This window comes from Dromiciops gliroides, chromosome 3 (assembly GCF_019393635.1).
Source record: "Dromiciops gliroides isolate mDroGli1 chromosome 3, mDroGli1.pri, whole genome shotgun sequence".
Taxonomy (NCBI): domain Eukaryota; kingdom Metazoa; phylum Chordata; class Mammalia; order Microbiotheria; family Microbiotheriidae; genus Dromiciops; species Dromiciops gliroides.
The window spans coordinates 185907728-185979816 of NC_057863.1; the positions used below are offsets into that span (position 1 = coordinate 185907728).

Consider the following 72089-nt stretch of genomic DNA (forward strand, 5'->3'; position numbering starts at 1 on the left):
TGATGAAAACAATGCCTTTAAAAATTAATTTGGCCAATGGAAAAAAAAGTGCATAATCTCATTGAAGAAAACAATGCCTTAAAAAATTCATCTGGCCAAATGGAAAAAAAGGTGCATAATCTCACTGAAGAAAACAATGCCTTAAAAAATTCATTTGAGGGGCAGCTAGGTGGCGCAGTGGATAGAGTCAGCCCTGGAGTCAGGAGGACCTGAGTTCAAATCTGGCCTCAGACACTTAACACTTACTAGCTGTGTGACCCTGGGCAAGTCACTTAACCCCAATTGCCTCACCCCCCCCCAAAATTCATTTGGCCAAGTGGAAAAAAAGGTGCATAATCTCATTAAAGAAAACAATGCCTTAAAAATTAAAATTGGGGCAGCTAGGTGGCACAGTGGATGGAGCACCAGCCCTGGATTCAGGAGGACCTGAGTTCAGATCCAGCCTCAGACACTTTACACACTTACTAGCTGTGTGACCCTGGGCAAGTCACTTAACCCCAATTGCCTTACCAAAAAAAACCACAAAACATTAAAATTGGACAGTTGGAAGATAAGGAATCTATGAAACACCAGGAATCAGTCAAGCAGAAGCAAAAGAATGAAAAAATAGAAGAAACTGTGAAATACCTCATTGGAAAGACAACTGATCTGAAAAACAGATCCAGGAGAGACAATTTGAGAATCACTGGACTGCCTGAAAGCCATGATCAGAAAAAGAATCTAGACACCATATTCCAGGAAATTATTAAGGAGAACTGCCCTGATATCATAGAATCAGAGGATAAAATCATCATTGAAAGAATCCACCGATCACCTCCTGAAAGAGACCCCAAAAGGAAAACTCCAAGGAATATTGTAACCAAATTCCAGAATTATCAGGTGAAGGAGAAAATACTTCAAGCAGCCAGAAAGACGCAATTTAAATATCATGGAGCCACAGTCAGGATTGCTCAGGACCTGGCAGCTTCAACATTAAAGGACCACAAAGCTTGGAATATGATATTCCAGAAGGCAAAGGAGCTTGGATTGCAGCCAAGAATCTATTACCCAGCAAAAATGTGCCTTCTCTTTCAGGGGAAAAGATGGACATTCAATGACATTGGGGGCTTTCAATGTTTCCTGATGAAAAGACCAGAACTGAATAGAAAATTCAATCTTAACATACAAGACTCAAGAGAAGTTTAAAAAAGGTAAACAGAGGTGAAAAAAAGTTACTCATTTAGGTTAAACTGTTTACATGCCTACACAGGAAGATAATACTCATAACTCTTAAGAACTATAAATGTATTTGGGCAGAGAGAAGGACTTTACACAGAGGGTATAAATATAAATTTGTCTTTGATGTGAAAAAGAAAATTAAGGGGTTAAGGGAATCTATGGGGAGAAGAGGAAAGGGGAGGTGGAATGGGGTGAATTACATCATATGAAGAGGTGAAAAAAACCTACTATGATAGAGGGAAAGAAAGGAGGGGTGAACATTGTTTCAACCCTACTCTCATTAGATTTGATTCAAAGAGGGAATAACATATATGTTCATTGGGATAAAGAAACTTAGCTCATTCTTTAGGGAAGTAAAAGGGGAAGGGAAAGGGGGTGACTGATAGAAGGGAGGACAAAAGCAAGGGAGAAAAGGGTAAAGAAAATGGAGGGGGTGATAAAAAGGGAGGGCAGATTGGGGGAGGCAGGAGTACAAAGCAAAACATCGGTGAGGAGGACTAGGGTGAAAGAAGAGGGGAAAAGTACAAAGCGGGTAAATAGAATGGAGGGGAATAGACAGTTAGTAATAATAACAACTGTGAATGTGAATGGGATGAACTCTGCTATAAAATGGAAGTGAATTGCAAAGTGGATTAAAAGCCAGAATCCTACAATATGCTATTTACAAGAAACACATTTGAAGCAGAGAGATACACACAGAGTAAAGGTAAAAGGCTGGAGCAGAATATATTATGCTTCAGCTAAAGTAAAAAAAAGCAGGGGTAGCAATCCTTATCTCAGACAAAGCGCAGGCAAAAATAGATCTCATTAAAAGAGATAAGGAAGGAAACTACATCTTGCTAAAAGGTACTATAGACAATGAAGTAATATCAATATTAAATATGTATGCACCAAGTGGTATAGCATCCAAATTCTTAGAGAAGAAGTTAAATGAGTTACGAGAGGAATTAGACAGTAATACTATACTAGTGGGGGATCTGAATCTCCCCCTCTCAGAATTAGATAAATCTAGCCACAAAATAAATAAGAAAGAAGTGAAAGAGGTGAATAGATTACTAGAAAAGTTAGACATGATAGATGTCTGGAGAAAATTGAATGGGGATAGAAAGGAATATACCTTTTTCTCAGCAGTACATGGCACATTTTCAAAAATTGACCATGTATTAGGGCACAAAAACATCATAGTCAAATGTAGAAAGGCAGAAATAGTAAATGCATCCTTCTCAGATCATGATGCAATAAAAATTACATGTAAGAAAGAGCCATGGAAAAGTAGAATGAAAATCAACTGGAAACTAAATAATTTCATTCTAAAGAATGAATGGGTCAAACAACAAACCATAGAAACAATCAATAAATATATACAAGAGAATGACAATAATGAGACAACATACCAAAATCTATGGGATGCAGCCAAAGCAGTGCTTAGGGGAAAACTTATAGCTCTAAATGCTTACATGAATAAAAAAGAGAAAGAGGAGATTAATGAATTGGGCATGCAACTTAAAAAGCTAGAAAAAGAACAAATTAGAAATCCCCAATTAGATACTAAACTAGAGTATTAAATTAAAGGAGAAATTAATAAGATTGAAAGCAAGAAAACTATAGAGCTGGTTTTATGAAAAAAAAAACCCAATAAAATAGATAAAATACTGGTTAATTTGATTAAAAAAAAAGAAGAAAACCAAATTACCAGTATCAAAAATGAAAAAGGTGATGTTACCACCAAGGAAGTGGAAATTAAATCAATAATTAGGAATTATTTTGCCCAATTGTATGCCAATAAATTTGACAATCTAAATGAAATGGATGAATATTTACAAAATACAAACTGCCCAGGTGAACTGAAGAGGAAATAAAATCCCTAATTAAACCCATATTAGAAAAAGAAATTGAACAAGCCATTAATGAACTCCCTAAGAAAAAATCCCCAGGGCCAGATGGGTTTACAGGTGAATTTTACCAAACATTTAAAGAACAATTAACTCCAATATTATATAAATTATTTGGAAAAATAGGTGAAGAAGGAGTTGTACCAAATTTGTTTTAGGATACAAATATGGTGGTGATACCAAAACCAGGCAAAGCAAAAACAGAGAAAGAAAATTATAGACCAATTTCCCTAATGGATATTGATGCTAAAATCTTAAAGAAGATATTAGCAAGGAGATTATAGCAAGTGATCACCAGGATAATACACTATGACCAGGTGTGATTTATACCAGGAATGAAGAGCTGGTTCAACATTAGGAAAACTATTAACTAAATCAACCACATCAATAAGAAAACTAACCAAAATCATATGATTATCTCAATAGATGCAGAGAATGCTTTTGGCAAAATACAGCACCTATTCCTAATAAAAACACTAGAGAGGTTAGGAATAGGTGGAGCTTTCCTTAAAATAGTAACCAATATCTACCTAAAACCATCCACAAGCATTATATGTAATGGAGATAAGTTAGAGGCCTTCCCAATAAGAGCAGGGGTGAAATGGGAATGTCCATTATCACCCCTATTATTTAATATTGTACTAGAAATGTTAGCTTTAGCAATCAGAGAAGAAAAAGGAATTGAATGAATTAGAATAGGCAAGGGGGAAACAAAACTATCACTCTTTGCCGATGATATAATGGTATACTTAAAGAATCCTAGAGAATCAACTCAAAAATAACTTGAAACAATTAACAACTTTAGCAAAGTAGCAGGATATAAAATAAATCCACATAAATTATCAGCATTTCTATACATGACCCACAAAGTCCAGCAGCAAGAGATAGAAAGAGAAATTCCATTTAAAGTAACGGTAGATAATATAAAATACTTGGGAGTCTACTTGCCAAGACAAACTCAGTAACTCTATGAACACAATTACCAAACACTCTTCACACAAATCAAATCAGATCTAAATAATTGGAAAGATATCAATTGCTCATGGATAGGCAGAGCTAATATAGTAAAAATGACAATTCTACCTAAATTAATTTACTTATTCAGTGCCATACCAATCAGACTACCTAAAAATTATTTTATAGAGCTAGGAAAAATAATAATAAAATTCATCTGGAAAAACAAAAAATCAAGAATATCCAGGTAAATAATGAAAAAAAAATGCACAGGAAGGTGGGTTAGCAGTACCAAACCTGGAGCTTTACTATAAAGCAGCAGTCATCAAAACTATCTGGTACTGGCTAAGAAATAGAGTGGAGGATCAATGGAATAGGCTAGGCAAAGGAAACACAGTGGTAAATGACACTAGTAATGTAGTGTTTGGTAAACCCAAAGACTCCAGCTTCTGGGATAGGAACTCAGTATTTGACAAAAACTGCTAGGAAAACTGAAAGATAGTATGGCAGAAATTAGGCATAGACCAACATCTTACACCTTATACTAAAAAAGATCAAAATGGATACATGATTTAGACATAAGAGGTGATACCATAGGCAAATTAGGAGAGAAAGGAAGAGTCTACCTTTCAGATCTTTGGAAAGGAAAACAGTTTATGACCAAACAAGAGATAGATAATATAAAAAATGCAAAATGGAGGATTTTGATTACATTAAATTAATTTTTTTTTTGTACAAACAGAAGCAATGCATCCAAAATTAGAAGGGAGACAGAAAGCTGGGAAACAATTTTTATGGCCAGTACTTCTGATAAAGGCCTCATTTCTAAAATATATAGGGAACTAAATCAAATTTATAAGAATCCAAGTCATTCCCCAATTGACAAATGGTCAAAGGATATCAACAGGCAGTTTTCTGATGAAGAAACCAAAGCTATCTATTCCCATATGAAAAAATGCTCTAAATCTCCAATGATTAGAGAGATGCGAATTAAAACAACTCTGAGGTACCACCTGACACCTATCAGATTCGCTAAAATGACAAAAAAGGAAAATAATAAATGTTGGAGAAGCTGTGGAAAAATTGGAACACTAATGCATTGTTGGTAGAGCTGTGAACTGATCCAACCATTCTGGAGAACAACTTGGAATTCTGCCCAAAGGGCTATAAAGCTGTGTATACCCTTTGACCCAGCAATACCACTTTTGGGTCTTTTTCCCAAAGAGATCATAGAAGGGGGAAAAGGACCCACATGTACAAAAATATTTATAGCTGCTCTTTATGTGGTGGCAAAGGAATTGGAAGTTGAGGGGATGCCCATCAATTGGGGAATGGCTGGACAAGTTGTGGTATATGAATGTAATGGACTACTACTGTGCTGTAAAAAAACGATGAGCAGGAGGATTTCAGAGAAACCTGGAGAGTCTTGCGTGGGCTGATGATGAGTGAGATGAGCAGAACCAGAAGATCATTGTGCACAGTATCATCAACATTGTTGGACCAACTTTGATGGACTATATTCTTCTCACCAATGCAATGGTACAGAAGAGTTCCAGGGAACTCATAATGGAAGAGGATCTCCAAATCCAGGAAAAAAAGAACTGTGGAGTATAGATGCTGAATGAACCGTACTATTTCTTTTGTTTTTGGTGCTGCTGTTGTTGTTGTTTTTCTATTTTGAGGTTTCTCCTCATTGCTCTGATTTTCCTCTTATAACATGACTAATGCAGCAATATGTTTAATGTTATTATATCTATATCTATCTATATCCTATATCAGAATACCTGCTGTCTAGGCGAGGTGGGGGAGGGGAGGGAGGGAGAAAAATCTGAAATTGGAAAGCTTGTATGAACAAAAGTTGAGAACTATCTTTACATGTAACGGGAAAAAATAAATAAAATACTTTATTATTTAAAAAATGATTTATTTAGGTCTTTATCTAATGAACTCAACCAAAGTAGTTCATGTAAAGGGATACATTCAAGACTGTGCCTGCATAATACCAACATAATGAATTGAGAAGTGTGCTCTCCACTTGCACCATATAATGGAGTTAATGGATGTTCCCTCTACTAGTCTGACAACTTGTTTTCCGGACACATCGAATATAACCTTTGTTTTCTCTATTTGTTGAATTAGAACGTCAAAAGAAATGAATCCAATTCTTCAATGATACATCAAGGCTGAGGTAAAATTTTCATAGGTTTACCCAATGAAGTCAAGAATGGGAGATGGCTTAGATCAGGTCTGCAAAGAAGTAGAAAAATAATGGATATGCTCACATTGGGTCCAGAATCCTACCTTGGGAAGAAGCAGCCTTTTTTTCTGTGTAAGCATTCTACCAGGAACATGACAGTAGTCACCCACGATCCATTCCAACACTTTTCTGCCCTGCTTTCAGTATGGTGTCGTAGGCTAAACAAGTGAGTGTTATCAACTGTGAATTTTGATCATACATATGATGTGATTATAAGAAGAGTATCCATGTGTGGGAGACCTCAAGGAAAAAACAAGGAATGTTTGTACATTATGAAGTTGAATGGATTGTGATTGACATTTTGGGGTTTCTTGTTATATTCCTGAACTTTTTAAAGGGCATCACAGGAGTCCACTTGTACAGCTGTAAGTGAATATAAGATAAGGGAGCTAGAAGAGAGGCCACAGGTTAGCTGTAGGCTGAAACAACCCCACTTTCACCCTTTCAACCAGTTGTGAAGCTCTATTCTTCCAAAACATAGATTTTGAAACAAGGGCCCCCTCAAGTATAAAAAGACTTGGAGACTAAAGTGTTCCAGGTATTCCTCTGCCCAAAGATGCTTTGTATGTGGGTGGAGTTGTAGAGACCCTAGAGATATGCCCCCTGAGGCACTTGATTGAGCACTGATTGTCTCAACCCCAACAGCTGGCTGTATAAGACAAATCCTTGCAGGTATTACTGAATAAAAGTGAAACCAAGGACACATTGTATTTATGATGTTATTTCTGAGAAGAGAAAGAAAAATGTTTCATTTCAGTACAGAGCTCAGAAGTTGGAGGGTAGGATCACTTAGCCCATCTTGGGAAAAGCTAAGTCTAGTACTGTACTTTTTCTCACCACAACCAAAACCCTGTCAGGGTACCATAGTATCAGAGAGCTGGATATCACCTCAGTGGTCATCTAGTTCAGCTTTTCAGCCTGCCACCTTCCCCCAACCCTGAAGATGTCATCCAGTCACCATTTGAAGACCTCCAGTGATGGGGAACTCATGTCTCGAGGCAGCTTCTTCCCTTTTTGGATAATCTAAAATATCACTGTTCCCACTCCTCTGTGTTCTTGTTGGTTCATATTGATCTTGGAATCTGTTAAAACCTAGCTGTCTTTTTCATGTGGATTGGTGTTCATTTTTGGAAGCCAGACTTTTCATTTGTCCATGTTAAATTGCCCCTTATGTTTCTGGCATGGGGAGAACATAAGCTGAACTTTAGGAGAAAATGTGCAGGCAGAGGAAATGGAGTTCACCTGTCCTTTGTACATTCTAACATTCCCCCAGGGAAGAGGAATCAGAATAAGCTGGATCCACCAACCTAAAGGTCATTGAACAGAGGCTAGTGTAAACCCAGAGCAGGAAAGAACAGAGAGGCATGGTGAGAAATGCAGACATGGCCACATAACCCCCTCTGGGAGCATAGCAGAAAGGAACCTGCGGGCATGCATGCACCATTACTCATTAGGTCAACCAACTGCCCCCACTGCCCAACAACAGATTTCTAATGGGCGTTTATAATTTACTTCTTCAAGCTACAGCTGAGCGATTCTCTTCCAAGGTGGGGAAGACCTCAGTTTAAGCAAAGAATCTCATTTTGAAGGCAGCTGAAGGAAGAAATATGTAGGAAAACTTGACATTGTTGTAATCTCTCCAGGCTGGAGATGAGGTTCTGACAAAACAGGAAATGCTTACCCTGTTTGCAGGAGAACAAGTGGTCTTATGCCTATGGAGCGAAGATTGCAGTAAAATCTATTGTCCTAGACTAGGGGGAGGGTGCAGAGAGTGAAAATACAAGCCATACTACAGACAGATGATTCTGCTGATAAGGAGAAAGTAACCAAAAAACACTTAGGTTAGTAAAAAAAAACCCCACACATCTCATTCTCATTATCCATATTTATATGTATCTTAGTCCAAGCCCATACAATCATGAATAAATGGGTGGAAAAAGAAATAATCAACTCAAGAGATGGTGAGTCATCTTAATGGCCAAAGAAAACCTAACAATATATTTTTGTTTTGAGTTAAATTTGTTTGAATAATGTTTTCCCAACCTTTTGAAACAAGTCTATTTGAGACTATAGATACATTACATAGCTGGTCAATCCTTTGGACTGACCTAAGTCAATTAAGTCGCCCAATTACTAACCATATACTAACTAGTTAATAGTTAGTAGTTACCACATTCTCTGTCTATGTACCCAAAGTCAATTTTTCCTTGAAAAGGTATCTTCTCTTAGTTTGGTTTTTTCCAAGGGAATAAAGGACAGCATCATAAGGGACAAAGTATGTTTCTTTGTTTTTTGTTTGTTTTGTTTATTTTTTGTGAGGCAATTGGGGTTAAGTGACTTGCCCAGGGTCACACAGCTAGTACCTGTCAAGGGTCTGAGGTCGGATTTGAACTCAGGTCCTCCTGAATCCAGGGCTGGTGCTCTATCCACTGCGCCACCTAGCTGCCCCCAAAGGATGTTTCTTATGAGGGAAGAAGTCATCTTATAACCTTGCAGAGGAGCAGGATATAGGGTAGATGAGGTAAGTGTATCACCTTAGAATAAGAGAATAATTCTGAGGGGAAGCACCTAAGATACATTTAGGGTGAAAACTGAGGTCTAGAGAGGAAACTTGTCTGACTTTGAACTTCTAGTTAATAGCAGTGATTTGCATAGCATCAAGACATGAAATACAAGTCTTTGAAGCAATTAAAATTGGCATCACACAGTGGGAAACAGAGAAAGCCACTGTGGATGTGAACAGGTTGCAGCCTATAAGCAAAGAGGAACTCTGAAGAACAAATATCAAAGATGTCATCAAAGAATTGTATGATAGAAGAGAAGATGGGACAGTCACATGACAAGGATGAGAAATGCCCCAGTGGCATTCTCCTGATATCAGGAGAAAGTGAGGAAAACCCCTAGCATGTAGAGTTGAACACCTGTGGCAAACTTATTGGAAGACATAGAAAACAGTATACAGAATTGGCAGGAATTGGTTAGTTTTCATCTGTATCATTAAGGGGACATCTGAATTGATAAAATCACATAGCTAAGCCAGGATTAGAACCTAGGCTCCTGACACTATTCCCCACAACTGTACTCGGCTTAAGTTGTGTGACTTTGCCACAGAGGATCAGAGCTTCATTGACCTTGATTTAACCCAAATCTTATTTCTCTCTATACAACTGGTATAATGTAAGGCTGTATAAATGAGGGATCTGTTTGTAAGTAACCTTTATCATCAGGTGATGAATCAAATTGTAAACATTTCAAATGAGTAACAAAATTAATCTGAGAACTATGTGTTTATCTGAAAGACATTTTACAGGCTAACCGTGTAAGTACATTCTTTGGCTACAACCCATGACAGGGTCATTCTGAGGGAGAACTAATCAGTTCGTAAACAGAGAAAAGTGTGATGTGTATCCTTAATAAGCCATTACAGAGGGAAAAGCAAACTCCTACCTTCAAGTAATATTCTCTAGGAATAAATGGCTTAGATCCAAGCATTATTTAAATATATATGCACATATACATAAATACATATAGACATTATGTGAAGGTATGCATGTGTATATATGTATATACGTACATACATGTATGTGTATGTACTGCAGAATCTTTTGCTCTCAACTCTTTCACATAGAGGGGGCACAAAACAGAGGGGGTATATGTATTTATATTGCACTAGTGATATATTTTTTTTGGGAGGAAGGATGTTGAGACAAGAAGAACCATGAGCTATAAGGATTCTGATCTGTGATTCAGTCTTCTTTCTTATGTGCATTTTCATTGCCTTGCTGGACATTTCTACTGAGATAGAGTCAAACTCAATATGTCCAAAACTGAACTCATCACCTTCCCCTCCAAACTCTCCTTTCCTCCCAATTTCTCTATTGCCATTTTCTATAGTAGTATCGTCCTACCAGTCTTTGAGTCATATATTATTCTTCCCTCTCAAATCCCTAACTTATTATACCTTTTGCTTAGGCCCCTCCTTTACCCTTATCATAGTTTACCTGGTATCACAGTTATCTATGTGCACATCATATTCACCCAATTAGATCTGAAACTCCTTGAGCACAAAAACTATGGTATGTTCATCATTCTATCCTTCTATCTCTAAGTTAACACAATGTCTTGCTTATGGTAGGGATTTAATGAATATTGAATTGAGTGGAATTGAGTTGAAATAGAAACAAAAATTAAAGGAGAGGATCAACCTCCCACTCAGCTGATCTACTGGGTATCACATCCAATAATGTCCTTCCCAAAGAACTCTTCAATCCATTTCTCCCTGTCTCTACTTAGCCCTAAGGATTTGAACTACCAGAGGGCTTTAATGTTTTAGTGAGTGGCAAAGCTGGCCTTGTCATAAAAGGATGGTCACAGTCTCTGCCAAGACTGGTTGCTCTGGATTTTCTCATCTTGTCTTGGTTTCATGCCAATTTTTCTTTGAGATGAAAGGAACAGTGTGGTTCAGTGGGCTATGTAACAAACTCAGGACTAAAAATTTTAACCAGGGCTTTGATACCACTCTGGTATTGGTTCTGTGGAGTAGTTATTTGTAACTTTAAACCTTTTCTTAAAGCTTCTGTGCATCAGTACATTCCTCTAAAAAGTGGGAATAACAATACCAATTCATCTCACCAGGTAACAGCAAAGGATAGCTAGCAAAAATGACAATAAAGCACACTGACAACAGAGTTGCGAACTGCTCACTGAAGCTAGCATGAGTTTAACTCTCTGCTCCTCAGCAGGAAAGTTGGATTGTGGTAAACCAGTGGAGGAGCAGCATGGCCCTTAAACCACTTAAAATAGGGAGTGGTCTGGAGGCATTGCTGTAGCCTTCCCACCTGCATGCTCGTCACTGCTTACCCTTTAATCCCTAGGGAAGGGATTTTTTTTTACTCTAAACAGACCATAAAAAGCTCCTTTTCCAGCAACCAGCCTGACTACCCACATTTAGGGAGTTCCTCTCCCTTTCTGCCTAGCAGAAATTTGTATGGAGAGAATCCAAATGGAGAAAAATGTACAGTTTTCTCTCCTCTGTATTTAGGTGGGAATCTTATAGCTCTCAGGAGGACTAAAGAAATTTCTAGGTCCTGTTAGCAATGCAGGTTTGTTCTGATATTTGGTGGAACATGAAAGACAGGTATCCTGCCTCAATTGGGCAATAGTGCTCAACTGGTAGTCTTAGACTTTGATTTTAATCTGCATTCAACTGCTAAATAGCTACACTGACCTTGGTTATAGGATCAGAAATGGAGAACTAGGAAGGCCTAGTAAACTTCTGGTCCATGTCCCTCATTTTACAGAAGGGAAAGGGAAAGCCCAGAGAGGAATATCTCTGTAAAATGAGAAAGCTGCACCAGGTAATACCTAGGATTCCTCCTCCCAGTTCTAACATTGTAAAGTTCTATAATTCTAAGGGGTATCCATACTTGACAGCAGCCCTCTGCCTTTTGGACTAGTGACAGATTCTGGTTGGGGACTCTTGAGGGATTATATGAATCAATAATAAAACAAAATTGCATACAGTTTTTCCTGCCAATTTCTTTGTTTTAAATCCTGCCAGAAGTTTAACTCCTTACAATTTGTTAGGATAAAAGAAGCACCCTTCCCACAATGTCCTCCTTCCTCCCACCTCCACCAACAGGCAACAAACTCAGGGCATAGAAGTTTGGCTCCCAGAGTCATAAAAATGTGAAAGAATAGGGGGCAGCTAGGTGGCACAGTGGATAGAGCACCAGCCCTGGAGTCAGGAGTACCTGAGTTCAAATCCGGCCTCAGAAAGTTCACACTTATTAGCTGTGTGACCCTGGGCAAGTCACTTAACCCCAATTGTCTCACTAAAAAAAAATGTGAAAGAATCACAAAACCCTAAGGAAGGGAGAACTGAGTCAAGGAAATAGGAATTATTATTAATAATTACTAAGGAAAAACAGTCTTTCTACCCAGAGGGCAGGGGAGGAGGCAGGCAGATATTTGTCTTGGATGTTGGCAGCTAGTATCCCTAATATCCCCATCTTCTCCTTTGATCTCCTCCTGATGGGGATCCTGTTGAGCCTGACTTTAGCAGCTTCAGCTTACTTGACTTCAAGGATACCTAGAGGAGGGGACAGTTGTTCTTGATGCTGTTCATTTCCAGTCTGAAAAATATCCCTTCACCTTTATCATTGGCAGCCCTGCACACCGACTTGCCCCCACATCCCTTTTGAGGAGGGGGTAGTCCTTGGAGTTTTGAAGACAGGTACCACACATTTCTGTGGTAAAGGATGGTATTTATTTTCCCACTGATTTGAGAATAATGTATCCTTGTCTAGTCCATCACGCTCCATGTATAATGCAGTCTATCTCTAGGATGTCATAGACTGTTATGTCAAACCATGCAGCATCCGGCCCACAAGCAGAATAGATTCCTCTGGGACACACAGTTATACTCCAGCTACAAACATCCTCCCCTTTCATTTGCCCCCTCCTACCAGTAGGTACCCTTTCTGGACTCGAAAAGCAGGAGCTGGAGGCCCAATTAGGCAGAGTAGCCAGCAGTATATTGTGTATGTGTGGGTGTAGCTGGGGGAGGGAGGGGAAGTGGGGAAGACGGAGGGGAAGAGAGAAGTAGGGTGTGTGGAGGCTTGGGGAGATGGGCTGAAAACCAAACTGAGAGCAGGGTGAGGGTTAAACAAGATGAGGAGGAGAAGGAGAAGGAGGGGAGGAGGAGGAGGAGGAGGAGGAGGAGGAGGAGGAGGAGGAGGAGGAGGAGGAGGAGGAGGAGGAGGAGGAGATGTGGGAGAATGGGGACATTTTCATTTTAGAGGTTCAGCCTAAAGTTGCTGAAGAGCCCTATTTAGCAATACAGGGAGTTGGCGGAGGGCGGTAATGGAAGGATGGAGAAAGAAATGAATTGATAAAGACGCATCTGGTCCGCTCGCTGCGCTCTGCCAGCTTTCCCGCTCCTCAGCCTCTGCCCAGAGCACCAGGGCCACAGCAAAGTTGCTAATGTTTTAGGAAAAGAAAGTTCCCTGGCTTCCTACCTGCTTCCCACTCTCCGCCCGCATAGAAGGGCAGGCAAAACTAGCCAAGGCAGGGAGAGACTTGGTAACCTTCCCACATCTGCCCCCTTCCCCCCAAGTCTGGGAAATGTCAGAGGATTTCATGCCACAAGGGCTAAACGTATCTCACCTGCATGCATGTGAATCCCAACTACGCGTTTGACAAGGTGCCACTGTACACAGAAACTGATTTCAACAGAAGCACCGAAGTACTATGCCCACAAAAACGGGAAGAGACATTTACACTTCCCTCCCCTCTCCTTTCCTTCCCTCTCTTCTCTTCTCCCTAGTAAACCTACTCCTCTCACCCTCTTCTTCTTTCTACTCTCTCCTTTCCTTTCCTTGAAACAAGTAACGACCACTCGAAAAAGAAGGCACCTCGGCTAATTATCTGCTGTAAATTCTCGCTGAAGACCTGTTTTCCCTTCACCTCCTTGAGAGAGAAGCGATAAATTCCCTTTCACCTATTCCCGCTGAGGTCAATAAATATTGGGACACTCCACTCTTGATGGGTTTGTCCTGAGACTCTAATTAGACAGAATCTCATAGGATATTTGATTTCCTTATTTCTTTCTTTCAGATTTCCTCACCTTATAAAAACCTAGTATCTTTCTGGATAAATATTGGGGAGAGGGAGGATAATTCATACTCCTTTGACACAGAAGAAGAACTTTTATAAACAAGAGCCCCAAAGTAAAGTCAGAAAACCCTAAACCCTAATTTTATAATCGTCATCCTGAAGTTTTGCTGTAAAATCACATCTCATTCAAACTTTAAATGATTATCAAATTGTAGGGCTAGAACTACAAAGGCAGAGTAGAATGAAGAACTGAAATAATTACTGTATAAATTGAGAGGAAAGCCTTCATTCTTATTTAGAGCTGGGCGAAAAACATTTTAAGGCCTATGAATAATCCAGGTCATTCTTATTATTTCCATTATATTTCTATAAGTCCTCCACTAAAGTCCTACTCTGAAGCTTCTTGGCTATAAGAGGCAACTCTCAACACACACACACACACACACACGTGTGTGTGTGTGTGTGTGTGTGTGTGTGTACTTAATCACGCAAGCTCCTTGAGCTCAGGGACCATTTCTTATTTTGTCTTTTTGCCCACTCCCCTTCAAGAGTCTAGTGTGGTGCAAAAAGTGGATAAAAAGAGAAAAAAGGAAATGGTCCTTGACCTCAAGGAGCTTACATGAATGGCAGTGGGGTGGGAGGAGGTTTAAATTATATACATAAACAAGTAAATATAAGGAGAAATATGCAACAACTGGTGATATCAGGGAAAGATTTTCTTAGGCTATGAATTTGGATGAACCATTGACAAGTCTTATCATTATGAAAAGGTTTGGGATACTGGCCAGTTATGGACTATATTCCCATCGCCCAAGGAAGAAGAAATTTTTTGACCACATCAGCTTTTGAAGATTACCTCATTACAAAGCATCTGCCATAGGCATCAGTGGAGGAAATACCCATAACCAGGGTGCCACCTAGCAGAGTGCTTTGAAATTCCATATCTCTAACGTTCTCGAGGACTTTGTAGCAGTTTTATACCAATTATTTTGATATATTTATTAGTTCTACAGAACTTTGATATTTATCATTTCACCTGATCCTCAAAAAATCCCTGTGAAGTAGAGAGAATTAATGTTGCCATTCCCATTCTACAGATGAGGAAAGGGACGGCTCAGAGGTTACAAGATTTGCTGTCACCCAGAGGGTTGCCCAAAATTAGGTTGTCTGATTCTATCGTGTGCTCTTAGATATTCAGTAAAATTCACCAAGAATTTGGACTGGGACTCACCACTGTCGATGACAACTCAAACCCCTAGTTTCAAAGAATCTGTCTTTACCACCAATTTAACCAAACCAGGTAAAATTTCCACAATCAAGCCCAATGGACAGGATTCTTTCTTTTGATCTCTGTAATCCTCATTCTGGAAAACAAATTGCCCCATTTCATAGTTTGCTTAACTTCAATGCCCGCAAAGAAGAGTTGGTAAGGCTGCAGGTCAGGAGTCTAGGATTGAGATAGAATCTTTTTCTCTCCTTTTAGCATTTCACTCTTTTCTTAATGTATATGGGTCTTTTTTTCTAGACATCAAAAATGTGCCAGATCTGAATTGTCAAAGAATCTCCTAGATATCAATCATATTAAAACCAAAAGGATCCATAGACACATTGACCAGAAAGCCCTCAGGGAAAACCTCTTCTTCCCTTCTCTCTCCATATTCCTATGATTACCTGAGTTAAATAAATAGGTTAGAGAGAATGCTTGCTGTAAGAAGGGGGTTTCCCAAATACACACAACTGCCTTCCATCCCCATCCCAGTGCCACCTCACACAATTTCCAGATTTCATTCTTTTTCAAACAGTACGACCATGATCCAGTCTGATAAAAATTCAGAGCCCTGAGAATTTGGGAGGAGTGGTCAGAGTTGTGAAAAGAATCCTAGATTAGGCATAAGGAGACTTGGATTTGAGTTCTGATTCACATACTTCCTAGTTCTGTGAACTTGTACAAGTTACCTAACATTTCTGAATTTCAGGTGCCTTACCTGTAAAATGAAGTAGTGACAATAATATTTACAATACCTATTTTTTCAGGGGGATTTTGAGGAAACTACTTTGTAAACCTCAAGTGTGTTATATATAAATGAGTTATATTTTCTTTCCCTGAGGCTAAGACATCTTTCAATCTCATTAAATTATGAAATTCTCTCTCTCTCTCTCTCTCTCTCTCTCTCTCTCTCTTTCTCTCTCCTCTTTCCCACTATTTTTATGTGATAGAATGGGGGCAACTAATTAGACCTTCTGTATGTGGGGAAACAGGTGCACCCAGAAAGTTAAGAGTTTACTTTTCATCCCAACCCAGCAAACCAAGTTAACAACATCAGGATCCTATTAAGACTTAATCCCATTTTCCTCTAAAAGGTGCAAGATTATTGTTAATCTTCTGCTTTCAGATGGCTCTGAAAATAGAAGCAGGTATCTTTTAGGGGAAAAGAGAAGAGTAACAACTGAGAAAGCCCCAGAGTACATCTGAGATAGTTTTCGAAAGGATTTCACCAGCACATATTAATGTTGCATAGATATCTCCACTTCGGTGACTTCAGAGCTCCAGAGGGTGATTTAGAAAGAGCCAGTATAAATAGGAAGGGGTGAAGGGGGGAAACACAAGGGGAGATAACCCTTCTATTAATTAGTCATATCCTCTATGGAGCACAAGGACTTTTTGCTGCTTCCGTTAGATGGCGCTGAAGACTTTGCAACCACTTGTAAAATGTGTTATTGTCCGAAACAAAAAGAAGTGACAAAGGGAGAAGAGGGGAACTGAGGGGAGGAAGGGGAGGGAAGAAGGGGAGGAGAAGATGAATACTACATACGTGTATGATTGATAGCATTAATATGTAAAGCAAAACATTGTATGTGAAAAGTATGATTAAAGTGGTCAAGGGAGCACAGAAACCCTCAAACAAGAAGGCCCACTTTCAGTTTTAAGTTATATAGTGCTAACTTTTTTCCCCTTCCTGCTCTCTTCTTTCTTCTCCTTTCCCTTTTCTCTGTATTTCTCCTTCTCCTCTTCCTTCTCTTCTTCCCCCTCCTTCCTTTCTTCCTTCCTCCTTCCCTTCCTCCCTCCCTCTCCCTCCTTCCCTCTCTTTCTCCCTTCCTCCCTCCCCATCTTCTTCAACTGATGCTGGATTGGTTCCTCTTCTCTGCCTAGAAGAGAGCACCGAGACCCTATGTACATCGCTGGAGCAACAAAGACCCAGGATCATCAGGCCTAAAAAAGAGTAACTTCCCTACTGTAAAATGTTATTCTTTGAAACAAAAATAAATGACATACAAAAGGACATCTCTAGAGACATCAGCCATATCAGAGCAGCAGGTTTCAGAAAGTCTGTATTCATCTAACCCTTAAAATATTAAGGGGAGAAACTCTGGAGGGAAGAGAAGAGAGGTTAATGTTATGAAAAGATGTGAAAATTCAGTTTAGATTCACACCTCTATAACAGGATATATTATAAAACCCTCTCCAGTCCTGACTTCCCTTCGAAGAAGATCTTTTTAAAGGGGGCAGATAACATATGCTGAGGTGCTTTCTTTGTGTCTTCGAAACGTTGATTTTTGTTAGTATTCTTTATTTTAAGTCTGCTCTATACTTTGGGCGTGTTTTCAAGTTATACAGGACTGTACAACGTTAGAAACAAAAGTAATGACACCTACATGAATTAAAATCGCTTTTCAGGTTTTCCTCCTAGTTCTGTGGGGTACGTGGGGAAATAGTTGCAAAATAACTATTTAACTAGCAATCTCCTAAGAAGCGTCCCCAGCACCTCCACCGATTAAACTACTTCAACAACCGGAGTCCATCTCTAAAGTTCTATTGCTGGCGAATTGGGTGTATGGGATCAGACCTAGGAAAATGGGCCCCAAACACCAGGAGGAAGAAAAAAAATGTCCTTTCCCTTTTGGCTGTGAACTTTCCCTTCTGGTAAGTTCTCCTTTAAGAAATGAACTGTTCCCTATGAATATTTAATGCTGTTTGTCTGAAGTATCCAGATGACGCGGACTGGAGCCTGCCTCACATACAGGTCCTGAATTATGGTGGAGTAAATCAGCACCCTCTAAACGCACCCACCGCAATGAGTTCTGGTGGCATGCAGTTGCTAATGCTATTAAACATACGTATTCCAAACGAGAGAAAAGAAAAGGTTGGGAGAGGAAGAAAGAGGAGGGGGAAGGGGGATTAAAAAGAGGAAGAGGTTGAAGGAAAAGGGGCTGGGGCAGGGGAACCCAGGCTTAGGGGTGAGTAAGATATTTTGTTCATTTCCATAAGAAAGCTGAAATCACAGTTGGAAGCAGGATTTCTTGCCCCAACAGCCCCCTTTTCTGCAAGAAGCAGGCTCGCGAGCTCAGAGCCCTAAGTGTGTACTCTTGTCCTTTTGATTGTGTAGATAAAATGTGGTTTCATATTTTGCTCAAAATGAGACCGGTTTCCTGTCTGTGTATCGAGTGGAAGAACACCGCAAGGGTAAGTCCAAAGCTTGGGTTAGCCGGCGAAGGAAGGGGGTGGAGGTTTGGGGGCTGGGGGTTGGGGAGAGAGAAGGGAGCAGACGAAGCAGAAGGATATTAAACTTCTAGATCACTCCTATACAGAGAGGACACAAATGAATATGAAATAAACCGAATTTAATAAATAAATGGGGGTGAGTCTTCACGACTGTTGAGAAGGTTGATCTAGTGACCCTTCCCAGAAGAGAAAAGGGAAAACGAGAGTGTCAGAAGACTCCTCACCCAGTTGATCTTCAAATGGGTGGGAGGGAGATACTTTCGCTGCTCCTTAACCAACCCCCTTCCTGCGAATGAATAAAGTTAACTTTCTCTGTTGCTTGATTCCAAATGCGACTTGGAACTTCTACTTTCGCATTAAGTTACTTTTCAGCGTTAACAGCAGACATGTGTCCTCAATTCTATAGTATATAAAAAAAAATCTACTAGGTGCTTTATGATTCCATCTGGAGAAATTAAAACCCAGATCTGTAATGTTTATTCTTAGATAGTTTACAAAAAGCGAAAAATGTGTGAGACACATGTCTGCAAATATAACAAAAGTACTTTCCCTTATGCTTAAAAAAAAGTTGTATGCAAATGGCATCATTTTACCAACTCTACACCACCTGTACTTTGCAGTGAAACTAAATCGGGTCACGCAAAAAAGCACCAATCAGATCTAGCAATTAAATGCCAATTATGACTATTAATGAGTTTATTACTAATGATAACAGTTAAGGAATCTAAACTTGCCAACAGTAATCAAGTACTTTTTTTAGCTCGTTTTAAAAACACTACTACTAGAATTTAAACAACAGCAACAACAACAACAAAAAACTACCTCCTAGATCCCCTCCCAAAAAGAAAGAAATGATGGGGAATATGTTTTTACATTTCTTCCCAGTAAGCAGCCATGGTCAGTGCTGGAGTCATTACTTTCTGTAAAGTTTATTGCTACTTCGTGTAAATAATGGAAACTTAGTTCCTTGGAGTGTCCAGTTACAAAAACGTGTAATTGACGATGTAAGTTACAAAATCCCTTCCTTGGATTGTAAAACAAGGGGAATCTTTCTCATTCCTTTGGTAACATCGGAAACTAGGAAGATTTGAATGAAGGAGCTTTTAAAACTTCAAAAGTAGCAATTAATCCAGGGGAGATTGGGAGGTGGAGAAGAGGAGGGAAAGGGTCGGAAAGTAGAAAAAAGTGCTTGCTTCCCCTTACTTCCCCCCCAACCCCCCTCCCCCATCCTTAAAATGGATTTGGCCTGTCACAAACCCAGCAGCTGTTTGAAAGACAAATATCACAAAACAAAACAAAACAAAACAACAACAACAACAACAAAAAAGTGCAGGGTGTGGGGAGGCCGAAATTGTAGTCTTGTGTGGTTGTCACCATTCTTTTTATTACATCGTTCTAGGCTTGCTGTGGGTCTCCCTCCCTTATTCTCGCCTCTTTCTGTATCATTGGTTCTTAGTGACAAACATAACGATTTTTACCCCAAATCCAAGTCAATACGGAGAAATGAGATAGGGGAAAAGAAAAGAGGGAAAGGGGAGTGAGAGAGAGACGGGGTAAGAGGAAAGAGGAGAGAGAGGGAGGGAGGGAGCGAGGGAGGGAGGAAGGGAGAGAGAAAGGGGAGGGGGAGAGAGAGAGAGAGAGAGAGAGAGAGAGAGAGAGAGAGAGAGAGAGAGAGAGAGAGAGAGAGAGAGAGAGAGAGAGAGAGAGAGAGAGACTTGAGAATAGATTGACGCTGGAATTCAGAGCCAGAAAGGAGGGGGTAGTTCTTTCCGTGGCTTGTATCCAGTCACCGTGAAGCAGGCGGTGGGCAATTGGGCGTTCAGAGAAAGAGCCCGCGGGTCAATAGGGTGGAGGTCACCTCTGCTCTTTACTTCATATCTCAGCCCATTTTTGGTGGCCTTTTAGGCCACTGGGTGCATTAAAGCGATGAACCTACATTCTATCTTATTTTAGACAACTCCCCCTGCATATCAGCTTGCCTGATGCAGCCAGCTAAGGCAGCAGACATCTGGTTCTGATGTATTTCTCATGCTGGTATGGAAGTACCTAGGCGAGATGGCAGAAACACGAGCTGCTTGCAAGAAGTGCAGTCTTTTTCCAGGCAGTGTAAAAGTTTTGATAATTTCGGGGCACTGAGTAGTAACCCCATTTCCAAGGCAAAAGGGTACAACTTCATTTACCTGCTCTTTGGGGCTGCTGAGTGTAGACTAGAAATTGTGAGGGAACAACAAGGAAAGGAGTTCCAGCCTTAGACAAGCTAAGAATTATGACCATGAAAAGACCCTCTTTTGAAAATGGGGTTAGATATTGATATTGATCAAGAAATTGGGTGGTTAGGAAAAAGAAAAAAAACTTTCTTGAAAGAAGGAAGAACATTTGCGTTCAGGAACAACCACAGGTCAGGCACCTACCTATTGCTTATGATTCACAAAACTGTACCTTGTAAGTTAGGCATCCGATCAGAAAATTAAACCTATTGTATCTTTCAACAGACTAGCTGCCCCATCCTCAGAATGTAAGCCCAACAAGATAGCTTCATTCTGTTAAAACAAAAACAAAAACAGGACCAAAGACAACTACAAAAAACCTGGTGACCTGCTGCAAATGCACAAGATCAGCACAAGCATGCTTGGGTAAGATCAGAGCTAGCACCCCTATAATGCCATCCAGCTCAGGGTACTCCTGGCTACAGAATTGGGGGGGGTTGACCCTGGTAAAATGAGGCTAGGGGAATTTGAATCAACAATTTTTATGTATGTTCTTTTTCTCTTTCGATGAATCTCAGGCTGACTAAAAGGGAAGAGCATTCCTTTGGTCTGTTTTTTTTTTCTTGTTCTTCCACCTGGATGACCTCTTCTAAATTATGTAGGGATTGGAAATTGAAGAAGATAAATTGATTTAATTCATGATATACCACAACCCCCCACATAGGCATTAGTGAGTAATTTTTACAAAGCTACTCTTGTGCCAGGATTTTCCTCAGGAACCTTCAGAAAGAGTCAAGGTCAGTGACTGGGGAGTTTTCAACAGGCCTGTTTGCTGAGAAATTGAGTGCTGACATTTTCTAAGAGTTGAAGATGTCTTTTTCTTGTCTTACAACTTATTTTTTTAGTTTGCATCTGAACAGTAAACAAAGCTTTCCGTCATACATTTGAGAGCTAATAGCTAATATCCTCCATAGAACTATAGACTTCGTTATAAGAACACCTCTAGCTCTAACACCCTCCTCCCACCTCAACCTTCCAAGACAGAGTCCATACATGTGCTTAAGGTTTTTTGGGGGGTGGGTCATAAAAAAGAATGATAGTTCAAATATTATTATAGACATCTTTGGATTGAATGTCACACACATATACATACATACATACACATACATATGTATATATCTTCCTGTCTAAGACTCACACACATTTCTAGACAGGAAGAGATTTATTCATTAAAAATATATTCATATATAACAAACATGGGTATGTGTTTTGATCTTAGATGGGAAGAGTTTAGGTTATTCGAACTTAAAATTTTTTTATGCCAGAATTAGACTTCTAATTTTATGAAGCTTCATAACAACACTAGCATTTATATGGTGATTTAAGTTCTTCCATGTACTTTACATGTGTTATCTCATTTGATCCTTACAACAACCCTGTAAGGTAGATGCCATTATCATCCTATTCTACAGATGAGCAAACTGAAACTTATATGTAAGGTTAAGTGACTTTCCTTGGGTCACACAGCTAGTAAGTATCCAGGGAAGGAATGGAACCTTACTCCAAGGTGATTCCGAGTCACCTAGCTGGTAGGATTTTAAAGGGTACTCTGTGAAGCAGTTTATATTAACAAGTCTTCCTACCATTCCCCTCACTCTGCTATTTTATTTGGAGACCATGGGGAGAAATTCCTCCCCTTCTTTGGGCCAGGATACTTGACAAAGCAGAGATACACCATTATGCTGCAGAAAATGCAATGAATGGAGAAGCCAAAAATCCTTCTTATTTACAATTGTATTTAGCTGGTATCACTCAGAAGCTTACTGCTCCCTTCCAGTAGTAGTGTAGAGATAGGTTGACTCACTTCAAAGCTTTCTTAGATTTCAGAAAGGGGGGTATAATTTAAGTCTAAGCAGATGCCCCTGACCAGACAGATTTCTAGGTTAGGGCTTCATTCCAGACTTGCTCCCCCAAAACTTTTCCTGGGAAATTTGGGGGTGATAGACAAGGGTAATGCAAAGTAATTCAGCCATATATCTCTAGAAAATAGGAAATCTTTTTTTTTGTTAGCTTAAGTTAAAAAAAAAAAAGGTTTGAATAGCTTTAAGGGTGAGTATTTAATAGCAATGGGTTTTTGTTATTGACCACATCTTGATATAACCACCTTCCCCCATGTCCTTCAGAGGTCTTGGCCTGTCCCACCTTGCCCTAGAATACTTAAAAATGACCTTGGGATCCGACAAGGTTAATCCTACAATACTGTTTGGGACTTCAGTTCTACTCCTGAAATCTATCCCTAATCTATCTCTTCTCTCTATCACAAGTTTATTACCTGAGACCTTATTCTCACTTTTCTTGCTTTCTCAGAGAAAGAGAGGGAGGAAGTAGGAAACCCTGAAAGTAAGGATTTGAGATTTCTTAAAGCAAGAGGTAGTTAGGAAATTGTACATCTTGAAGGCACTGAAATCAGAGGGACATATCCAGTTAGGAGATGACATACTTTTTTTTCTTCTTCTTCTTATAAAACAAACCCCCCCAAACATCTTTGAGGTTAGAGCCAAGCATTTCTTTTGACACAAGATTTCAGTGCTGTACTTACCAGCCTAGACATAGGGTTAGGGCTGAAAGGAGCTTAAATACCCCTGTGTCCTCATTTCCCAAATCTGTCTTTTCTTCTAGAGTGGCAAAAATGGGTTGGATTGTGGGTGAGAAATATAATGGACCTTAGGAGTTGCAAAGAGAACTTAGGTTACTCAGGATGTTAGGAAAGAGGGGAAAAGTAGATGGTTCTCTATTGAATCTGCTTCAGATATTTGAGGGCTTGTGGGCGTATAGTGAAGAAAGCTAGGGCCACATTTCTTATTTAAAGCATCCTGCCTATTTAATTTGTAAAGACCACTGTAAATTAAACATCCCCACCCCTCTCCCCCTTCTCATGGCTTGATTATTAACATATCCATCTTTCTCTTTCTTGTTCTCTCTCTCTCTAACCACTGTCATTAGGAGAAGTAGCCACACAGGACGCGAAAGAGTCTCAGCAGGGCAAGAAAGTACCAGGGCTGGTTAGGACAGAGCCAGGGATCCCTGGAGCATGCAGTCTTTGGCATCACTGCCCCCGAAGGCATATTCCTGCCTGTGACCCAAAACAAGCCCAAAACAGCTACCTAACTGAAGTCAACTCCAGTCGCTTCTCTCAGTACTACCACTACCCCCAGCCCGCCTGACAACAAAAAACCCAACAAGCCTCTGCTTGAACTAGCTTGGAAGCCAAGCCAATCGAACACCAGAGTCACCAACCCACATCATGAGGTCAGTTTGGAAACAGCAGGGACCAGACCCTCTCCCAACTCAGTCTCACCAAAATGGATAGATTCTTAAAAGCCCAACAGACTCCAGAGTGCCATTTAAAACCTAGGCACGTTTTCGGAGCCCAAGGGAACAATTGACTGGATTCAGTGTCTCAGGAATTGGGTACACGCCTGTAAGGTGTGTGATCCTTTAAAGATCCATGTTAGTAGTTTTGCATGAAGGCTTTGTTACAGCTTTGTCAGCTTGCTGGCATTCAGCAACCTTACTCCCACCCCCACCCCCACCCACCTTTTTCCTCTTCTCCCCTCAAATGCCTATTCTAGTCTTGGCTGAGTCGTTTTGAATCTCCTCCTGAAATACATTGCATAGGAAAGTTGTACACTGACTATGCCCCGTGGTCTCTCTTTGCTTGTTGCAAATAAACTGGATTTTACTATTATCTGTGAATAGTTGTTGGCTTTTCCTTGACATATATGGTTTATGAATTCAACCTCCAGCACATTCACTGCTGCTACTGATTACTTCTTCTCTCCTTCCCCTTCCATCCCTTTTTAAATAGTAGTGGTGTCGAAATGACTTAATGTAGAGAGACATGCTAACTTAGCTTGACTTTTAGGAGTTTAGCCTGTAATAACCACTGACCAACCAACTCCATGTCCTTCACCCAAGCTTATTGTTCCAGAAGTTTAAATATGGATTATAAGAGGATTCATCTTTTGGGGGGAACAGAGGTGGGTAGGATAGTTATAAACTAAGCTTTGGGACTTGGAAAATGGGTGCCTGAATTAAGAAGGGAACATATACTTATGTTGACTAAGTATTATATACACATTTTCCCACAACCTGTAAGATAACTTCAGGCTATTTCACTTTTAAAATTCATTTCCTAGGCCTTTCCTTGCCATTGATATATGGAAGACATATGCTATATCCTTTATTCATCTTTTTCTCAGCCCTTCTCTCTCTCATATACATTCTATTATATTTATCACATATGTGACACACTTATCTTTCCCTTAATTGTCTTTGCTCAGTTGCCCCAAATTATTGTAAAACAGGTTTAGAGTAAAGATGGGGGTACCTCCCATCCTGGGCCTTTTCCTCCCCTTGAAGCTCCAGTTCAAGGCTGAGAGACAAAAGAGAAATGTAATTGATATCCTTCTTTGTTCCCCCACCCCCTTAGTTTAATAAAGGGAATCTGCCAAAGGATAGCTAGCAGAAACATCTGCATATGTAAGTAATACTGACCTCACACCCACCTAACTTCTGCAATGAAAACAACTACCTCCATTCCCTGCCAAAACCCAACAACAACAACAAAACAAAAACCAAAGCTGTCTCCAGGTAGATTTGTGCAACGAGCTATGCTTAAGACTATCACCCTCCAGTTCTTGAGCTATGTATGAGAATCTAAATAAATCCATTCTTCCTCCTTTTCAAAAGCACCTTCAGGGACATTCTAGTACCTGTTACAACTTTTCTTTCAGGATGATTTAAAAAATTCTTGGTATGGAAGAAATCATAAAGTGGTAAAGCAAAGTGATTGTGTTTAACCAGCTAGCTTTGAGAAGTTGTTTTGAAGTTGGAAAAAAAAAAGCTTCTTTAGCCCTGTACTCTGAAAACTTGAATAAACGGAGAACTAAATATTCATAAATTTATTTTGACTTTGTTAGAATTCTAGTGGTATTTCCTGAAGATTCCTGATTAGAGTCCATTTTATTTCATTTCTCTCCCTACCCTTTCACTCCTTCCCCCTGTTCCCCAGACAACCAGGCAAATGGGTTCAACATGGGGACCTGGAGAAAAAAAAGACATAGAGACATGCTATAGATATGGAGGTCTACAGGTTATATTAGACCACTTATAGACTACAAGAGCATAAATGAACCCTCTCTCCAACACCCAGGCTGTCCTATACCAACCTGAGTTGAATGAGGATGACAGAGAATAGGTTTGGCACCTCCCATTCGAACTCTGGCTTACTGAGAATTCTTTGGAAAGAATATCTATTCGATGGGATTGCTGTGAGTCAGGTGCCAGGTGACTAAATGGGCTAGCCTTTTCCTGAAAGTCCTAGACAACAAAAGAGACCTGAGGCCTCCCAGCATGGTTTTTCATCTGCCTCACCCCTTTAAAAATTATTCTTAAAAATGATGTACCTGTTCAATTTCCCCCTGTGTAATCTTATGCATTCTGACTTAGCAAGATTGGCAGCAATTAATCTTTGTGTTTTTTTGTAAACATGATAATTCGTAGAGCTTCACAGGCAACCAAATTCACCTTAAGGAGTTCCCATACCCTTGATACTGACTTTTAGGACTAAAATTCATAGAAATGTATTCAAGACTCAATTTCTCCTATATCTTGTAGGGCTCATTCCTTAGACCACTCTTCTCCTGTCCAGAAAATGCCAGGCTAAAGAAAACTCCCTGAATAATGGTGACCCAGTTCAGAGTTAGGGGCAAAGAAAGCTCTAATAGTTTAACTTCAAATGAAGCCATAGATCATGGAGCAAAAACTTCATTCTAGTGTTTTCTGTTAAACTTTTTATGCTGAAGGAACTGAAAAAGTTTGGTAGGCAACTTTTATGAGACATATAGCATCTTTTTGAAAGTGTGTGTGTTCGTGCAAGTGCATGTGCAAATCTTACATCCCTAATTACAGCAAATTGTTTACATTTCATCTTCATGGATCTATACATATAGACACTAATATCAATTACCATTAACAATGTTTTACCTTGAGCATAGTGAATCTTATAAGTTGTCTCCCCAAAGAGCATTACTATATATTTTCTTTAAAAACACACAACAAAAACCAAACCAAAACAAAAAGAACTCATTGGCTGGAAATAGTATATATGTCCATCCTCACCTCTCTCTCTCTCTCTCTTTTAAAAAAGTATGCTCAAATATAGCCAATGTCCTCCATACCTATGACCTCTCTCCTCTTCACTCGGCAATAAAGCTATTTTGTAAGGCCAACATTTCTGTTTCCAAAGAGCGAGGAGAAAGAATGAATTCTATTAATGAATTACATACATGGAATGTTGGCTTGGTCCAGGATAATTTTATTTGTAAATAAGTGGTTTCCTGCTTATTATTCACTTTACACTGAAAAACTATGAAGCCTAGAAACATTATAACACAGAAAAGCTTCCATCTCAGACCTGATCTCTTTAATACTCTTTACACCCTCTTCTCTCCACCCAATAAAAATAGGTAACATTACAACATCTATTGTAAAAGTTGGTCTCTATAACCACCCAGTTTAACCAGTAGACATGTTCATTCTATTTTACGCTTTTGCTCAAGTTAGGAGAAATTTTCAGCTGCCGCTGAGGTATCAGGATCTCTGTACATTTCAACTTAAAAGTTTTTATTAAAAAAAGATGAAAACAGCTTGAGGTTGGAAACTTTTAAACATGCAGGAAAAGTGACTGGTGTGTGAATGCAGCAGAGCCATCTATATCTCTTCCTAGCTTTTGCTTATTTGCCACTGCTCAGCTATGCTCTGATTGCCATCTCATTATCACTGCAGAAAGCAGGGGGCTAAGATCTTGGGTGGTGTTGGACTTTATCCGTTCTAGTCCTCATGTAGTGGCAACTACTCCCTCTTCTGCCTTTCTTATTTAAATGTTTGCTTCATGCTTTGATTTTAAACCCAGTAGAAATCGAGTCTGAGGGAGAAAAACTCTTCCCTTCTGCGCGCGCACACGCGCACACATAAAGTGACTCGCGCGCACAAGCACAGTTGAGAAAGTGCCTTGCACTCAGTTAAAAATTGCTAAACCTTGAATTCTACAACAGGTTATTTCCCAGAATTTCATTGGAACTTTCCTTCACTCCAAATCCCCCAAATAGTACCACCTTTCTAAAAAAACCTTCACTTGTTTCTTCACTGTCTTCCTTTCTCTATACTTGTCAACTTGAACTCATATTGTTGCCTTTACAATCTTTAAACCTTAACCACTCCCAACATTTTACTCCTGAATAACTGCTGAAGAACGAGTTATTATTATTATTTTAAGTATTTGTTTCTATTCCCCAGAGCATCCTGTTTGGTCTCGATTTTGCATCAGGCTTTCGGGGAAGGAGGCCACTGAGGCAGTGGCCACGGCAATCCTTTCGATGTAGAAGTTCCTCTCTGACGGAGTCTGAACCAGAGAGGGAGGTTTGGAATCAGGGAGGGAGCAGAGAAGGCGAGCCTGAGACATCAGCTCCATGCAGCTTCAAAACACTACCCCAAAACCCACCACCTCTTGGTAATGGAAATTTAGCCAAAGTTGATTTGAGCTCAGAAAAGTAGAATACCCTTCTCTCTCCAACCACCATACCCAGTGCCTTTCAAGTATTCTAAAGTACCTTCCTTACTCTCACCGACTTGCCCTCCAACTTAACTTTAGTAACTTTCTCTTCTCTTGTAGCTTGTTTTCTCCAGTGGCCACTACTTTTCTCTTAGTTTAACTCCACTGTAGTTTACTCTCTATGGCTCCCAGTGCACTGATATTTTTTTTAGATTGGATAGGGGTGTGGAAGAGGAGAGAGAAGAAGCAAAAACTATGTGTTTCAAAAGGTTTCGGTTTACAGCTATCAGTAACATCGACAGACAGCTCCATTTTAAAAAGAGAGAGAGAGTTTTCTACTGCTCTTGAAAAGCCGTTATTTTTTACATCGCTTTTAGGAAGATAGATTAACAAAACATCACATTTCAAGCCATTCTGATCTGTAATTAAATGGAGGAGACGGGTTGTATTCTCCTATGGCTTTAACAGAAGTTGCAGTGATCCAAAGTCAGGTTGCTGTGTCAGAGTGGCATTTTTATTAATGAGAATACAAAAAGCTTGCATATTCTTAGCCCTGCTTGAATTTAGTTGCTAAGCAACCGGTGTATGGTAATTCATCCGCGAAATTTAAATCTTTGAGAAAGGATCGTGCGTTTTGCTGAATGGTCGCCACGAGGAAAACAACTTGTGGGATCTGCAGCAGCTGCCACTGGTGAGCTTCACAGGCTGGCTGCGGTGGAGGGCCTGAGCTGGAGGTTCCCTCTCTCCCTCCCTGCAGGTCTCCCATTGCCCACGAGCAAAAAGCAGGTTAGAGACGGCCGGTCGGCCGGCAATAACAACAGAAGAGATAACAATACTAATAACGAACAGAAACTTGCCACCCAGTAGCACTCAGTTGCTTTTCTTACACACTCAAACACAGACATACAGTTTTATTCAACACCTTCCCCTTTATGTTCATTAAAGTGTCTCCTATTTATACCCGAATCATACCCCCACACCTGAAATCAACTGCATCCCTAAACTTCTTTAGATGGATACACTCCATATCCTTACTCTTCAAGTCCTTCCCCCACCCAATTTCTGAACAAATAAACAAAAAGACCAGGCACACCGACTCACCCACTATTTTCCTATTAGCATGGTCTCTTAACTGTGCTCACAGACCCATCTGAGGTCATTTCCAGAGTTGATTTTTCCTTTAGGAAAACCGGACTCATAAAAGAAATCAAGTCACTCAGTCTGCCAGAAGACCAGTCCCCTGAAGCTGAAATAGAGTTACATCATAGGTCCATGCTTTCCACATTCACACTCATATTTTAAGATACAGGAACAAGCACGGATGTTAAACCAAGAATGAAAAAGAATAATCTAATTAATAGGTCATGATCTGATCTAATAAAACCAAAGTATTTGATTAAATAGTTCCCGTCCCACTATCTCTCCCCACCAACTCTCTTTTCCTCCCTCCAAGTCTTCCAACTTCCCCCTGTCTTTCCTTCTCTGGGGCAAAGCAGGTTAAAGAGTAAAACAGTGAGCCACTGATTTCCTTATGGAAGTCAAGGTCAAGCTTCGGTGCAGCACTAGCAGTCACGACGTCACGTGAGTGACCTACAGATGAAGGGTAGGTAACAGTAGTTCTAAGGAGCTGGGATAAACAAGTGTCCCACAAGCACAAAGTTAGAGCTAGGTTATCAAGACGAAACAACCATTTTTATCCAATCAGCCTCTCATCCCTCTTTATTGTTTGCTTATTTTGCCAATAACTGGATGGGAAGAAAGGAATTCTGCTCTTCCGTATCCATCTGGAATGCCCTTAATTTTTTGTTTTGTTCTGCTTTACCCTCCCCCTTTGAAAATATCAAAAGCGAGCCCCCAGACATTTTGCTTTGAAGGGTTCATAGATACCCCAACCCCTCAACTCTCTCATTTCTCTGTCCTCTCTCCAAGATTGAATACAGCCGAGTATTTCCAAATGAAATAGAAAATAATTGGGGTTTTCACCGGTACATTGCATCTGTTTTCGTCTTTCTAGCCAGCCACATGTATCCCACAAAATAAAAGAATTCCCTAAGAATTTCTATCTTCTTGCCTTGCGGGGTGGGGGTGGGGGAAAGGTCTGGGTCCTAAATAATTAATTTCAACTCTATATCCAGTGCCAATACTTGTTGCATTCATTTTAGAGTTTGATTAATTACCCTAGAACTTGGACAAACTAAACTCCATGTGGAGAGAATGTTTCTCTCCTACAATTTAATTCTGAAAAATGCAATCTATTGATGGATCTCACTCCGTTTTCCATACAAATTGGTGAAAGTATATCCATCTCTTAAAATGTATTTATGCACAAGTATATAAAAGTGTCATTTTTGCTTTAACTTGAAGAGGTTGATCATTTATTACAAAAATAAAACGAATAAATACAACAATATATTGTTGTTTTCAACAGGATAAATATTTTACAAATATATAATTTAAAAAACAAATTTAATTGTTAAAATTATTTAAAATATTACACTTACTGATAAAACTATCAATAGTATATACTGCATTTCATATTAGAACCAATTATTCTCTGAACGTTCCATTTAAACCATTCATACAGAACAAGTCATGAACATTGCCATGTGCAAACACCAGATACTACAGGAAAGCATAAGGAAGCTCTAAAGGTCAATTAAGAATGGTTGTATTTGGAAACAAAGTAGATCTGTGCTAAATTCTAAAAAACAAAACAAAACAAAAAAAGGTAGATCAACAACAGTGAGGTGACTATTCTAAATACACTTTGAAATGATTCCTCATAGAGACTTGTAGAGAAAGGATGGGAGGGTCAGTGAGAGGACTGAGGGCTTAGGAACAAGAAACTGTAAACTAAATAATCATATCTTGGGATTACCCAGACTGATTAAATATAACTTTGTTAAACATTTGGCTTTCCTTTAGGCTAGGTAGGGAAAGAGGGTGGGGGGGGGACAAAAATGGAGGAAAAAATGGAGACTCATTTGCTAAGCACAAGAAACACTGGTGGTGTAAATGAACACAATGCTCAAATTCATTAAAAGATCTGGTGATATATAACAATATTTTCATATTTACATGTGTAACAATATAACCCTTAGCATAAACCTCTCCATTATAGCTATCCATCACTTTATTATCCATGTGCTTGCAACCCTGAAGTTTCCAAATACATTCAAAGGATTGTTTAATAATAACCATGTTATTATTATTAGGGGACAAAATCACCTTACCGACTATGCAAAATAATTACACAAATGGGCACATTTTTGCCAGCCTTTCAAACTAAAGGTTATTCTGCTACTCTAAAATCAGCTTTTCTTCCACAGAAACCGGCAAAGGTTGCCTTTTAATAGAAAACAGTGTGAAACCTAATGTTAGCCTTTGTTGTCATCCAAATCCAGTAACCAAATACCTCTAAGAAATTTAAATAGACCTGTTCCTTGTCTAATCAGCCACTACCCTTCCTGTGTGAAAAACAGGATTCCACCTCACGTGTTAATAGTATCCACCACATAAACACAAACCCATCCAACCCTCTGCCTCCAAATTAGACGGCCATTCTTTGAATCCCCTGAAGACGGTAAAACTGATGAAGTCCTTCTCCCCCTCCCTCCTTCCCTTTATTCCCATCCCCTTCCAGGTTATAAAATTGCTGAACATCTATTATTGAACAAAAAACAAAAGATAAAAACAATAAAAATTATGGTTCTTTCATTTGATACCCTTCCCTTTTTCTTTTAGGTTATGGTCTTTCTCAAATTTCACAAACCCAAATGATTGTGATTTTTTAGCCAAAGATGGTATTTAAAAATAAAGCCTCCTAATACAGAGTTATCAGGTTGGCCTTGATTTATGAAAGTGACACCAGACCTATCCAAAAGGAACAACTCTTTCTTGTTTCTTTAACAATTTTCCCAGTCTTTAACCCCAGTTTCAGTCAGAGAGAGGGGGAAGAAGGAGAGGGAGGGAGGGAAGAGGGGGGGCTCAGAGGGGGGGAGAGAGGAAGAGGGAGAGAGGGAGAGAGAGGGAGAGAGAGAGAAAGAGAGAGAGAGAAGAAAGAGAAGAGAAGATGGGGGAGGGATAAAGGGAGTGACAGAGACCAAGTGAGGGGGGTGGAAAATCAGTCTATAGAATACTTAAGATTTATATCACATAGAAAGTATTTTTGAAAAGTACACTAATGAAGTCTGTTGATACTTTTACTTATCTAGTTCTTTACAACCTTAACTATTGAAAGCTTTCATTTTCACACATCTGTAAATATTAATAAATTCAGTTGATAAGTATGACAACCCTTTCTGCTGTATCTAAAGGCATCTCTGACAAACTAATATACCCCATTGTATTACGAAGATATAGAAATTACTGAGGATGAAGAAAACATTGGAGTACTTAACACTGAGTACCAAGAGCCTGAGACAACAATTACACAGACTGTAACTAGAATTTTGGGAGTATATTATTCCATCAAAATACATTAAAATTATAAAGATAAATGCAATTATCATTCAGATATTACATTGTATAAAATCATTTATAGGCTTAAAAAACTATTCTCCACTATTTTTAATTTTGATTAAAGAGGTCAGACACACAGAAATACAGAAAGCAGGGAATAGGAAGAAGAGAGGAAAGGCTAAACTTTTTGGAGCATTTTGTATGAACCGTTAATGATCACTTGGTACATTTATTGAGGCACTGTAGTCTTAGATGAAAAGAATACAGGTATCTCCAAGTAGAGGATTATTTACTAGCTAGAGTATTCCACTATCCCATTTTTTAAAAAAGCTCATTGAAATTAGGGAGAGGAATATTAGGAAGCTCATGAATTTATTAGGAGTGAATGCTACCCTAAAACGCTAAGAGCATGAATAAGCCTTTTCTTTTGCTTTTCCAAAACAAACAAACAAACAAAAAACCTTAAGTGGTTTAGGTTATAGTTCATTATTTCTATCACTTAAGGATTTGCATTGTCTAAAAATACTTTAAGAATACTTTTTTTTTCGACACAGTGTTTACGCATCAGACACAGACTATTTCATTCTAACAAATTTATTTTCTCAATCAGCTCTTACGGAATCACTACTCAAATTAAATTACAATCAAATTATCACATCAAAAGATACCCTTATTACCTAACAACTGTCCATATTTTTCATTTCATTTTTGATTTGTGCTCGTCTGAAAAAAACACGTAATACAAGATCTGGGGAAAAATAAATTACCGTTTTGCAGCAGTTCATAGGTATTCTGAATAAAATATTAAAAGAAGTCATTTAATGAAAATATAAAGCAAATATTTTTAGATCAACAACGGATCTAACAATTCTATATTGCCGTCTTTTGAAAAGTCTGTTTATTAAAACCTACCAAAAACACTGCTTGGAAATGGCAGTATTATATAATCACATCCACAGCACCCATTCAATCAAAGTTGGCAACGGATTTAGGAGAGAAGTTCAGATAAGTGCAGCTGCAGATACTCAGTCTTTCTAAATCCCTTTATCTGAATCAGTCCAGAAATAAAAAATAAAAATATTAATAAAAAAAATATTAGCGGTGGATTTTTTGAATCTTCCACGTTGAGTGGCAGCCGTCAAAACCAGGATTCTGACAGGCTTGACTTTATTTCCCATTTCTCTCTTGCTGTTGCCCTTGATTCATGCAAAGTCCTCCTAGAACCTCGAACTTTCACGGACTGGGAGTCTCTCCTCCCCCCCACCCCCCTCCGGTGTTTGTCCCTCTCCCCTCCCCCACCCGTCCTTTTCTTTTGGGATCAACTTTAAGGGTATTTTTCTTTTTTTTTTTTAACTTCGGTTATTCAGTCTGCTTATTTTAGTGCTGTGTGCATATTTCCTTTTCTGAAGTGAATTGATATTTTTCATTTCAGAGTAGATGTCTGCTTGCCCCAGAATTATGTGAATATGGCCAAAAAAAAAAAAAGAGAGAGAGAGAAAGAAAGAAAAAAGAAAAAAAAAAAGAAAAAGAAAAAAAAAGTCCAGGGTCTTGGAATGCAGGTAGGCACCCTCCGATCAAACCAGATGCCTTTACTTCTTCCTTTCTGGACTGTTCCCATGAAAGAAAGAAAAAGTTTCCGTGAATCACATTAGACAGCCCTTTGGAGGGAGGGTAAGTTAGGGAGGGGGGCAATTTTTTTTAAGAGGAGAGGAGAGGTGTCGAGGTGGGTGCTGTCTTGTCCACCGCTTCAACAGGGGATAATTTAGGGGGAAACCCCACATCTGTAGTTCTGGTGCAGTATGCATCTCCACCCCCCATTAAAAAAAGAAAAACCACCACAGTATATAAACGCGATCGCTTTGATCTTTCCCCCTTTTTTTCTCCAAACGTTTTTTCATTATTTATATATGTATATATATATATATGTGTGTGTGTAAACCAGTCTAAACAGTCTGGATAATTATTAAGCTTCTTGTTTTCTTTGCCCCCATTTTCTTTGATTTTGATGTTTTTCTCCTCCGTCCTCTTGTCTTTTTTTTTTCTTTCCTTTTTACAAAAGTGTGTGCACGTATGTAGGTATGGAGGGGTGGAGGAGGTGGGGGGCGAGAGGGGGATGGATGTTTTCTCCCCTCTTGTTGTTGTTGCTGCTGATTTTGTCGTGGCGGCGGCGGCGGCGGCGGCAGCGGTAGCTGGCGGTGGTGGTGGTGGCGGCTGGCGGTGGCTGGCGGCAGCTGCGGAGGCGACGGCGGCGGCTGCGGTGGCTGGTGCCTCCCTCTTTTGCTCTCCGTCTCTCTCTTTTTTCTCCATCTTCACTGCACGCTAGTCTGCAGTCCGTGGTGTGGGGGCGGCGTGTCCGCGTTCACGTTGCCGACCTGCGAGTAGACATCGTCGGGAGTCTGCTGCTGGATCCCCGGGGGTGTCATCCGCTTCTCTTTCTGCCGCCGGTTGCAGAACCAGACCCTCACCACCTCCTTCTCCAGCTGGAGGCTGTCGGCCAGGTTGGTGATCTCCTGCGCCGAGGGCTTGGGGCACTTGAGGAAGTGGCTCTCCAGGGCCCCCTTGACGCTCACCTCTATGGAGGTCCGCTTCTTCCTCTTTCTGCCCTGGGCGGCGATCTTGTCGATGCTGGTGGGGCTGCCGGTGGACGAATCGGCCTCCTCCAGCCACTTGTTCAGCAGCGGCTTCAGCTTGCACATATTTTTGAAGCTCAGCTGCAGGGCCTCGAAGCGGCAGATGGTGGTCTGCGAGAACACGTTCCCGTACAGGGTGCCCAAGGCCAGCCCCACGTCTGCCTGCGTGAATCCCAACTTGATCCGCCGCTGTTTGAACTGCTTGGCGAACTGCTCCAGGTCGTCCGAGGTCGGCGTGTCCTCGTCCGAGTGGGGATCGTGGCTGTTCAGTCCCGGGCCTCCCCCGCCGCCTCCGCCCCCGCCGTGGTGAGGGGGTCCCTGCGGGTGGTGTGGGTGCGACGGGTGCGGCGGGTGCGGGTGGTGGTGGTGGTGGTGGTGGTGCTCGCTCAGCTCCGGCGTGTCCCCGCGCACCAGCCCCGGGTGCACCAGGCTTTGGCCGCCGCCGCCTCCCCCACCGCCCCCTCCGGGTCCCGGGGGGGCGCTTAGCATCCCGTTCACCGTGAAGCCCCCCGGCTGCGAGTAGAGCAGAGACTGCGGTGGTGGCTGCTGGCCTCCGGCCATGGACGGGAGGTGTGCGGCGGCGGCGGCGGCAGCGGCGGCAGCGGCGGCGGCGGCGGCGGCGCCCCAGCCGCCGGGGTGGCCCTGGTGGGGGGGCGGCGGCGGCGGGGGCCCGAGGTGGGGCGGCCCCCGGTGGTGCAGCGCGGTGCCCGAGTGCAGGTCGTCTCTCCCGGCGCCGCCTTTCACGTCGGGGCCCTGCGGGGGCGGCGGCGGCGGCGGCGGTGGCGGCTGCTGGGGGCTGCCGGCCATGCCCACCGCGCTGCTGGACCAGGGCGAGCCCGCTTCCACGGCGGCGGCGGCGGCGGCGGCGGCGGCGGCGGCGGCGTGGGGCAGGGCCGTGACCCACTGGTGAGCGTGGCTCAGCATATGGCCGCCGTTGCTGGCGGCCATGGCCCCTTGCATGAAGTCGCTCTGGACCATCTTGACGGAGGACGGGTCCCCCCGGTAGCCGCCCGAGGTCACGGCGGCGCTCCCGGGTTGCATGCCTCCGCCGCCGCCCCCGCCTCCGCCCCCGCCTCCGCCGCCGCCCCCACCGCCCGAGGCGTCCGAGTGCACTATGGAGCCGGCCGACAGGAGGCTGTTCCCGGGGAGGTACGGGTTAGAAGCCGCCGTGGCCATGCCGCTCCGCTCCCGCCACCCCACCGCCGCCACCACCGCCGCCGCCGCAGCAGCCGCGGCCGCAGCCGCCGCCGCAGCCGCCGCCGCAGCCGCCGCCGCCTCTCCCCCTCCCCTCCTCCTCCTCCTCCTCCCTCCTCCTCCTCCTCCTCCTCCCCCCCCCTCCTCCCCCTCCCCCGCCCCGGGCCCCCGCCGGCCCCGCCGCCTTCTCCTCCTCCTCCTCCTCCTCCTCCTCCGCCTCCGCCGCCGCCGCCCCCGGCTGCAGCTGCAACGCCGATCCGCAGGGTGCGGGGGTCGCCGCCGGGCCTTGGTCAACAGCAGCAGCAGCAGCAACAGAAACAGCGCCCTAGGGAGAGGGGCTCGGCTATCTGAGCGCACTCCTTGCCCTCCTTCGGGGATGGTCGTGTTTCCCCCCCCCACCCCACCAAGCCTTCCTTGCGCCAGCTGTAGTGTTTTCTTGGGGAGGGGGCCCGGTGTCGGTCCTCTGCTTTTGCGCGGGCTCCCTCTCTCCCTCTCTTTTTCCCTTTCCAGGGGGTGAGGGTGGACTCTGCCCTAGGCTCCGGTGGTCTCAGTTCACCTGTTAAGTGACGGCTTCGAAGGAAACAACAAAGAAAAAGGATTTTCTTTTCTTCCTTAAAAAAAAATTATATAGATATATAGGTATAATCTCAACGAACAACACCCCTTTCTTCTTTTACTCGTCCACTTTTTTTCTTTTTCCTTTAGGAACTCATTTCACTTCTTTTTCTCTTATAGTAAAACTTTTTATTTCCTTTAAGGCGTGAGGATGCTGCTGCTGGTTGCTGGTGGTTTAGGGGGAGGGGAGGGTGGCTCCTGGTCTCCCCCTCTTGTCCTCTCTCTCCCTTTCTCTTTCTCCTCTTTACAAGTTTTGTTGCTGTCCTACGAAAACTTCCTGCGATGATGCATTTCTCCAAAGTTGCTATTGCTGGAGCACTTTGTTGTCTCTGAAACAAGAGTCCTTTTTCATCCTCCTCGAAACAGTCACAGTCTGGTGAGACATCTTTCCTTTTGGGCAGAAATTAGGAAACAAATGTAACAAGAAAAAAATTGAAACGGAGAAAAAAAAGAGGTTGAATTGTTCTGTTACCTTGCTGATGATGGTTTGGTTTGGTGTTTTATTTTTTATCCCAGCAGTTGCCTGGAGAAGGAGGAGGAAGACTGCATTGGTAGAGGTGTAGGTGTGTGTGTGCATATAGGGTATCCTTGATACACAATAACTCCAGTGGGGAAGTTGTTGCAAGGCTTGCTGAGTGCACTGGTGGTGGTTGGTGGTGGTGGTGGTAGTGGTGCTGGAGAGTAGTTGTAGAAGCAGCTCTGCGCCCTCTCTCTTGCTCTCTTTCCTCTTCTCTCTCTCTCTCTCTCTCTCTCTCTCTCTCTCTCTCTCTCTCTCTCTCTCTCTCTCTCTCTCTCTCTCTCTCTCTCTCTCTCTGTCTCTCTCTCTCTCTCTGTCTCTCTCTCTCTCTCCTCTCTTTCACTATCTCTCTCCCCCCTCACTCTCTTTCTCTCTCTCTCTTTCCGATCTGACAGTTCTCCCTCTGTCCCTCCCTCACAGAGCAGGGACTGCCGAATGTTTACCCTCCGCCGAGAGCGCGCACCCACCACCACACTTTCCCAAATACAAGGAAGTCGAGCGCAAGGGCCCCTGCTGATTGGCTACCCGCTGCGTGATTGACAACCCGAGAATGACTGGCTTAGGACGCGCGGCCCCCCTTCCGGCCGTTCCGATTGGTTGCTTTTTAATTTAGGCAAAGTGTCGTAGAAGCTGGAAATCTGTCGTTCCCCCACGATTCTCCCTCCCTCTCCCCTCTTTCTCCTCCCTTCCCCCGAAGGCCCCCCTGCCCCCAGCCCCGTCCACAACATCTTAACTCTTAGTGTCCAGCAAATACATTTGAGTTGCCTAAACGTGAGAACCAAGAATAGAATCCAGAGAGAGTGGAAAGGAGGGAATGAGGAATGAGAAGGGATGGGGGCTCGGAGGAAGCAGGAGAGAAAATCTGTGGGGAAAAATAATAAAAAATAGTCACCCACCCTATCTAATAATCCATTTTGTAGGCACATAATTCCGGCGATTTGTAAAACGCGCTGCTTGGGATGCATCACTGAAATAGATGATACCTATATAGAGAGGTGTCCTCATCTGTTTCAAAGTTTTGCCATCCGCACATCTAGCCCCTACACCCTCCCTCTTTTCGGCTGGGGTGCTCGCATTTCCGAAAGCATCGGTCATGGCATGTCTCCTTCCTGATCAAAACACTTTAACTTTCCGCAATCCCCTTCACGCTGTCTGCAACCCCCTTTGTTTTAGTTCTCCGTTGCCATCGACGTGGGAAATATACTACTAAGTAGTAGTGCTGTGCCTGCGTGTGTAAGGGAAAAGCTCATCTCTCTCTCTCTCTCTCTCTCTCTCTCTCTCTCTCTCTCTCTCTCTCTCTCTCTCTCTCTCTCTCTCTCTCTCTCTCTCTCTCTCTCTCCCCCATTCCCCTTCTCTTCCTTTCCTCCTCCCCTTCTCTCTCCTCTTTCTCTCCTCCCCCCCCCCTTATTCCTCCTTGCATCCTTCCTCCGGAATGAGAGTGTTTATTCTACTCTTGCAACTTTGAGGGTTCGTGTGTGAGCTTTACCCTGTATTTGAAAACCAAATCAGCCTAGTCTTCCCCCAGGTACTGGTAGTAAGTGCCTCAAACCCGAATGGCCTTCAGAAATCCCCTATCCAACAGGAATGGAGCCAAAAAGCAGGAATCATTTGCCCTGCTCTCTATTTTGTGGAGGGTACATTTTTTTATTAGGGTTATTATCGATAGCAACGGTAGTAATATTCCATCCCCCCCCTCCCCAGTTACGTGTGGTTGGAGTTGGAGGGGGTTTATATATGTGGATGTGAATGGTCGGATCCAATGTTTTATTATTTCCTAGCCTGGCTGAAAGAGTTAAGGGGGACGGGAGGGGGAGTGCGTAGGGGAGGAGGGAGGAGAGGAGAGGAGAAGAGAGGGTGAGATGCGACCAAGCGGAAACGCTGCACAGAGGCAACCTCAGCGAACCAAGAAAAAAAGAGAAAGTGGCAACCAAAACAAGGGCAAATTGAACACTCCTCGGGGATTTCTAAAGAAATAACACAATTCGGACATTCACTGAATACATCTTTGCTAATGTATATACGGGGTGCATCCTATATACTCAGCACAACATAGAATATGTATACGTACTTGCATACAGTGTGCATAGCTGCAGAATATAGGCATATTAATATGTGCAATATTCCTCGAGACCTATCTGCTCCTTTGCAGGCAAATATGCACAGTGCGTGCATGTGTTGCATGGAGGTAGGTAAAAATCCACATGTATATTCCCATTAAAATGTGAACCATAGTGTACTTCTCTCCCGGTTAATAATTTCACTGCAGAATACAGCTAGGTGAAGTCAGTTTACAGCACAAGATACATCTAATGTGCACCAGCATATGCGTGATTTGAAGATTAGCTGTAGACCGGTAGAATTTAGTCCAGCTCCAGCTCGGGCGGTGAAAGATACCATCTTAGGTAGGTTTAGCTAAACCATTAATGTGAAGTATACAGATCTGAAGGGTAATGGTAACTAAACCCTAAACATAACGATTTTTTTTGGTTCCCTTGCGTCCTCCAAAGGTTTCTTTTATATGTGTGTGTATGTATGTCTATATGAAAGATCTAACACAGATTTCATTGAATAAATCTGAGATCTCCAGGTGCAGACGTTTGAATAAGTCAGTGCCAGAACCCCATGTTTTCCTTTCCAGCCGATTTTGCTTGGATCAGGCTCAAAAACCGAGTGAGTCTCGTGGTTTTGTTTACACTGAATGGGGAGGATAGGAACGGTGCCATGGGGCCGCCTTTCATTAATATACAGTGAGGATTTTGTCTAAATTACTGCTATGAATTTCACAGTACACGCTTTCAAAAGCCGTCTCAGGTGGCCTGATGAAACGTGATAGTGCTTCGGCAAACAGATCTACTTTCTTTTTCTTTCTTTTTTCCCCCTTTTTTTCTAGAAAGGAGGGTGTTTGTATGGGGGGGTGACCCTAAAAATGCTGTGCTCTTAGATAACAGAAATATACTAAGAATTTTCCATTCTTATCCCTTTCTTTTTACTTACTTCCTAACTGCCCCCCCCCCATGCACCCTACCCCCACCCCACCCACCCCCTCCCTTTGAGGAGTGTGATTGTTTTGTCTGGAAAAAAATCCAAAGTATATAACAAGGGGAGAACAGTTAGTGCTGATTTTCATTTGCATAAATTTTCATATATTTTGGTGAAAATAATAGACTAGTGGAGAGCTAGGCTTAGTGGAGTCAGTGTAAAGGAAAGTCTTAGGATGGATGGTTTCGTTGGAGTCCAGAACATGCTCTTTTCCCCTGTCACCTTATTAAAACCTAAAATAAAGCTACTTAAAAATCCTAACCCGGAAGTTTGCTAGGTAAGTGTTTTTGATTTTCTTCTCTTTTAATTAATTTATTTCCTTTATAAGTCTTTGGAAATTATTTTCATTGCTTAGGAAAAGACCGAGTTCTTTGGTAGTTATTTGGAAGGCAGGTGGGCCTAGTCTGTGCTTGTCTGTGTGTGGGAAACAACCTTAGAGAAATATTACATAAAAAGGATGGATTCATTCCAAAACTCAAGGCAGAAAGGGACCCTTTTCTACTAGAAAGTCTGTGGCTGACTACAGTACTTTACTTCTCTGGGCACTAGGCATTATTGTGGCTTTAAAAAAAAGGCCCCAGAAAACTAGTAGAGATTTCAAAGTGTGTGGGAAATTATAAATATTTCTTATTTTCCAATGTTCCTTCAGAAAATTAAAAAAAAACCCGCTTATGAATGCGTGTGTTGGGGGGAGAGCTTTAGCCAGCATTGGGGTGGTAAACTACAATAATGTGATCAGGCTAGAAAGCTAGGAGGGGAGGGCTAGACTCCTGCTGTGAGCTGGGGAGTGAAATGAGGCAGCTTAAGTCTTGGAGGGGGAGAGGGTGGGGGGACGGAATAGCATGAGAGAAAGGACTAAGGGGGGGTGTTGAGAAGAGGAAGAGGAGGAGAGCACTATAGTGCACACATGGGGTTAATACTGTATCTAGGGAACAGACAGTTAAGCATAACATCTACAGCTCTGTAGTGAAAGTCCATCAGAAAGAGTATAATCCATCAAAACTAACCAGGACATCCCTTCATTTTATTCTCAAAGGAGATTGGAGCTTCAGAATTACAAACCAGATTTCACTTTGTTTTTCATTTTTGACAGCCTCTCCTATCTCTCATTCTCTCTCTTTCTCCCCCACCCCCCAATTCCTTTTAATTGAGAGGTGCAGGCTGATGGCTTGAAACTCTTATGGAATGAAGTTAATTCCATAAATAAGATGCAAGGAAATCAGTAGGCCAAATATGCCACGTGAACCCTTGGCCTGAGTTAAAACAGTCAGAAGGTAATTTTTAGGTTTTGTCGGGTCAGTATGTTCTTGTGTTTTAAGGAATGGGAGTGGGAACAGAGTTGGAGGAGTGAATGGAGTGATATTTCATCGTCCTTTGGGACACAAAACATATTGCAATTTAATAGAATTAGTCACTTCTTCAGAAACAGTCAATGTCCAAATCAATAAAATGGCTTGCAAAAATAGAGGGTTAGAGGGTTCAGTTTTAGGAGAAAAGAATCGCTGTTTTCCTACTTTCTTGTGGACGTGCTCGGCAGCGTCTCTTTTGACTGGGGTTAACTCTGTGAGCTCCATTGGAACAGATGCCGTATAGAGCTGCTCCCTGAAGATCATTTGTTTCCTTGATGGGGAACATTTCTGAGCAGAACATATTGGTTGCCATAGAGAAAGAAATAAAAGGAAGAACACTAGTCACATTAAGCTATATGTTTGTGCACTGGGCTTTAGATAAAAGGACCCTAGTTCAGCCAAAGAGAAGAAGCCAAACCAGAGCTTTCTAGCTCCACTAAAACTAGCTTTATTTTTTTTTGGACTTTTACAGTTGAAACATATAAGCTAATTTTATTGGTTGTCGTTAATTTTATATGACACGGCTTACTGAACAAAATAAACTTTTGAAGTGTTCAGCGGTAGCACTTCTGGCCAGCAGGGGGAGCACCGACTCGCCTAAGGCTGAGCTGAGAAAAATGCGAGTTCAACAGCAAGTCTGCTACTCTAAACTTGCCAGAGGAAAGACCGAACGCCACTTTTATGCGTATTCACATTGTGAATTGTATACATTGCACAATGTTTGTGTTTATACTAGAAGCAAGATGGCCCCCAAACCATATTTGTGAAGTGGACCTGAAAGAAATACAGTTTTAAAGCGAATCATTCCATTTTCTCAATAAGGTGGATTTTTGTCTAGTTTGACTAGAGCCAGGGCACAGGGTTTAGCTTTGAAGACAAGGATAGTTTGATGTAACTCTTTAATCTATTTAATCTAAAAACTATCCTCCAAGCTACAGGTTTTTTAAAATAAAATCCATAGCAAGGTGCAGACCAGGACACAATAAGAAATTTATTGCAGAAATAACCTGATGAATTGCTTGAGCTTTTACTAGATAGAGAGTTCAGTAAGCTCGGGATGGAGATGGTGCCCAAGGAAAAATGAGGATATTTTACTTCATTTAATATCTAATTTCTGTTCTAAACCTTGGTACCTGCAATGTTTTATGATAAATTTAAAAAATTTTATTTAAAACCAAATACCTTCTCTTTGAAAAGCTTTTTATTGAATTGGCATTATAAAACATTGGCCTTCCTATTTTTGATTGGGTATACAGGATTTATTTATCACATAGCCCTCTGTAACACATTTGACGAAAACTTTAAAAAGGGACACAAGCTGTCCCCCTCCGTGGCTTTTAAGGTTGAAATGAAAACTACTTCACTGTGGGACTATTGTAACACAATGTAATAAGAGCTTTCTAAAATGCTGAAAGAGAAACCTAAACCTATTCTGAGAAAGGAGTTAATTTCTCTGCAAAATTCACCCTCCCTCCCCCAGGGAGATATGTAGAGTAAGACTTAGGAAAGGAAGCCATGTATGACACTGAGTAAGAAGTCTCCTTCCATGGGTCAATAGTTGAACACACCTGTAAATGTGTCATGGAACTCTGTTAGCAAGGGGGACACATTAAGTGCTTCTGGAAGGGTGAGAAAAGATAACTCATTCTTTCCAGTTGAAATCCAAATTAACCAGGGCCAAAGCAGGAAAAGTTTTTATTAACTTTTAAACCCTGGATCTTCGATTAGGTCTGTTAAGGGGCTACATAGTCTCATGCCAAAGCAAGACAGTTTGAAACAATGTGAATAATACTAGCAATAGAGTCTAAAACATTTTCATTTAATTGTTTTCCTTCATCAACTTCCACATTTAATGTCAGGAGGGTGATGTCATCTACACTAGCAAAATGAAGTAGAGAATTGAGGTACCTTTTTTTTTTTTTACTGTAATTTGAGCCCCAAGTACTGCTTTTGTTTTGATTATGTGAATATTTCAAACAAAAGCCTTTGGGAAGATAGGGAATTGAAATATCTCTAGATTTGTCTCAGAACTCTGCTACCAGGAATACACTGTCTAGCATTATTAAATACATTTTAAGCAATATTGACATTTTTATATGGGAAAAAGCTTTCTTTCTTTCTTTGTTTAAAGCCTAGTATTTGGCAATGTGTTCACAAAGTTATTGTGGTGTGGCACATATTTAAAGCATGATTTTCTATACACGATAATTTGTTTATGATATTTGGTTTATTATTTTAATTTTATACTGTATTTGCATAAACACTCATATGCATATCCAGATGCTCATATATGTGTTTCAGGGTGACTTGGTTATTTCTTTGCTACATGTAACATTATTTTCTTTTGCCAAGTATACTTATAAAGAGAAAGAAACCACTTTTAAAAACTTAACTTTACTATCACTGATTTTGTTTTTTTTTTAAGTTATAAATAAACAGAAAACAAGAGTTCCTCAAGAAGCAACAAGTTAAATTGAGAATGATATTTTATGCTGACTGCTTTGAAATACTGTAATTATTTGGGAATGGACCGATTTAGCCATGTATGAATTAAAAGGCAAAATGTTGGGTAAAGCCACAGATTTAAAATTATTGGAGACTGGCAAATCATCTTTGCCAAGTGGTAGTGGTGGTGGGGATGGAGGAGGGAAGACCGTAGCCAAATGTAGTACCTGCCCCCAATGCAAAGTGGATATTTATTCATTTGCTTCCATTTGAGAATGATAAGGTACCGAGACACTATTGCAACAGTGAACAGCAATTGCCTGATTAGCATTTACAAATTAAAACGTTAAGCATACTCACAATCCAGACAGGGTGCTCTATGCATGGGGAGCAGGGAGGCTTTTTAAAATGGTAACATTTCTGTGAAATCCACCCTTGTGAATCTGGAGGCTTATATGGGATGGGTCCATGTGTTCAGTGTTTTTGAAGTTTTCAAATGGAGAGACCCATAGGACTTAGGCCCCCTTGATAGAGCTGAACTGTCTGCTTTTCAGGGAAGTTCTCAGGTATCTTGCACTGATTTATAGGCTCAGTTATAAACACAAAGATATGAAATCTTGCCACCCAAAGTATAAGGTTTTAGTCTCAACAGTGTTGGGACTCCTTTTAACCTAACAAGATATTTGAGGTTCTGGAATTTAGGTATGGTCATTGTACATCAAGCTGTCCTGGAAGATTAAAGTGTGCCTTTTAAAAAAAATCATCATCATCATTACCACCACATTTTTCCACTCGCTTTGGATCTGTGCACCTGCAAAAGTAATTGAAGTTATCTTGTACAGGAGTAATAGTGTTGATACAATGTAGGCACATTAGGGTAGGGGTGCTAATTTTCCTTCCCAAACTTTCATTCACAAAAATTCATAACTTTTAATAGAGCTCTTTGTAACTCAGTTTATTGTTCTGATTCATAATGATACTTAGACAATACATAGTGTCAAAAAAAGAATTACAGTATCGGGCACTTTTAAAATTTGGGAGCATTGACTCAGCCTTGATTAGGGGTGATTTTTTCCCCCTGAGCTCCTCATTCTAATAGAATTTAACTCCCCCACCCCACCCTCCCTAACAACTAACAACAACAACAAAAGATCTCTGTATGTGGAATGGCTTTCCTCTTCTATGTTGGTGCCCAGCAGTCTCTTAGTAGATAAGGGAGTGAGTAATTGTGGTACACCAGAAAACAGTTCGTGCAGTTTGGCAGTTCTGTTTTTTATTATTAGATTTTTTGACATTTGAACTTGTCTATTGTCTGAAGAGCTGGGTGCAGATTGCAGCAGGTCAGGCTTAAGGCTGCTCTTTTTGGCATTTCACACAAACATGCACATGCTATCTATTTTTTTAAGTGAATGAAGGATTTACCATTTTACTTTCCTCTCCTCTCCTTGCACCCCCCCATCTATCCCTCCCCCCATTCTCCACCTTACAATGTACACCATGGGAGATATTTTCATGGCAGAGTAAACGACTGTTTTCCCCTTTTCTAACATACATTGTCAAATGTACTTATTGATATTTGGTGCTTTACAGTATTCCATTCTTTATAAGTTCATAATTTCAGCATCTAATTGTCTGATAAAAGAACTTAAGTAGCTAAGATTAAAGGACCCAATTCCCAGGAGTTTAACTAAAATCTGGTATGACTCTTCAAGTGAAAAGTTACCCACATAATTTCTTTGATTGTAACCTTTAAAATCAACTCTCCAACTTCTTTAAAAAAAATTCCTGGTCGTGGGATAGGACTGAAGGAGAAGAGTCCTGGGCTTTATAAGGGCATTTGATACACTTCCCATCCTAATTCGGTATACTCACGGGGTGTAGAAAGTCTCTACCGGTGCAAATGGTCTGCTACGAAAGAAACTTGGGCTGGAGCCTTTTTGATTGTTTGACTAACATCGCAAAACAAATAAGCTTTAAGGCTTCGCATAGGATACTGACAACTATCAAAATAATCAGAGCTTTAAAAGAAGATTTAACTGCTGGGGGGTAGCTCGGCAGCCAGAGATTCAGTTTCCAATAAAAAAAGTGTCACTTGCATTGTTTACAGAAATATTTGGTTTGTGAAGAAGAGGTTCCCTGACCAAAATTGTGACTTTAGTGTTTTAAATGCCACTTTCCTCTGAATCTGCAACCTAGTGCCAGACTCCAGTAGATTAAAAAAAAAGCTACATCTTCCTCCCTCCCTTCCTCCTTTCCTCCCTCCCTCCCTCCCTCTTTTCCTTCCTTCCTTCCTTCCTTCCTTCCTTCCTTCCTTCCTTCCTTCCTTCCTTCCTTCCTTCCTTCCTTCCTTCCTTCCTTCCTTCCTTCCTTCCTTCCTTCCTGTCTTTCGAAAGCTCTAATAACGTTTTTGACCGTGGTGTCAGGCAGAAATGTACTTAACTTTTTTTTTTTCAGACAAGATGAAAGGGGACAAGGGTAAGATAACGAAAAAGAGGAGGAAGGTGTGAGAGCTAGGAAAACAGGAGAGAGAGAGAGAGAGAGAGAGAGAGAGAGAGAGAGAGAGAGAGAGAGAGAGAGAGAGAGAGAGAGAGAGAGAGAGAGAACACGCTGAGTCACTGTAATAGGGTCATGGGTAAACATGAGCGAGATGCTGGCATCTTATTGAAAAACCCGGTGCAAATCACATCTTCAGGGCTGAAAAGCCCTCCTTCCCTGGATTTATTAGTTCAGACTTTGAATAAGGTGGCAAAACTGCAGCCAGTGCTCTTCTTTGTCACGGGATCTCCTCTTCAGGCACAATGCTATTGAGACTTGCTTTGTTACAGCGAAGTGAGGCAAATACTAAACTACCATCACTGCAGTCCAAGATCCCCCCACCTTCTTCTCTTAGGCTGTATTAGAAGACGGAAGGTGGAGGGGTGTGGATGGGAGGAAGGACCGGGAGAGATGGGACAAGAAAGAAGAGAATATCCTTGGGCATATCCGTAGCTGTGATTTTATTTCTTTATTCCTTTTCTAATTGAGTTATTGTTTCTTTGAGGAGGGGAAAGGGGAAAGGTAAGAAAGGGGTGTGGAATGGAGAAACATCATGCTCTCCCCAGGACAGAAAGAAGGAAAGCTCTTTTTACTGTTCTTGGGTGTTTTGATTTTTTGAAACACAGTTGAATCTGGTCCCCTTTTTAGTTTGTGTCGTTCCTGGTTTGCCTGTCCGTGCTGCTTCACCGCCTCTGGCGGGTGGGTTTGTGGCCCTTTCTAAGGAGGTGTATTGCCTTCAGGAGGGTGGGGGCACCGAGACCCTTGCTCAATACCAAGACTGCTGCTGCTGCTGCCGCTGGGATTGCTGCTGCTCCTCAGGCCCCAGGCTCCCCACGAGAGAACTAAGGGCTAGCGCAATCCATCTGCAGCAAAGGCCTGTGGTGGGAAACAAAAGAAGTCGAAATCCTGAGAACCCACAGGGACGCACGCGCGCACGCATACATTCCCGGAGAGGCTTTCCTTCTCAGTGGGTAACAGAATGGTATCCACTGAACTGTCTGTTAGCTTTTGACTGCTCCCACCAAACCAGAGGCATTGTATATAAAGGAGAATCCATGTTGTGTGGAAACCATTGCTCTATATTGTATTTGAGCTGTGTGAGAATGAGTGCTCTTCACTCACCCCACCCCCCACCCCCCCTCCCCTTTCCTACTAAAGGTGAGTGCAGATTGCAATAGTTACTGCTCTGTTTTTGTTTGTCAAACAGGGCCCTTCTCTCGGGAGAGGGGCATGTGGCGGATCCCAGCCCAGGATTACATTAATCAAAGCATTATTTCCCCAGAGATGCAGAACACAAATGATAGTAAATCCTAATAAAATTGGATCGCTGAGAAATTGAACGCTTTAAGTAATCTGCTCTGCCCGATAAAAACCCTCAAATTTATACAGCGTGGGTCTTTAAAAAAATTCCATACCTATGTGGTGTCTTGTATATTTTGTATAATCGCATATATGAGTTTGGTGCGGTGTGTCAAAGTAGGCTGCATTCATACAAACTCCCCCTAAACCTCCGAGAAGGACAAGAGCATTTATACCACTAAGGTTTCTGGTGGGTTTATGCTCAAGCAGGAAGTAAGGACTAATTTTAGGTCGATCATTTTTTCCTCTTTCAAGTATTTGGAGAGTAGCTATTTCAGAGGGTCCCCAGTGCCAAATTCTCACCCTCCGCATTCTATTTGGGAAGGTGAACTTTGTCAATCCACCTATGGAGCTACACCAATGAAGTGTTTAAGAGCTCACTGGGAAGTTGAAAGTTCATATATATACATATATAATGTATAATGTAGATATATAGATATACATATCTATATACGCATGCACACACACATATATATACATAAATGCATATACATATATGTGTGGAGGGAGTAGCAGGGTGGGAAGAGGAAAGGGGAGCAGAAGTGGTAGTTATATATAATCTTTCCTTATCCCCACCTCCTCAGTAATTTGCTTGCCCATATAAACAGGGTGCTGTGCGGTCACTATTATTTACAAATAACTCCAGCCAAGAGCTCAGTCACCTTCCTCTCCAGGAGAGTCAGCTGAGTGATTCCAAAGAAAGACAGTACCTTGCAACCTCCGGTCCTTCCACTTCCCTATCTTCACTACTTCCTCTCTGAGGGAAAGATTGTTTAGTCGAAAGTGGCGGGCGAAATGACAGTACTCCTTTCAAACCCACTTATCTACCATTTTAGGGCGGAGAACTCTCCTAGAAATGAAGGGTTGGAAGTTTGCCCCTCTTCCAAGGATGTTAGAAACTTCTCAAAGAGCTGCACAGTCCTACAATGAACCGGAGATAGGAAGAAGTATACCCCCGCCCCCCACCCCCCACCCCCCAAGCTCCCAAACCACCTACTAATGATTAAACAAAGCAAAACCAAACTAACCAACCGGCAAAACCCCAAATTCAATCCGGATTTCACGTTCGAGCCACGTAAGACGGAATAAGTATACATTACTGCGATGCAGCTGCCACAACCTCTTATTAGGTAACAAATTTAATAACACACACACAGACAGAGATACCAGGTAAATAAGGATGACAGAAAAGCAAACAAATCAGAAGCGTCTTAATTGCTTTCATCGGCTTTGCCTGACCCTTTCTGAAGATTTGCGGTTCTGAAAAAGCAATGTTGGACGCTGTCTTTTTCTCCTAAACCAATCTTTGTACTTCATTTTTTTTTTCTGCCTGTTTCCAATCCCTCAGCTCCGGTAGTCTCACGCGCGGGTGCGCACACACAACACACGCAAGCACAACAGCCCTTAACATTCCAGCGCTTTTGCACACCGGTGCACACTCAGCTCCTAGCAATATATAGGCTTGTTTGTGTACGGACATTCATCCAGAGATCTACATCCATACATCTTCTTCCTCCCTGCCCTTGATGAGGAAAGGACACAGACTAGCTGCAGGAAGAGGAATACATCTGGGGATGTGTTGTGCATGCGTGTGTGTATGCATGAGATGCATGCATGTGTGCGTGTGCGACAGAGAACATCTCTCGGAAAGGTGCATCCTCCAGCGGTAGTCTGCAGTTTGGGCTACATTAATTTTCAGATCAGTCCGTTCTCCTCCGCAGCCCCATACATACACCCCCACCACACACACACACCACCAGCCCATTCTTCACCTCCCCCCCCCCCCCCCTTAAGTTCATCTCTTCAGGACTGTGGGATGCTGATGAGTCCTGAAGAGAACTGCTTGTCTCCATTTCCAAACGGGAGCTTCTAGGAGCGGTGAGAAGGGAAGGGGGAAAAGGAAGGGAGGGGGGAGAGTGCTATGGGGAATGAGGACCGAGAATGATGCATGGAATAGAGTGAAGGAGTGAGAAAGGAGAAGGAGTTAACCCGCCCTCCCCACCAGGACTACGACTCCCCCAACTCTCTCCCCTCCCCTCCCCCCAATGTTTGCTATTCTAGCCCTCCCTCGTCTCGGCTCTGGCAGGATAGTGCTGCCCGTATTCAGCATCCAAGGGGCTGCCTGCCTGCCGCCTGCTGTTGCTGCTGCTGCTGCTGCTGCCCCTGCTACCGCGGCTCCGCTGCCCCTGCTACCCCGGCGGCGGCGGCTGCGGCTGCGGCTGCGTCTGCTCTCGGGCCGTCTTAGCGCTTCTTCGCTTTCGCCACGCCCGCCGCGTGTGCAGCTGCTGCAGCTGCCTCCGCCGCGGGCCTTAAAGACCGACTAAAGCTGACCCCCAGGTAGCTGCCTATTTCCTTCCACAGGGGCCGAGCCTGGAGCCGGGCTGAGGAATGAGACTTGCTTTACAGCCTAACGAGAGTCCCTTGCGTGCAGCCTGAGGGATGGCTGGCCAGAGGAGAGGGACTGCATTTCCATTCGTTTCTTTCTTCACCTTAGCCGAAGTGTGTGTGTGTGTGTGTGTGTGTGTGTGTGTGTGTGTGTGTGCGCGCGCGCGCGCGCGCGTACGCTCGCTCCTCGGGTGTGTGTTCATAACATAACCGGCAAGGGAAGAGTATTCCTACCAAGGCTCGTTGTGATGTAAATTTAACCTTTGCAGACTTAGACTTAAAATTCTCTCTCTCTCTCTCTCTCTCTCTCTCTCTCTCTCTCTCTCTCTCTCTCTCTCTCTCTCTCTCATTCTCTCTCTCTCTCTCTCTCTCTCTCTCTCTCTCTCTCTCTCTCTCTCTCTCTCTCTCTCTCTCTCTCTCCCTCCCCCTCCCTCCTTCCCTCCCTCTGCCTCTCCCTCTCCCTCCCTCCCCCCTTCTCCCCCTCCCTCAGCCTCTCCGTCTCTCTGTCTCTCTGTCTCTCTGTCTCCTCCCTCCCTCCCCCGTAGTTAAGACCCATCCCCTGTTGATTTGATGCGCAGAATGCGCTTTCCTCTTTTCCTCTTCTGACATGCTGGATCAGCAAATGACACAATGTCTTTTCACATTTGTATGGCTGAAATAAACATAGGAAAATATTCTGGGTTGATAATACTTCCAATAAACAATCGGATAATGAAGACTGTACCTGCCTCCCTCATCCTCCAGTCCCCAAATCATATTAAGCCTGTAATGGATTGGGTTATGTGATTTCTCTGGGTTTTTGCTTTTGTGTTTTGTGGATGTGGAGAATGAGGAGGACCCTGTAAATGATTTGGGGGGTTCTTGCTTTTCTGATCCGCGCTCTGATCCACTTCTGATTTTCATTTGTGGCCATCTTAACCTCTGTCCATCTTATTGACTATCTAACTTTCTAGACGTGAAATATATATAGATCTTGCAGATTGGAGTCTAAACTTTCTCCTCGTCCTAAAGCGGGTGAACTCCAGGATTTCATGCAAAACAGGGGCTGTCAGCAACCTGGTGGCAGAAAAGAGAAAAACCAAGCCAGGGGAAGGAAACTCTCCAGACTTGGACCAAATTAAATCCCTTCTGGCCTTAAAACTCCAAAGCATTCAAGTTTGTTCAGCTCTCAAGGGAAAGCATTGTAGACAGGTTTAAGAGAAAGGTTAACACCTCCCTCTACTTTACCTAACAGATTATCCACATTGCCAAAATGTATTTTTGATGAAATTTGATTCATGGTTTTCTTAAAAGGACCTTCATTATATCTAGCAGTTGCTTCCTTAATTGATCTAAGCTTTGAAACTAATGATTTTCAGGGCCTTGGATGTGAAATTATCTGTATATTTTTACCTTTTCTATTAATAGGTGATTTCACTATTATTCCTAATTTCTGTCCAGAATTTCTTTTTAGGTAACTACTTCAGCTACAAATAATAATCTCATTATTATTTTATTAGAATTATACAGGTTCTTTATAAAGTTCTAACTCCCTTCAGAAGTAGTTTCCTAGACAGTTGAGTTTTAATATAAAAATGTTTTTATTATGAATAATGACATATGTCAGTGTATTAAAAGATGAACTTTTAAAAACCAGAGTTCACTCCTTATTTACACTAATACTTTAGCCCATTTACTTGTAGGCCTTCAAAGCAGAACATTCTGAAATGTCATAAAAATTTTAAAAATATTTAAAACATATGTTGGCACATAAAACTGGCAAAGGACAATGAATAAAGCTACCTGAAAATGCTTAAATTTGGGATTGCAAATGGAATTTTCAACCTTGCAAGGAAGAAAAGTTATAGGCAGTTAACTAACATTTTGCACTACATTCCTTGCCAAAAAAAATCATAACAAAACAGAGCACAACAAACAATCCATCCCCTTAGTTATATAATTTACTAGTAGAGTATACACATTTGTACGTGTGATATATATATACATAGGCATATGGCTGAGTATAAATCATAACACAAATATCTATAGTACATCATACACAGAAATGGATAGACATACACATGTATCTACTCATCCATGTCTTCTTGGACTTCTCAGGCAAATAATCAAATTTACAAGACAAAGACTTCAGGAAATAAGTTTAATGAGTAGATCTTTATCAAATATCAATAACCTTCCAAAAATTCCTGGCTTATAAAATGTAACACCTCAAATTTGTTTGAACTTATATGATGCTACAAATAGAACCAATAGAGTGTTCTGGATAAAAACAACAAACCTTGTGCCTTGGAAGCAGGAAGGGGTATCAACCTTGGGATACATCATGCCCAATATTAATATTTGAAAGGAACTATTTAAAACATCTGAGAAGTTAGACAACTTGTTTCACATGAAGAAAAAGGGAGCAGCCTTCAGATTGCAAATTGAAAATGCAAACATTTTTATCTAGCAGAGCAATTTCATATAAAATTAAAGTCAGAGATCTAAATTTTTTTTGTTATTTTGTATAAATGAAATATAGCTATCTTGGAGTATGAATTCAATTCTGCAAGTAATAAAAAAGAACATTAGTTTTATTTTCCATTGCACTGCAAGGAAAACATTTTAAAGTAGCTGATTAATGAGATGAAATGAACTGACACACTTTAATACTTTCATGGGCCTGTATATGTACTAAAACACATTCAAAAATCTAATGACATAGAAAAATGAAATCATAAAATTGAACCATATATGCCTATATTAAGTGATTTATTTAAAATGAAAATATGCAAAACACATCAGTTGCTTTTTAAACAGTATCTTGAAACACTGGACATTGAAAGTCTGTGTGTGTGTGTGTGTGTGTGTGTGTGTGTGTGTGTGTGTGTGTAGACTGGGGAATTATAGCCAAAAATGAATGCCCTGGAGTCTATTGGTAAAGGTTTATCGTTTGGATAAAATACAGATGCAAATTTGTGCAGGGTAAACAAAAAATGGCATTTTTATTTGCACTTCTTTACACTCCAAAAGTTGTCTGTCCTAAGTGACAAATGAACCCCAAATTTGAAGGACCTAAGAAGTTTGAAATCCTCTCTGAGAGTTGCATAAAATGATCTTTCATATATGACCCGACAGTGTTTTTTTATTGCAACTGTAAAAGTTTTTCTTTGTTTCTGTGTTTATGTAAATATATATATATTTCTAGACTTGAAAATAGATACAATATTTACTACTACATTTCTTCCCACATGCAATTTGCAATTTATTTGTTTCAGAGGGAGCATTTCAGAGACTCCAGTGACTTATCTTGTGTTGTCTGATGATTACTGATGAGCATGTGACAATAAAAATCAGGTTATCTTAATTTCTTTGCAAGGTCAAGAAACTTGAAACCAAAATAAACTGAAATTCTCCCTCCAGCCATCATGAAGGAAAAAAAATAACCCATATTCACTACTCTTTAAATAAAAGAAAAACATTTTTACCCCTAGCAAGGGTGAAGATTTATTGAAAAAAATTTTCTTCTGGAAGGTAGAGTATCTAAAGATGAAGTGTGAGATAATAAGATCTCAGCTACACAACACTTTAAAAGATGCATCATGCTAAATTTGAAAATTATGTGACCAAATCATAATTCCCTCCAAATAAGCAAAAGAAACTTTCTTTCAATCTAAGCAATGGAGTGGGTTAAGAAGGACTTGTATCAGCAAGCACAGATCATACACACTCACAGGGTCTGTTCCATGGTGCATCTGGAAGAATTAATGCCTTAGTGTCCTAGAGCCTAAAAGGAGGTAGAAATACAATTTGACGAACTAAACCTGAACATAAGTATCAAAGATTCAATTTAATTAAGCTGTTTGGTAATTAAAGGAAAGAAGGAAAAAAGATGCTTATTTTTTGCTTGTTTGTTTTTTGGTGGGGCAATGAGAGTTAAGTGACTTGCCCAGGGTCACACAGCTAGGACGTGTCAAGTTTCTGAGGCCGGATTTGAACTCAGGTCTTCCTGAATCCAGGGCGGGTGCTTTATCCACTGTGCCACTTGGCTGCCCCCAAAAAAGATGCTTATTAAATCAGGGTAACTATAAAATGTTGACAGAGCTCAAATTCACATCTAAGTATTCTCTTAGAAAACTGGAAGGATATTGATCAACTACAGGTTATTCTGTCAAGTCACTTTTCATGTTTAATTATCTTTTTAGTACCTTCAAAATTTAAATCTAACCTAATAGACTCATCAGTATCACTGTCACCACCAGCACCATCATCATCGTAGTAGTGGTCGTCGTCGTCATCATCATCTTCTCTTCCTTCTTGTTCTAGTTCTTCCTCTTCTCCTCCCTTCTCCCTCCTACCCTCCTCTTCTCCTCCTCCTCCTCCTTCTTCTTTATTAGCAATTGAGTGGTTCTATTTAGTACTGTTAGAGAGATCCCCTAGGGGGATTTCAGATCTCTAGCCTCAGAGGAGAGACATCATAAGATTCCAAACATCAAGAATACTGAGAACAGCTGTGCTCCCTCAAAACATTTATTTCCTTTCTTCATCCAAATATTCTTCTTTTGAAAGGGAGAATCAAGTTTTGTCTACACAAGAAGAATAATTGTCTGCATAAGTACAGGTAGTTCCTTTCCCCTTTTCCCATTCTGCTAGCTATTGAAGGAGAAATATAGCTTACAAAGAGATCTGAATGATATAAATTTATCTACACATGTTGATTCAACCCTGTATCGATGCACCTGAATTATCTATGAAAAAGTATATATACATGTACATATAAAGTGAAATGTAAAGTTTAGGCAGGTACTATAGTTATATAGGGTCCTAAGTCCCATAGTTAAAGAAAAGAGAGTTTAGGGGCCTAGATTAGCAAAACTAACTTTGATTAATTTGATAAGAATGCAACTTTCTATTTCTCTTTGCCTGTGAAGGGACATACACAAACACATATACAATAAAATACCTTAAAGTATTACTAAATACTCCAAGGGGAATCTTGGAAGTTATTTACACTCAGCAATGAATTAAGATGTTGACATTATACATTTAATAAATTAGGATCTTAGTATTCTTTCATGCTATGACTTGGAAACATTTGCTAAGCAAATCTTCAGGGCCTTTTTAGGGAGGACAATTTTCTCAGTGTAATTCACTGAATTGAAGCAAGCAGTCTCTTTACTTTCTGTGGGGGACAATAAACAAGAGTAAAGAAAAGAAGATAATGTTATGTATCGTAGATAGTAATTAGACATGTACTATCTCCTCTCAAAATTTCATTTCATAAAGCTACTTTATGAAGATTTAAGTTAATAGGAGATTGGGCTAAGCAACATTCCCCCTCCCCCAATATTGAGCAATAAAAGCTCTTTTTAAAGCACAGGATCTGAAGTCTATTCTATAAGTAATTTTTCTATTCAAAATTGTCACTGCGTTAGAAATACATTCAGAAAAAGAAGCAGCAATATTATAATAACATTTAAAGTATGTATATCTCTTAACATCTTAGAAAAGATACTTGCCTGCTTTCTCCCAGCCAGTATTAATTTATATGCTACACAAAAAGAAAAAGTTGATGATTTGGTTTATTTTATTGCTATATTCCTTCTATGGGAGAGGATGGCATGGTGAAAAAAATTGTGTGGGCTGGTAATGTTTTATACCTATTTACAAGGCTGTTTTATAGTATTCACTCACACAAATTATGTTTAAGCAATAATATAAACTGGAAAGAATGCATTGTACTCTTTAAAATAAAAAAATCCTTCAATTTATATATATACACAAAATATAAGAGTATTGCAACAATTTGAATGTTGCTCAGGTTCAACCCTAATTTTAATGTTTGCTCAGCACTGAAAAAAGCACCAGAAAATTTGCATAAATAAATATGTAATATCTGATATTTATATTGAGTAATGTGTTTTTATTGTTTGCTACTCTTAGAAACTTCTACTCTCTTTTTCCTTAAGACGTTAAAAACTTAAAGGTCAAGGATGCTATTTTATGTAAACAGGATATTTCCCTCCATAACTGTACACAATAGGTGTTTAATAAATGTTTTTAAAATTGAATATAAATAAAATGATTACACTAAGAATCAAGAATTAATCTCAAAATGTTATCATTTTTAGGTTGTAAAACCTCTTACTTCTTTCATAGCTTGACCTTAACAAAGCACAAGTAAAGTCTCTGAAGCTTATCGTCTTTATCTGTAAAATGGAGATAAATATCTTGCCTGTATTACAGAGTTATTGAAATGCAAATTGACACACAGTGGAAGGAGGTGAAGTTGAGCAATTGATAAGCATTTATTAAACCCTTACTATATGCCAGGAACAGTGCTAAGTAATGGGGATGCAAAGACAGACAAAAACAGTTCCCAGCTTCAAGGAGCTTATGTTGTAAAGGGGGAAGACAGTATGTAAGTTACTACTTACTACATACACCAAATGGATGAAAAGTAATTTAGCCCAGCATAGAGTAAGCACTATATAAATATGAATTATTATAATGTCAGAGAAGAAGGAATCATTAGCTGGGGCACTTGGAAAAAGTCTCCTGAAGAAGGTGGGATTTGGGCTGAATTTTGAGAGAAACCAGAGATGAAAAGGCAGAATATTTCAGTCAGTGCAAAGTAACAGATGGGAGATGGAGTGAACTCTGTCAGGATCATCCAGTAAGCAAAAAGACACAGTGAGTGGAAAGAGCAGTAGTTTTGGAATTCAAAGGCCAAAGGTGCAAATTCTAGTGCTTCTCCTGCTTCTTGTATGAACTTGGAAAAATCGCTTAATTTCTCCAGATCTCAGGTTGGTTCCTCATGTGAAAAATGAAGGGATCAGACCTGATAATCTTGAGGGTCTTTTTCTATTAAAAATCTTAAAGTATAGTTATTTTGATTGTTCTCCCACTAAAATACTACTCTCATGCCTTCTGGGGTCACGGAAGTCACACTAGTTTCTTGAAGACAATGGAACATGAATTTCTCTGAAGGTCCTTCTAAGTCTTAGATGATGGACAGGCCTGTAGAAGGCCTGTTGATTGTGATCTAATTTACTGGACAGCTCATTACTAGAAGGCCATTGAATCTTTTGGCCACAGTGACTCATGAAGTTATCTGTATTAAAGTGTAGAGAGATTGTAAGTTTCATTTTGTGCATGCCTGTGTGCGTGTGTGCACGTGAGTCTCTGTGTGTATGTGTGTGTGTGTGTAGACACTGATAAAATCACAGATTTTCTTAAGTTCTGAAGTAGAAGTCTGATTATTGTTATTGTTTTTATTCATGAAGCCTGGGTTAATGGTATTGATGTTTCATGGGAAAACCCCCAAACACTTTTCTATGAAGTGATGTCAGCCATTGAAGATTTAAGACTAGAAAAAGAAAATAATAGACTCGTGGTTAGGAAGCATTCTTTCCATAAAAATTTAATGGTTGTTTTTTTGATTAATGCCTTTAGGGATATTTATTTTGATTTCTTACCTTATATCCCTGATTTTAGTTTTAGGGTCTAATTTTCAGTGTTGACCATTGATCATGGTGCAGACTGCTAGAGGTAGGCCTGTAATTTTTATATCTATCACCTACAAATTACACATATTATTTTACTGCTCAAAATAAGCTCTCCCAATGAGTTGCATTCAGTAAATGTCTTTCACAGCATTAGTGCAGAACAGAGGTACAAAAGAATATTAATCTAATACATTCCAAAATTCAAATACTTGTGATTAATAAGCATTATTATCTATAAATAAGGCCCTAATGATACTTTGGCAGTGTTGTAAACACAAGAATCAGAGGCAATTATTGTCATTATTGTTCTGCAAGCACTTCCCATGAATACCAAATGAATTTTGCTGTCCAGCTACTTGGCAAATACAGATCTTGTAAAAAAAAAATAACAGATGTCATCCAATCAGGATTGGCTGCTATTAACTGTCCTTTGCCCAAGATGTAGCTTACTTAAAGAAAGAAGCAACCAAATTATTGAAAGGAGTTTTGATGATCCCTCCTTGCCTCAATCTTTCCCACCCCTTTTGGGAAGGGCATTATTTACATTATTAAAATAGATATGGAAACAATTATGAAAGTTATGTTTCCTAATATCCAGTTTGGTGAGTTGGATGTCTGAGAACCATTGTGTCAGTTGCAAATCAAGACAAAATTTGTGACATGCTATACCCTCAAATAACCAATGAAACTGCTGAGAGAATAGTGACGGGACCTTTGATTAGAGCCCCCCCAAAAGCCCCATAGATTTCATTCATACAATAAATAGAATCTTTCAGATAACCAAGAATATTGGAGTTTGAATGTAAAATTGTCCCTACTTTTTTCTTTTTTTCCACAGGTTTTATATCCAGACCTAACCAGGCACATTGTCCTCCATTGACATGATCAATCCCACCAGGGATCCTACCATCATAGTGCTGCTGGGGGAAAATGTATCCCTCTAGGCAGTGCTGTAAGTTTAAATTCTAGGCTTTTAAGAAAAATTTGCAAACCAGCTCAACACCCCTAAAATCTCCTTTGCCATATACTTTTGAAGCTACTGCTATTTGTATGTTTCTAGTAATCTATGGACATCTTTATCAGAACCTGAATTCTTATTGTGGTCTTTAGTCAGTATTTTAAAATATTTTCTTTTTATACTCAACATTTACTCTAAATACCCCAAACAAGAGCATTTGGTCAATTTCCATTCTAGGCTCAATGCAACTATACATAGAACTAGAGTACTTATGGCTTGTAGTGTATTTAGGGCTGTGTAGAGAAAAAAACCCAGAAGAATTTAATATTTCTTTTGATGCAGTGGTATTTATGGGAATGGATTTGTATTTTTGGTTCACCTTGAGTCTGGATTTTACATACTGAAAGACAAGGTAATAGATCTGTACAGTAGACTGAGACTTGGTCCCCTAAGGATTTGGGGAAAGCACAGAGGCCAATGGGCATCTCAAATATCTCTAGTGAATTTCTGTATCAACTACTTAAAATTTCAGGACATGGCTATCCATTTATACTCAATTCTCAAGGATTTATAGCTGAAAGGGACTTGACCTTTGAAGTAATTTAGTCCAGGCCCTCCATTTTATAGATGAGGAAATTGAGGTCCATAGATGTTAAGTGACTTGTCCAGAGTCATGCATGTAGATGCTAAGTAACAGAGCCTGGATTTGAAACCAGATCTTCTGAGTCCAAAGAAAATGATATTTCCTAGCACTTTCAGAGACTATCAGGACAACTGATTCCAGTCTACTTTTTTGATTAAGTATGAAATTTCAAGGGACTTTGAACATGGTCACTTAGGTGTGTGTAGAACATCCCTTTATACTCTAACAATAGCATAGAGTAGAATAGATAGGTAGCTTACTACAGAGAGGGCTAACACTCATCATAGTAGGCCCACTAGAGTTCAGTGAGACCACTTGGTGTGATAGTTTGTCAACAAAAATCTTTTCCTTACTATTTTGTTTTGTTATTTCTCAAACCATTCTGTCATAGAGATTGGTATTACCATTCTCATTTTGCTTTCAAAGAAACTGACAATATGCATTTCTCCATTTTCTTATTTGGTATGAAATGGGAATAGATGAAATAGTTGTAAATAGTTTAAGGTTTATAGGACAATTTACATGCATTAATTTAAAAAGTATTTTTCCTCATTGCATGTAAAAACAATTTTAACATTTTTCTACAAACTTTAAATTCTAAATGCTCTCTCCCTGTTCTTCCCCTCCCCCCTCATTGAGAGGGTAAGGAATTTGATATAGGTGCATGTGCAGTCATACAAAACATATTTCTATATTCTACTAATGATAATCATTATTATAACAGCTAGCATTTATATAGTGCTTTAAGGTTTGTGAAATACTTTACAAATATCATCTCATTTAATGCTCACAATAGCTTTGGGAGATAGGTGCTATTATTATCTTTATTTTACAGATGAGGAAACTGAGGCTGAGAGAGGTTAAATGACTTGTCCAGGGTCACATAGCTAGTTAAATATCTGAAGCTGGGTTTGAACATATTTCTTCCTGATTCCAGGTCCAGCCTGGAGACTGTGACATCTGCTGTGACATTTCACTGGCAATTGATCTTTTCAACAGTCCTGTGAATTAGTGCTACATTCTTTATTTTTACAGATGAGGAAACAGTCTCAGAAAAGTGAAGTGATTTGCTTGTCATCACACAGATGGTAAGTGACAGGTGTGATTCAAACTCAGATCTTTAGACTCTAAGCCCAGCACTCTTTCTATTATATCAGCAGGGGCCAGAGATTTGCTGTAGGGACCATGTGTGGCCACAGTTCTCCCGAAGGTGTCCCCAAGCAGATCAAAATGTGGTTCTTATCTGATTTTAATGTGTTGATATATTAATAAAAAAAGAAATATATGAACATGTGTGGTTTTCTAAGTCAATATGCAGCTCACAAAGATCTTAATTATGTATGTACAGTTCATTGGCCCCTGTTTCCAGTTGAGTTTGACACCACTGGGTTACATAGTTCCCCTTTTCTCTTAAGAAAAGTATGGTGGAATTCAGAACTCAACACCTTCAAATCCAGAGACATTTGCCAGCTGAAACTCTTTACATTATGTTCCTGTGATTTTTGTCTCAGAGAAGTTGCACCAAGAGTAAGACAATAACATCATCTCCAAATCTTCATGTATATCTGTGCATTTCTATGTATGGGGCAGGTATGTAGCACAGTGGACAGAACTCTGGACTTGTAGTCATGGAAACCAAAATTTGACTCCTTCCTCAAATACGTACTGGCTGTGTTACTCTGAACAAGTCATATAACATCTCCAAGCCTCAGTTTCCTCTTCTGTAAAAGAGGGGGGATAATAGCACCTATCTCTTAGGGTTATTGTGAGGATCAAATGACATAACATGTAAAATGCTTTACAAACCTTAAAGGGCTATCTATCTAAATACTAGCTGCATTGTGCAGTTCTTTTGCACACATACTTAACTGTAGGGTTTTGTTTCTCTCAATATGAAAGCTGAAGGAAAGAAAACAAGATATTGATGAGAATAGAACTTTTTCAGCATGCATATTGTTGACTTGAAAGATTGGTCCTAGTTCTGAACCATTAGGGTCTGCCTTGTCAATGCGTGCTTGACTTACATAGCAGAATAGAGCTGTGTGAATTTGTAGGAAATTTTTGCCTTGCTTGCTACTCAAACACTAGTCCTGTCCCCATTAAAATTTGATATTGCATGCATGGTCGCTGCTTCTCCAAATGAAATTTTGTGCTTCAGAAGCCCTCTCAAAGGTGCCCATCATAGGATAGTTGGTTGCAAAATTATATTCAGAAATAATTAGGCCATTTCAGGTATACAATGTCTAGTCAGTGAATTTGGAATCCATTCTCAGGTTATTTCTCATAGCAAACCTTGTAAAATTAGCAGTTGCATTTGTGCCCATTTCTCAGACAGAATCTTAAGTTGTGGAAGTAGGTTCTGTGTGGAAGTCCTTATAGGAGGTAGGGAGAATGGTTTCATTTTTGAAGAGTAGTAAAACCTAGTCATTTGTAGAACCTTCAAAAAGTGTTAGCAAAGAGAAACACTAACTTAATGAGAGAAAAATCACACTTTGGAATAAAACAATGGAACAATTGTAACATTTAAAATGAAATATTTATAGTTGCTCTTAGCTCTCAAGTGGCAAGACATGAAGTGATATAATATAGGGAACTTTTTTTGGACTTTCAGAAAATGACACAAATGTAAAATGAGGATATTAAAATCTACCTCAGAGGGTTGTCTTGAAGTTTAGATGAGATAATGGAGGGAAAACTATTTGCAAATCTTAAAGTGTTGTACAAATGTCAGCTATTTTTATTATGTAGTTTTCTATTTTAATAATAATAATAATAATTTATATTGTGCTTTAAGGTTTGCAAAGCACTTTATAGATATTATTTCATTTGATCCTCACAACAACCTTGGAAGGTAGGTACTATCATTTTTAAAAAAATAGATCAAGAAGCTGAGGCAAAGAGATATTAAATGACTTGTCCAGCATCACACAACTAGTAAGTATCTGAGGCTGGATTTGAATTCAAGTCTTCTTAACTCTAGGTCCTATACTTTATTCTTCATTGGTAGATTAATTTATATTTTTGAAGATCTTAATTGAAATATTAAGTTTGAACACATTTGTAACACACTTTTGATATTTGTAATGTTAGGAGGCTTTTTGTGGTTTTTTTTTTTTTTTGATGGGGCAACTTTAGATATGTTCCTTTCATAATGAAAAAAAAAAAGTAGAATTTTATACCAGCAGGAAGATCACAATAACTTTTAAAAATTCTTTTTTAACAATAGCAATGAATATTATTTTGGGTGTTAGTTATTATACTTTCTAAGATAAAGGTCACATTTGTGTTACCATTTTCTGACTTCTCATGTGATAATTTGTGTCAGTTTATGTAAGTTTAAACTATATTGTAAGTCTACCAATAACTTCTGAATACAGCCAATAAGAGGCCTTCATTTTTCAAAGATGCTTCTACTTATTTGTTTGGGCAGTCAAGGGGACAACATGTGTGTGTGTGTGTGTAGAGAGAGAGGGAGATACACACAAACACATGTACGCATACATATTTGTATATATACATATGTATATCTATATCTATCATCATCTAACTTTCTATCATCTATCTGACTATGGCTAACTTTCTTCAACTGAGAAATAGATCGATGTATGTAGTTTCTATCACTAAGTAACTTTGTGTGATTTTGACTTTGGTTTCCTTTTCTATATAGGGTTCAACTAGATGATTTGTAAATTCTCATGGGTCTAAAAATCTTTTATATGAATTCTCTCTACATGCATATAGAATCCATTAATATAAGCATGGTATTTTCATATTGTTACCTTTAAATTGTTACAGAATCTGGGTGTATATAAAGTGTGCTATTATACAATTTAAATCAATAAAAGGAAAATGTATCAATTGACAACATTTATATTTTCACCTATTACAATGGTATGCCATTTCTTTGAATACAATACACTTTATGCCCCATTAAAGCATGCTTGACATAGCTTTCAACTATTTGCAAATGCTGAGATGTTGAGAAACATAACATTTACAAAAGATACATCTGGTGCATATTTAAAAGACTTAGAATAAGGAATCATTTAAATACTGCTGTGCCATTTCCATATTAGGAGAAAAGAGATTCCATGTCCATATATGAAATTAGTAGTAAAATATATGGAGGTCTAAATGCCTTTCATATGATAATTTTTTTTGCATTGTGTACTTTAAAAATAAAGAAATCTGATAAGGGTTTAAAGTAATTCATTTGAATTGTTGAAAATTCTTGTGTTAAAATTTTCAAGAATTGCATACTGAAGTATCAGAAAAATGGGCCAAAGGTGATTGATTGCTCAATGGACAAAAAGGATCACTTTATATTTATCATAATTTAAGTTTGAGTAAAAATAGTGTCCCTAACCACAAGAAAAAAAAATAAAAAAAACCCAAACAAACTGCGTTGGCTTGTCTAGGTTTTCTTTCCAGGTGGAAAGTGGACATAATATTAAAAACTGATATTTGCAGGGCCTTTTAAAATTGGTAAAATGCTTAACATATATTCTCTCACTGGAGCCTTGTAAGTACCATGTGAGGTACTTTCTCCAGGTATGATTATCCCCATCTTACAGAAGATGAAATTTAAATGATTCGCCAGTATTTATATAGCTCAGAAGAGTGAGGAGCAGACTTGATGGAAAATGGGCACAGAGATAACCTGCCTTTCACTGTTATGTTGTGCTAAGCAGTGTGTAGTGTTCTATCCATAGCAGGGAGGTCAAGGGTTGGGGAGCACATCTAAAAACAATACTGCTTTTCTAGAACACAGTGAGGTACAGCATAACAACTATATAACTTTTACCCTTCAACTCATACACACTTTAATCAGTGCTATGGGCTATGTTTTAAACAGCAAAGGTGATAGAGAAACTTTAAGCCTTGCCACTGGGACAGCTGGTCCTTGATAGGTCCCATTTTGATGACAAGGTTAGCTGGAGACTGCTTTTTTGAGAATGACATTGCCCCCGTAACTCCTCATAGGCCTAAGGCTATGGTAGCTAAAGCTAAGGTATTTCTAAAGTTCCAGATGTTTGGCTTTGTGTAGACCCAACATCCAGATGATTGACTGAATTTTTCACTTTGCTTCCAGATGTTGTGGCGTCGTATAGACACAGCCTGTAAAGCTGGTATGATCTATTGTGCCGTAATTTTTAATTTGAGGGGTATTAATTGGATAGATTTTCTCCGTTCCTTTGTAGCCCTTAAGATCTATCATGTCAGTCTGGCAGCTGTGTATGTGAACTAAATCCACATGCATGCTATGAACCAGATTCTAATTTCAGATGCAGGCTCCCTCCCCCACCTTTCTTCCCTTCTGTCTTTCCCTAGACATCTATGCTACAGATCTATTAAAACTATTTCATCTTAACAAGAGGGACTGACTTCCCCTGAGTTCAGACCCCTAGGTAATGCCACATGGAGGAGAGTGGATTTTTTTCTGCAGGGAATGGGTGTATAGCATGTGTTTGAAATAGAGCTGAAAATGCCTTCAGACTCAAAATTCACATGAAATTTGGATTAAAAATGCATTTTGAGGCATACTGATGACATTTGAAAAAACCTGAATATGCTGGATATTTTCATTTTCATTTTTGTTAACTCACCAGGAGCAAACAGACCATATTTTAGAACAACTGCCTGTCAAATTTTGTTTCTCAAAGATGTACAGTTGCAGAAAAGTATCTAGAAAATATGTTTCTATTGGTTGGCATCGCTTTTTATGACTTCTGTCAAAACTACAAACAGCACGGTTATAGACTGAAATACCATAGGTCAATTTTCAATGAGAAAGACAAAGATACTATACAGAGATAATCGCTTTTTTTCCTAAAGGACGTTAACTCTATTGCTCCAAATAGCATCATCAAAAACAGAGATAGAGCCTGCACTGCATCTTTCCTTAAGCAATTAAGTTACTGATCTGCCTTTTACATTTATTTACCTTGATGGAAAGATCTGTTTACTCAACCGGAGTACAAATCAACATGAGGAGGCAGCAGTTCAGAGTAAATTTGACTAATGATGTTGTGTTTTCATCCTTGGATGGGAGAAAAAAAGGTTTTTTGCCTTTGATGCCATTTTCTCTCCATTGGAAGAGATCTGAGATGATCTAAACTGTCATGTGAGAGCCTCAATGTGTTCAGCTCTTCTTTGATTCTCTCTGAGTGCCTTTCTAGGTTGGTTCCTACCTTCTATATAAATACAGTGTTCAGCACTTCAGTTCCTTAGCAAACCACACTTAAACTTTCCACCTAGCAATGTTTATTTGGAGAAATCTTTGAGGAGAATGTTGGGGAGACAATGATGACAAATTTGAATAGTACTTCTCTGAGAAAATGACTGGGCCGATTTTGAGTATGATTTCCCCTTCCCCCACCCAAGGTGACAATATATTGGTTTATTTATTAAATAGAAGGGTTAATGCTATCTGAGATATAACAGCTGCAGTGGAGGGAAAACAGGCTTTGGCTTTGGGAGGATCTGGGTTCAATTTCTGCCATGGTACCTTTAACGCATCATACATTTGTTTACCAATTACTATGTTACAGACACTTTTCTAGATCCTGAGACAAAAATAATCACTGCCTTCATATTCTACTAGAGATTACGTAATATAACACATACTGGCTATGTGACCATGGGCCAAATGACCTCACTGTCTCAAGTAAGACTGTAAATTACAGACCAATTAGTGATGTGCATAGCTTTGTATTATTGTAAGGCCTTTGGAAGAAATAAATGAAATCACATGCCTCAAAAACTCCATGGGAGAAAGGTACTTTTTTTTTTTTTTTTGCAGGGCAATGGGGGTTAAGTGACTTGCCCAGGGTCACACAGCTAGTAAGTGCCAAGTGTCTGAGGCCGGATTTGAACTCAGGTACTCCTGAATCCAGGGCCGGTGCTTAATCCACTGTGCCACCTAGCCGCCCCGGAGAAAGGTACTTTACAAATGGAAGATATTGTTAACTTTACTTTCTTCATTGCATGTAAGAAACAAAGCATCTTTTTCTAGGGAAGTGTTTTAGAAACCCCAAATATTCCTCTCACCCAGTTATACTTCCAAAGGTCTAGCCTGTCCAGTTCTTCATACAGTACAAAAATGGAGAGGATTCAATTAAGTAGACCTGTAGGAAAGTTGAAAAGATTGATCTGGCTTCTAATCCCATAAATATCCAGACAGATTGTGTACATTGCCTTTCAATTTGAAGATGCATTTTATGTTCCTTGCATTATTATAATTATTTTGTAAAATCACCACTTGTGCTAATTAAAAAAAAAAAGCATTGCTGAAAGAATACCTATGGTAATCCAAAAGAGAAAAAATGTCAGTTCTTGCTCTATTCCAAAGCAAGTGTTGGGTTCAGAAATCAAGGGTTTTTTTTTGTTTGTTTGTTTTGTTTTTTTCCTGGAAGCAGCTCTTATTTAGGGAAAAAGTTCTGCATACTACAACAGTGGCCCTGACTATTCCAGTAAATCACATTTTGATGTTCTAGGTTGACCATTGTGACTATAATGATGTTTTGTAGTCAGAATCCACTTTAAAGAGGCCCACAGATAATACTTCCATGGATAGAATGACTTGTTTTCTATCCTTTTAGTTATAATGAAGAATTTACAGAGACAATAGATAATTTAAAAATATTGGAGGAATATCTTTCTCTATAGGCCTCTCTCCAAGTAGAACATGTGCATCTGGAGTGGTTTAGATGTGTTTTTTCTTTTTTCCTGAAAACAAAATCTCCGTTAAATGACCTCTTTAGGCCAATGAGTATATGAGGTATAACAGCTAATATTTTGCTCTTTGAATTATTCCATTTGAAGTACTTCTTTTCTATTTTGTTTTGCTTTTTTGGGCGATGAGGGTTAAGTGACTTGCCCAAGGTCACACAGATAGCATTAAGTGTCCGAGGTCAGATTTGAACTCAGGTCCTCCTGAATCCGGGGCTGGTGCCCTGCCACTATGCCACCTAGCTGCCCCCAGATTATTTCATTTGAGAAAAGTGTTTAGATCACAGCCACTTTCCAAAGAATATATAATAAGGAAGAATGGAAGTCAATAAATACCTAGAAAACTCTTCAAAGGTTTTAATATTCAATTTGGACCATATTGATGGATGATTAATCAATTCATCCAAAACAGTGAATTTTATGAATTCATCAATATAGTCAAACTGGTTTGCCTTATGTTATCATTAACATTATCATTACTTTTACTATTATTAATGATTTTGTGAAGATTTGTTCAAACTGACCAATTTAGTTGAAATGGGAATGCAGTTGTGCATAGAAATAGAGGAAAAGATAAATAATTTCTTTCTTTCTTTTTTTTTTTTTTTGCAGGGCAATGAGGGTTAAGTGACTTGTCCAGGGTCACACAGCTAGTAAGTGTCAAGTGTCTGAGGTTAGATTTGAACTCAGGTCCTCCTAAATCCAGGGCCGGTACTTTATCCACTGAGCCACCTAGCTGCCTCCTACAGAATTTCTTATGAAATAACTTGTTATATAGTTGTTTGTAAAGTGCCTTGTAATTGGAACCAATATCATATAGCATTTATAAGAGGAGGAAAATATGATTTTGAGCTTAAAGAGACCTTAGAGAGATTCTAGAGTAACCTTCTCATTTTATAGCTAAGAAAAATGAGGCCCAGAGAGGCCCGATGTCACACAAGTATTCAGTGGTGGAGTCAGGATTCAAAACAGGTCTTTAAGGGGTCAGATCAGGACTTATTCTGCCAGACTCCATTGCCAGTCAAACATCAAAGTAAGAAATTAGTAAGAAGTTGGAGGTTGTCAAGCAAGGGCATTTAAAAAAATCTTAGAAGTACTCTTGGCGCATTAAAAATGTTTAAAGCCTTTCCCTAACCTTGTTTCCATTTCACCTTTTCCCCCCTTTCTTTCCTATCAGCCTTCTTACTGTAAGCCAGTGATGGGTTTTTCTTGATCTTTTCAGCATACCTAGAACCCTGTGTCCATTTTTTTATCTTCCAGGGTCTAACACTGCTATGGATTTTCTTTCAGCAGGAAAGATTTTGACTATTTTTAACCCTGTTTCATCCCTTTCTTCTTTTCTTTTCTCCTTTACTCCCTAGTTCCATCCTGTTTTTATCTTTTTCTGTTTAACCAAATTCTTGTTCCCAAAATTACCCATTTCCCTTATTCTCTGCTTCAAATTTTACTAATGAACTTTCTTGATTTTTGCCCCTTTCACCTTTCCTGTTATTTTATTGTCCTATTCTCTTTTTAGAATTCTTTTAGGCTCTCCTCTACTTGCCTATCCCTGTTCCTCATCTTTCCTTTTACATGCATGGATGCATGTATACACATATATACATCCATGCATGTACACAAGCACCACATATAGGATGTCTATATACATATATGTAACACACATATACACACAAATGTATGTACATAGACATACACATATATACATGCATACATATATGCAATATGAGTTTCTTTGACAGAAACTGCCCAAATAATTGACTCGAGTAATTTCTGTTAATTTTCACATGATTTTGCCTATAGTTATTGTTAAATGTCAACATGGACTCCTCTACACAGCTCCTTTTCTTTCCCAAATTCCCAATCATGTGCCTATATTAAGTTGTTCAACATACATAATATTTAAAGAATACCTCTTATGTACAAAATGCTTCTGCTTGCTCTCAATTTCTTCATATCCCATCTCTTGCTTTCTGCTTCTTCTTTCTTTCTCCGCCCCCTCCCCCACCCCCAGGGCAATGAGGGTTAAGTGACTTGCCCAGGGTCACACAATTAGTAAGTGTCAAATGTCTGAGGCCGGATTTGAACTCAGGTGCTCCTGAATCCAGGGCCGGTGCTTTATCCACTGAGTCACCTAGGGCCCCTCTGCTTCTTCTTTCACAAACCTCCCTATCCCTCCCATTCCATTTTCTTTTTTGGTCCGTCTAGGTAGCATTGAATTGGAGAATCACAGAATCACAGAAATATAGATTCAGAGCTAGACAGGACCTTGGAGGTGATTGAGTCCTACCCTCTCCTTTTTTTTTTTTTAATAGATGAGGAAACTGATGACTAATAAGGTTAAGTGACTTACCCAAGGCTACTGTGCCATATGGAAGTACAGGTTGAATTCTTCCTACCACACTTATTCTTGGCTATAGTACATTGTTCATGGTAGTGTTTCTCATTGTCAAAACTGGTAAGTCTCTATTTTTTTCAAGTATGAGGACACCTTTATTAATGTCAAAAAATTCAAGAACTCCCACATGGTAATAGTTGTATTCTCAGTATCTATTGATTGAGAAAAAGACTATGTTGATGAAAAATTAATATAATACTTTTTCTTGGCAGGGCAATAAGGGTTAAGTGACTTGCCCAGGGTCACACAGCTAGTAAGTGTCAAGTGTCAGGTCCTCCTAAATCCAGGGCTGGTGCTTTATTCACTGTGCCACCTAGCTGCCCCTATAATACTTTAAAGCTACAGAAACACTCAAAAGTCAATTTGTATTTTATAAACTACATTGCCCATAAGCATTTAAAAACCCTATATATATACATATATGTATATATATATACATATATATATATATGAAACATATTATTCATTCAATATTTGGAAAAAATGTTTGCTTATTTGTGCAGATAGATAGATAAGTAGATAAATAGATAGACAGATAGATAATGTGGACTTCTTGCAATAACTCTTGGACCCACAAACTGGGAACGACTGTTGTAGCTAACTCTTCCACATTAATTCTGTTTAGAACAGATAGGAGCGTGCTTAAGTGGCAAAGAACATTGTTTAAGTTGTAGTGGGCACTGGAGGGGCAGGTAGGTGTTGCAGTGGATATAGCACTGGACTCAAAGTCAGGAAGATATGGATACTTACCAGCTGTGTGACCTCAGGCAAGTCACTTAACCCTGTTTGCCTCAATTTACTTATTTGTAAAATGAGTTGGAGAAGAAAATGGCAAACCCCTCTAGTATCTTTGCCAAGAAAATCCCAAATCGGGTCATGAAGAGGCAGACATGACTGAAATGACCACTTTTAAGCAGATTTTGAAGCCCTAACATGGTAGTCAGACCCCAAACCCATGTTCATACTAAGTATAATACCTTATGTTTCCATAGCATTTAAAACTTTGCAAAAGAAATACCTAGAGATTTTTTCATTTTATCCTCACAATTATCTGTAATTAGGCTCTTTTCCTTCAGAAGAGAGCTAGAACTTCATGTTGGGTTGACTGAATCCATAATATACACTCTGGCTCATTTGGGGGAAAAAGAAAAGCCATTGGAAATCTATGTGGTTGTTTTGAGGAGGTTAGCTAGTCAGAAGTTGTACAGAATGTGGAAAATTGGAGGCATTCAACCTTATAGAAAAGAAGAGTTTTATTTTTCATTCCTGAGTTCAGAGAAAAGAAAAATTTTCCTTTTCTCTCATTGTTGTTGTTGGCAAGAATCTGCAAGACTTCTACTCAAGTTTAAGACACATTGGGCCAAAGTTTTGGAGTGTTTCTATATTTTTCATGTGTTCCATTTTTATAAGCAGGAATTGTAAGTATGTAAAAAATGGGAGGCCCACTAAAATTCAGCCAAATGAATGAAAAATCAATGAAAAATCCTAATTCCCTTCTACTCTCATTTCTAAGGAAATACTATGAATACCAGTTGTGGTAGTAGTGACAAAGAAGACCATTGGAAATTACATGTGTATATATTTCCATGTTTATCTGAAACAAGGTTCATCTTAAAGAAAACTGAGAAACATGCCACAGTCTGTGAAGGATATATTTAGCAGAACTACTTACAGGTACTAATAGAACTTTCTTTTTCTGTAGACACAATTGTCCAAGAACAGTTGATTTGTTATGTGGGCATACTTCTGTTCCTGAGTTAGGGATGAGATTTCATTTAAAAAATGAGGATTTGGTTGGCTTTCGAAGAATTGTTCAATGTGGAAGTTAAGGCATCTCTTTATTATGGCCATGTAAAAAGTCTGGTTTTCCATATGGCTGTGGTGGTAGGGTCTTCTGAATTAATTTTCTTCTAGCTCACAGATATTTTTGAACAAGGAAAGGAATAAAAGTGTTTTTCCTAGTATGAGCACTATAATGCTTTCCATGCAAACTCATTTTTTATAACCTTGTTGGTCTTGAGATCTTAGACATCATTATGTCTACATATATGTTATATTATGTAACCTGCTCATCTTTTTGAAGAA

General features: G+C 40.0%; 1 protein-coding gene and 1 long non-coding RNA gene across 2 annotated transcripts; one reads left to right on the forward strand and one right to left on the reverse strand.

The window, feature by feature from the left end:
* The first annotated feature begins 18099 nt into the window (after positions 1-18099).
* LOC122749898 lies at positions 18100-24378 on the forward strand. The gene is made up of 3 exons (XR_006355719.1): positions 18100-18400; positions 20932-21072; positions 23650-24378. It is a non-coding gene; the product is annotated as an uncharacterized LOC122749898 (long non-coding RNA).
* A 4816-nt stretch (positions 24379-29194) lies between these two features.
* Positions 29195-36606, reverse strand: POU3F3 (POU class 3 homeobox 3). The gene has a single exon (XM_043998243.1). It carries the CDS (start codon positions 36526-36528, stop codon positions 35032-35034), a length of 1497 nt encoding a protein of 498 aa, XP_043854178.1. The 5' UTR covers positions 36529-36606; the 3' UTR covers positions 29195-35031.
* Between the last annotated feature and the right edge of the window lie 35483 nt (positions 36607-72089).

Excerpts from the sequence above, each read along its gene's own strand:
- POU3F3 (XM_043998243.1), bottom strand. The coding sequence starts at position 36,528 with ATGGCCACGGCGGCTTCTAACCCGTACCTCCCCGGGAACAGCCTCCTG.